At 43.6% G+C, this 61,331-nt stretch overlaps 2 protein-coding genes across 5 annotated transcripts; one reads left to right on the plus strand and one right to left on the minus strand.

Annotated features, from left to right (window-relative positions):
* Positions 1–1,997: 1,997 nt before the first annotated feature.
* On the plus strand, positions 1,998–22,378 carry LOC115156921 (myb-related protein A). 2 transcript variants are annotated; one of them, XM_029704750.1, is made up of 15 exons: positions 1,998–2,293; positions 9,007–9,094; positions 9,182–9,263; positions 9,357–9,428; positions 9,538–9,630; positions 10,755–10,975; positions 11,815–11,998; positions 12,182–12,256; positions 13,999–14,220; positions 14,621–14,965; positions 18,824–18,963; positions 19,066–19,165; positions 19,291–19,410; positions 19,879–19,986; positions 20,156–22,378. In XM_029704750.1, the coding sequence occupies exons 2-15, from the start codon at positions 9,057–9,059 to the stop codon at positions 20,438–20,440; spliced, it is 2,085 nt and encodes a 694-aa protein (XP_029560610.1). In that variant the 5' UTR covers positions 1,998–2,293; positions 9,007–9,056; the 3' UTR covers positions 20,441–22,378. The 2 variants fall into 2 exon arrangements, with proteins under 2 accessions (XP_029560610.1, XP_029560609.1); XM_029704749.1 differs by having other exon boundaries at positions 1,999–2,293; positions 19,060–19,165.
* A 90-nt stretch (positions 22,379–22,468) lies between these two features.
* Positions 22,469–39,163, minus strand: adhfe1 (alcohol dehydrogenase iron containing 1). Of its 3 annotated transcripts, XM_029704751.1 has the most exons (18): positions 39,015–39,152; positions 38,763–38,800; positions 36,687–36,730; positions 36,284–36,337; positions 35,882–36,036; positions 35,275–35,471; positions 34,874–34,951; positions 34,626–34,731; positions 31,831–31,983; positions 31,580–31,678; positions 31,370–31,448; positions 29,020–29,116; positions 28,608–28,765; positions 26,802–26,922; positions 26,418–26,461; positions 25,230–25,397; positions 23,266–23,357; positions 22,469–23,059 (listed from the first exon to the last, which is right to left on the minus strand). In XM_029704751.1, the coding sequence occupies exons 1-18, from the start codon at positions 39,065–39,067 to the stop codon at positions 22,852–22,854; spliced, it is 1,944 nt and encodes a 647-aa protein (XP_029560611.1). In that variant the 5' UTR covers positions 39,068–39,152; the 3' UTR covers positions 22,469–22,851. The 3 variants fall into 3 exon arrangements, with proteins under 3 accessions (XP_029560611.1, XP_029560612.1, XP_029560613.1); XM_029704752.1 differs by lacking the exon at positions 38,763–38,800 and having other exon boundaries at positions 39,015–39,163; XM_029704753.1 differs by lacking the exons at positions 22,469–23,059; positions 23,266–23,357; positions 25,230–25,397; positions 26,418–26,461; positions 26,802–26,922 and adding an exon at positions 27,334–28,388 and having other exon boundaries at positions 39,015–39,140.
* Between the last annotated feature and the right edge of the window lie 22,168 nt (positions 39,164–61,331).

The following is a 61,331-nucleotide window of genomic DNA, read 5'->3' on the forward strand; positions in this document are numbered from 1 at the left end:
TGTGTGTGTGTGTGTGTGTGTGTGTGTGTGTGTGTGTGTGTACATAGTTCATGTTGATAGATGATAAGGAATGATACATCAATTCAAGAATAACAATTATTTTTCCATGAACCGCCTGCAGTTTTATTGTTTTGTGAACATGCAATGCTAGCATTTTATTATTCAATTGAAATAATACATTTACGTTTGCGCTTGGAATTCAAGAGATGGAAATAAGGCGTGTTGTTGTGCAGGGGTGTGTTGAGCCCTATATGCTACCTTTATTGCTCATGGGAACAACTAATGGGAACATTAGTTAGGATAAACTTGGGATGATCCAAGCATAGAAATAGAATGATTCATTTTAATTATTTGGAAACAACAATCAGCTGGTATTACTAAGAATGTTATGTCTAGTTGCTTTATTGCTATTCAGCTCTAGAATTTCAACACAACATCCACAATTTGAATCACTCAAAAAAGTAATGGGCCAATGGGATATATTAAAGTGCTGTCAACATGTATGCCTAGTTGGTGAGTGTGACATGAGATGTCTTGATCTTTTGGTGCAGAACATGATGTATCCCTTGAGAAATCATTGAAAGAGGTGTCATGGAGAAGGTACATTTGATATCTCATAAACACAAAACATCTCACAGTGGTGTGTGAAGTATATTTCCAATTGGTTGTTCATCCAATGCAGTTGAATGTAAACTTCTGGGCAAACTGTGTAGTAACATGTTGCATTCAGATCAGTTTTTGTGGCATTAAATTCCTCTCCAGACATTATAAAACCTAACTCCTGGTTTGTTTGTTGGAATTTCAACCAAAAAGTGGGTTGCGGTGTTGATAGGCCCTGGCCTCAAAAGGCAGAGGTCTCACGAATTGAGTTTACACTTTTGTTGCCAACAAAGATTTTGGAGTATTCCAGATCACCTTGTTGTTATAGAATGACATGGTAACTTTGGATGCTGCCATTATCAGCTTATGGCCTTAAATCATTGAGTCTTACTGAGTCTTGGCCTGACTTCTGGACAAGGTTTCTTATTATGGCAAAAAGCAGTTCTATTTGTACCGGCCAAAAAAAAACATTTGCAGGTAATATTTTTTTAAAGCCCCATGGCTTTTCTTTTGAGTGAACAACATGTCAAACTCAGCACTTTCAGAAAAAGAGGGACTGTTAGAATAGAGCATGTACTAGCTAAACTCAAACAAAGTGATATTTTCAGTCCAAGGAAGAATAAAAAGGAAATGTTAAACTCGCCTAACTCAGACAACACTGATTTGACAAACTTGAAGTTTGTTTTTTTGAGACTGCTGTACTAATTACATATATTGTAAGCCAGTTGTATTATAATAGTATATATTGTAGTATACTTTGATCTGTACAGAAACTCAAGTTGTTCAGTAAAATGTTTAGTTAACTTTTTTTCTTGTTTGCTAATAAAATATTGAACATACCACAGCTACAACATTGCTGTTTGCATGTGTGATGACTTTTTAACACAACAATAAAGTAATTGCTTCACAATTTTGTATTGTGGTCACTAATACTGCCTTAACACTTGCCTTTGAATTCACTTTATATTTTTACTTTTTAAAAAAGTATGTAGACCCACTTAATCAATAGCCTATGCTTGATCTCATAATCTTAAAGTTTGTTTCTTTGTGACTGCTGCACTTGTATTATACTTTGATCAGTACAGAAACTCAAATTGTTCAGTAGCCTATGCTTGATCCCATCATCCCTTGAGCTTTGTGCACGCATTGAATGTGTATGTGCCACGCTACACGTCGATGTTTGTCTGTAGCTTAGCAGGTCTAGCTTCATATCCCCAGCGAGGGGTCAATGCATTGTGGCTCACAGCCAAGAATGTGACAGTCTATCAATTGGATTTATGACACGCAATAATACGTGCAATGTTCTCTGTTATCTGTCGTTGTACTACAAAAGTCCACCAGGTGGTAGAACTGCATCAATTTTCAAATATAAAAAACACTGCGTCTGTATACAGCTTTCGGCTGTTCAAATGTAATTGTAAGATTTTCATGAATGATTTTCATGAAAAGCTCTTGTTAGTGATACAGGTGTTGTCGTCGGCTTTTGAAATACCCGGCTGGCTGAAAACGAATTTGATACATTTCACAGGGCTGATTTGACAGAGACTTTGCGATTCTGACCAATGAGGAGAGAGTCCGCGTGCGCTGCACTGGGGTGGGCGAGAGATTCGGCGGGACAGACATTTCTGAACTACTGTCCCCCAAGAGACCGGACCACCACGGAGAATTTAAATACGTCTAAAGGAGACGGGATGTGAGTAGCAAGATGAAGACATGAGGTGGAAACAGAATAGTGTTTGATCATCAGTCATAAACTCAACCACATTAATAACAAACATAGGATGATTTGTAAATTGTTATTTGAGCTAGCTGGCTCAGCTAAGTAACGTTAACTGTAACAAAGTATAGCTAGTTTTGCTAGCCAGACTGATTAGTTGGCTAATTTGCAGACGTTAGCTTCTTACTAGCTAGCCACCTAGTTTCAAGTGTAAACGTTTTATTGTCACATGCACAGGATACAGCAGGTGTAAAACAGTACAGTGAAATGTTTAACTTGTGAGCTCTTTTCCAACAATGCAGAAATAAAGGTAGCTAATAATATACCGTTAGATAAGAAGAAGAACACACGTAAAATACAAAGAGAAGCATGATCATGCAGTTATATCCAGGTCAGTGCCAGTAAGTACCATTATTACAATGTGCAAGGGGTCCTGGAGTGATTGAGGTAGGTATACACATGTAAGCAGCGGTAAAAGTGATTAGCAGCAGGATAAATATCAATGATAATAATAATAATAATAGAACGGGTAGAAAGTGGCTGGTAGTAGGATAAAGACTAGTGGTAATAATAATAAACAATTTAGCATCAGCGAACCTTAATAGTAATCACTTAAAAACATATACAGTATATTGTCACATACACCAGATAGGTGCAGTGAAATGTGTTGTTTTACAGAGTCAGCTATAGTAGTACGGCACCCCTGGAGCAAATTAGGGTTAAGTGCCTTGCTCAAGGGCACATCGACAGATGTTTCACCTTGTCGGCTTGGGTATTGGAACCAGAGTATGTGGTGTGTGCATGGTGGTGAGTGTATGTGTGTGGCGTCTGTGGTGAACATGGGTGCATGAGTGTGTATGCGTGAATGAGAAGAGTGTCAGTGTAGGTGTGGGTGTGTGTCTGAGTGGTAGAGACCTGTCGTTGAGCATATTGGCAGAGCAGGTAGTCAGTGTGGATAGTCTGTGGGAGTGCAGGGGTAGTAACTATTCAACAGTCTTATGGCCTGGGGAAAGAAGCTGTCCCGATGCTCTAGCACCGCCTACTGGACGGGAGCAGGGAGAACAGCCCATGGCTCAGGTGGGTGGAGTCTTTGGAAATGTTTTGTGTCACTGACAGACACCGTTTGGCATGAATGTCTTGGATGGCTGGGAGCTTGCCCCCAGCCATCCGCACCACCCTTTTTTAGGGCCTTGCTGTCGATTACGGCGCGGTTGCCATACCAGGCAGTGATACAACCAGTCGGGATGCTTTCGATGGTGCACATGTAGAAGTTTCTCAGGATCTGAGGGGCTATGCCAAATCTTTTCAGCCTCCTGAGGGTGATGAGGCGCTGTCGTGCCTTCTTCACGACTGTGCTAGTGTGAGAGGACCATGTTAGCTCTCGACCCGGTCCACTACAGCTCCATCGATGTGGATGGGGGTGTGCTCGCCCCCGTGTTTTCTCTAGCCCACAATCAGCTTCTTGGTCTAGCTGATGTTGAGGAAGAGGTTGTTGTCCTGGCACCACATTGCCAGGTCTCTGTCCTCCCTATAAGCTGTCTCATCGCTGTCGGTGATCAGGCCTACCACCGTTGTGTCGTCAGCAAACTTGATAAAACAATTACAATAACAATTCTCTATAAATCCTGGTTACACTTCTTTGCATAGTGAACACTGCATTTCAATTACACATTTATACTTCCTCAATCAGCCTCTGAGGTGCTTTTACTTCTTTACCTGACTGCCTCATTACAACAGGCTGCCCTGGTGGGTCTGACACAGGAGTGTCTGGGCTTGATGTTGTCTGACCTGTAATGACACTCTCTTGCCTGTCTGTTAGCTCACACTCAGGTACACGGAACACATGTCTCCTATTTCTCCTGAATGTAACTACCTCAGGTGTCATTACATCATATGACCTGGTTGCCACTGTTTTCACCACATTGGGCCTCAACGCTCCATGTTTCAACATCATGCATTTTCACCCTATCATTTGGACTGAGTGCACTGAGCACCTTGGACCCTGTGTCATAGTACCTTTTCTATTCACTCTTTTCCCTCTATTTGTTAAGAATGACCTTGTCATCCTGTCTGTTTCTAGGAGTACTGGCAACCTACTTTTGAGTTTCCTGTTGAACAACAGCTCTGCCGGGGAGACGGACCATGTTTTAATGGAGTAGCCCTGTAGTTTAGCAAAGCTAGATACATATCTTTCTTAAGTAGTAGTTTCATTGTTTTGACACCGTTCTCGACTAACCCATTAGACTGTGGGTACAGTGGGTTGGATGTGACATGCTTGAACCTGTACAGTTTAGCAAAATCACTGAAAGTTGAACTGAGGCGTTGTCCGTATGGACTACCTCTGCGACCCCATGACGAGCAAAGAATGACTTAATGTGAGTTAACACCTGACTAGCAGGAATGCCCTTCAGCAAAGCTCTCTGGGTAATGAGAGTAATAGTCCATCATTAGAACATAGTTCTTGCCTTCAAGAGAAAAGAGATCTATTCCTACTTTGCCCCATGGTCTCATTACCTCTTTTTCCTCAACCCACATTGGCTCTGCTCTGTTTTGACCGCTATTCATGGCATGTTTCACAAGCTTTGACTGGCTGCTCTATATCAGCATTCATCTTGGGCCAGAATAACACTGCTTTTGCATGTCGTTTTGACTTTTCCATCCCTAGCTGGCCTTTGGGTATTTTGATCAACATGTTTTTCTGTAACACACTTGGTATCACAATACCTCAACCCTTAAACAGAATTCCATCAAGTACAGATAGCTCATCCCTATATTGACAATAAGGGTATGGTATACCTTGTACAGACCACCCACATGTTATGACTTGAATACCCTTTTACAAACATTCATCTTCTGCAGTAGCACGTGAAATAACTGTCCACATTTCATTTATGAGACTGGGCAACTCATTCTGAAGGTTTACATGTATGGTCTCATCCTGCTCGTATATCTGGTTTGGTTCTGAGCTGTCAAAAGCTATGGACAATGTGACACTAACAATTCTTTTCCTGGTCCCTGTGGCTCAGTTGGTAGAGCATGGTGTTTGCAATGCCAGCATGGTCTGTGCAATGCCAGGGTTGTGGGTTCAATTCCCACAGGGGGCCAGTACAAAAAAAAAAACAAGAATGCATGAAATGTATTCACTACTGTAAGTTGCTCTGGATAAGAGTGTCTGCTAAATGACTTAAATGTACTCAAGTTGCAAGTCATGTTTCTGAAGTTTTAGAAACAGTCTCTGTACCCTTGGTGGTGTGTATTTTAGACATTTCTTTGCAATAGATCTGTTTCGGCCCACACTGTTTTACCATAGATAAACACATAGAATGTCTCACACGCTTATGACAGTGCCAATGCCTCTTTCTCAATCTGAATATAGTTACACTCAGAAGTTGTCAAAGTCCTGGAGGCATATGCGACTGGGCGCCATCTAGTGCCATACTGTTGTAACAACACTGCACCTAAACCTGCTTTAGAGGCATCTGCTGAGATTTTCACATGTTAGTTTTTCACCCAAGAAGGTTATTTCTGTCTTTCTGAATTCACATTTGACTGCGTTTAGCTTTAGCCCATTAACTGTGGCTGGATCAAGTGCTGCTTTCAACCTTGTGTTGTGCTCTTCAAGAATCTGACCCCATGTTAGGACATCATCAATGTACACTTTTGTGCCTGGCACACTCATATATCTGTTGAACTGTGCTATGAAAGACTTTTGGTGCTGAAGTGAGACCAAACGGGAGCCTTTTAAATGAATACCTACCAAAATGAGTATTGAAAGTACAAAGCCTTGTATTCGCCTTGTCTAGACTGATCTTCCAAAACGCCAAGGAGGTGTCTAGCTTTGAGAATTATTTAGCCCCTACTATGTCCCCAAATATCTCCCCTCTGGTAGGCAGCTGGAAGTGTTCCCTTTTTACATACTTGTTTAGCTCTTTTGGATCCATACACAGTCTAAGCGAGCCGTCTTTCTTCTCCACTATTACTAGTGAGTGGACCCATTCAGTAGGCTCTTCTACTTTGTCTAGGATATCTAAGGACTCTAGCCTCAGTAGCTCTGCTTTTAGCTGGTCTCTTAGTGATAATGGTACCTTCCTAAGTGCATGGATCACTGGTCTATTTGGCTGCTCTAACTCCGTTTTGTGTTGCACCATGAGTTTTCCCTGAAAAACATGAGCATATGCGTCCACAACATTAGTCATTTCACCATTCACTGTATGAAATCGTTTCACCAGACCCAGTAAGTTACATAACTTTAACCCAATGATGGCTGTTTTTTCTCCCTTTACTATGACAAACGGAACCTTGTGAGATTTAGCATCTAACTCCAGCACCAATGTGCATGACCCCGAAGTGGCAATTGCTTCACCACTATACGCATTCAGTCTTATCATTTGTTTTGTGTTCAACACTGGTTTTACCTGAAACAGTAACAATTAACAATTCAGTCTCTGGAATTATGTTGACCTGTGCTCCAGTGTTAAGTTTGAACACAATGTCAGTTCCATTAGTCTTGTAGGTAGCAGTCCAGTCCTTGTCTAGTCCTGCAAGTGTGACTGTTCTCATAAAGGTGTCACCCAAAGACACCTCACTGTACTCGTTGTCTCTGCTGTTTCCTGGTCCTCGTTGACACAGTGTACTGTATTTTGTTGTCTAGGCTGCCTGCATTTGAGTGTGAAGTGGTTTTTCATGCCACAGTTGTAACACTCTTTTCTATATGCTGGGCACTGGCAAGGTCTGTGCTCTCCTCCGTAGTTTCTGCATGAGTGCTGCTTCCCTGAAGTGTGTTGCTGACTGCTGTTGGGACTGTCCTTTGAAGTTAGCCGTTTATCTCTAGCTCTTCCTTTGCTAACATACTTCGCTTTGCATACTGTCACTAAGAACAACACCGTCAATTGACCAAATGCGACTGAGTCACCTTGCTTGCTTGACACATTTGTGTTGCTCTTTCTTGTGTCAATTCATTCTCACCAAGTAACTTTTCTCTCACACCATGACAATTTTATCTCGTATCAGCGAGTCTGCAATTTGACCAAAATTACACGACTGACATTTTAGTTTCAAGTCCATAATACATTCCTCAACAGTCTGTTTCATTCTGACATCTACTGTTGAAAACGTACCTCTCAAATGTCTTGTTTCTTCTGGCATTATAAACAGTCTGAAAGTTGGCTAATACCAGTTCATAATCTGCTTGCTCTTCATCCGTTAGCTGAAAACTGTTGTAGACATCAGTGGTATCTGAGCAACCTACTGTGAGAAACCGGGCGACCTTCTGTGCGACGTCTTTATCACCCGCTCCTATCGCCGCCAGAGGGTGAAACAGTGCTTGAACCGATTCCATTGATCTTCAATGTTGCTGTGAAGTTTCAGTTCTGTTGGAGGCTTTAGCGGCTCAATGTCGTTAGCCAGCTAGCACTGCAAATTGACTAGCTACGTGCACTGCACGCTCCGTTAGCTCCGGCGTGGTTATTTTTACGTCACTCTCGTTAGCCCAGTGGCTAGTTAGCTAAAGTTAGCTAGTTGACGTGAAGCCTCTTGGCGCCGTTCAGCATTTTTGACCAAAACTTGATGATGGGTGAGTCAAAGGTGAGTTGTGTCACTCCTGGTACCATGTTGTATCCTCTTGTCTAAGAAATACTAAAGAAAACAACTATTCCTTAAAACACAAGTCCTTCTTTATTCAAGTTAACCGGAGCCGTACAAGTATTGTGCATTGCACCCTTCTGCGTGGGCTGTGCATCCCCTAAGTGGTCACGTGGCCTCCGATACAATATGCCACAGAGTTGTGCTAGCCACGCAGGCGTGGGTGGAGCGGTAGTACAGGAGGGGCTAAGCACACACCCCAGGGGGGCCCCGTGTTGAGGGTCAGTGTGGCGGAGGTGTTGTTGCCTACCCTCAACACCTGGGGGCGGCCCATCAGGAAGTCCAGGATCCAGTTACAGCGGGAGGTATTCAGTCCCAGGGTCTTAAGCTTGGTGATGAGTTTGGAAGGATTATGGTGTTGACACTGAGCTGTAGTCAATGAACAGCATTCTTACATAGGTATTTCTCTTGTCCAGGTGGGAGAGAGCAGTGTGAAGTGCAATTGAGATCGCGTTGTCTGTTGATCTGTTGGGGCGGTATGCAAATTGGAGTGGGTCCATGGTATATGGGATGATGGTGTTTATGTGCCATGACCAGCCTTTCAAAAGCACACATTATTACAGATGTGAGTCATTTACAGATGATAGTCATTTAGGCAGGTTGCCTTAGAGTTATTTGGAACAGGAACAATGGTGGTCAGCTTGAAACATGTTGGGATTACAGACTGGGACAAGGAGAGGTTGAAAATGTCTGTGAAGCTGGTCTGTGCATGCTCTGAGAACGCGCCCTGGTATTGCTTCTGGCCCAGCAGCCTTGCGAGTGTTAACCTGTTTAAAAGTCTTGCTGTCCGTGGCTGACGTGAGTGAGATCACACATTCGTCCAGAACAGCAGGGGTTTTCATGTATGACTCAGAGTTGTTTACCTCGAAGCGAGCATAGAAGGCATTTAGCTAGTCTGGGAGGCCTGCGTCACTGGGCAACTCACGGCTGGGTCCACCTTTGTAATCCGTAATAGTCTGCAAGCCCTTCATACCTATTTTATCTGATCTATTATTTAAGCAAACTACATTTAATCAGAATCTGTTGCTTGTTGTATGCTTTCTCCATAGTTTGTCAATAAGGTTGCTGCATGACAAAAACAATTTGAACAGGATACAGTATGGCTAGCAGCGGCAGCAGAAGACGTCGACACCTTTGGTAAGTTTGAGGGGATGTCTGTTCACTGTAAACATTATTCTCCTCTCATCTCTTGTAAATTAACCTTATTAGTCCTTCCTTTCTCAGTGATGTTGGGGATGACCATGACTGCATTGAGGGGAAATGTCCCAAGAAGTCTTTGCAGAAAGTCAAGTGGTCGAGGGAAGAGGTAAGTCATTCCCTGACTGAGTTGTCTTCTGTGGTAGCGGAGTCAACTCCCGAGAAAATAATATTTAATCTGTTTCTCCCTTATGATCACAAGGATGAGAGGCTGAAGAGGCTTGTGGATGAACATGGAGCAGATGATTGGAATGTGATCGCAGATAATTTCAAGGTAAGTGTCACCCACACAAAATATGCCCAACTCTGACATCTTTGTCCCTTGTGTACCTGTATATATGACTGATGTTTTCTCCTTTTTTTGCATTTCTCCACTCTGACAGAAAAGATCTGAGTCTCAGTGTCAGCACCGATGGCAAAAGGTGCTCAACCCAGAGCTGGTGAAAGGGCCATGGACCAAGGAGGAGGATGAGAGGGTGAAGACCGTTTCTATTCAGTTTTCTGTCTACCAAGTACCCTACATGACCAAAAGTATGTGGACACCTGCTCGTCAAACATCTCATTCCAACATTGCTGCGTGCCTTAGTGAGGTCGGGAACTGATTTTGGGCAATTAGGCCTGGCTCGCAGTCTGCGTACCAATTCATCCCAAAGGTGTTTGATGGGGTTGAGGTCAGGGCTCTGTGCAGGCCAGTCAAGTTCTTCCACACCGATCTCAACAAACCATTTCTGGATTAACCTTGCTTTGTGCACGGGGGAATTGTCATGCTGAAATAGGAAAAGGCCTTCCCCAAACTGTTGCAACAAGGTTGGAAGCACAGAATCGTCTAGAATGTCATTGTATGCTATAGAATTAACATTTCCCTTCACTGGAACTGAGGGACCTAGCCCAAACAATGAAAAACAGCCCCAGACTATTATTCCTCCTCCACCAAAAAGATGGTGAAGTGTGATTCATTACTACAGAGAACGTGTTTCCACTGCTCCAGAGTCCAATGGTGGCGAGCTTTGCACCACTCCATCCGACGCTTGGCATTGCGCATGGTGATCTTAGGCTTGTTCATGGCTGCTCGGCCATGGAAACCCATTTCATGAAGCTCCCGATGAACAGTTATTGTGCTGAAGTTGCTTCCAGAAGCAGTTTGAAACTTGGTAGTGAGTTTTGCAACTGAGGACAATTTTTACACGCTTCAGCAGTGGCGGTCCCTTTCTGTAAGCTTGTGTGGCCTACCACTTCGCGGCTCAGCTGTTATTGCTCCTATACGTTTCCACTTCACAATAACAGCACTTACAATTGACCGGGGCAGCTCTAGCAGGGCAGAAATTTGACGAACTGATTTGTTGGAAAGGTGGCATCCTACGATGGTGCCATGTTGAAAGTCACTGAGCACTTCAGTAAGGCCATTCTACTGCCAATGTTTGTCTATGGTGATTGCATGGCTGTGTGCTCGATTTTATACACCTTTCAACAATGGGTGTGGCTGAATGAACTGAATCCACAAATTTGAAGGGATGTCCACATACTTTTGGCCATGTAGTGTATATGTATCACACATTCACAAATTCTTAATCTTGCTGTGTGTCAATGTATCTGTGCACAGGTCATCGAGTTGGTGCACAGGTATGGCCCCAAGCGCTGGTCCATCATTGCCAAGCATCTGCACGGGCGTATCGGCAAGCAGTGCCGGGAGCGCTGGCACAACCACCTTAACCCTGAGGTGAAGAAGTCGTGCTGGACTCAGGAGGAGGATCGGATCATATACGCTGCTCACAAACGTATCGGGAACCGCTGGGCTGAGATAGCCAAGCTGCTGCCTGGCAGGTTATAACACTTTTATAACAAGTCATAATACTGTTATAACAAGCTAAAACACTCGGTTTGCATCCCAAATGGCACCCTATTCTCTATATAGTTCACTAATTTTGACGAGGGCCCATAGGGATCTGGTCAAAAGTAGTGCACAAAGGGCCTCCCGGGTGGCGCAGTGGTCTAAGGCTAGCTGTGCCACCAGTGCTAGCTGTGCCACCAGAGATTCTGGGTTCGAGCCCAGGCTCTGTCGCAGCCGGCCGCGACCGGGAAGCCCATGGGGCGGCGCACAATTGGCCCAGCGTCGTCCGGGTTAGGGAGGGTTTGGCCGGCAGGGATATCCTTGTCTCATCGCGCACTAGCGACTCCTGTGGCGGGCCGGGCGCAGTGCACGCTGACCAGGTCAGGCTAGGTGTACGGTGTTTCCTCCGACACATTGGTGCAGCTGGCTTCCAGGTTGGATGTGCGTTGTGTCAAGAAGCAGTGCGGCTTGGTTGGGTTGTGTTTCGGAGGATGCATGGCTCTCGACCTTCGCCTCTCCCGAGTCCGTACGGGAGTTGCAGCGATGAGACAAGACTGTAACTACTACCAATTGGATACCACGAAATTGGGGAGAAAAAGGGGGTAAAAAATAAAAAGTAGTGCACAATGTAGGGAATAGCGTGCTCTTTTGGGCGCAGTATCTGTGTCTAATGGCATCAGATTTTATATGTAGAAATCTCATGAGATTAATCAAATATTTTGTTTGTCTGAATCGCAGGGATATATAACAAATAACAACAAATATTAGTGTTGACAATATAGAACATAATATTGTTGCAATTCCATTTCTTTGGTCTGAATCCCTCCCATAGGACAGACAACTCTATAAAGAATCACTGGAACTCGACCATGCTTAGGAAGGTGGAGTATGAGGGCTATCTGCAGGACGTCCCAACTCGGGTCTACAAGACCAAGGCTTCCATCAAGAAAAGAACCAAGTCTTCCAGCTCCTCCTGGCGGAGACAGAATCACTATTTTATGACTATCCCTACAAAGGTGAGCACAGATTTACCAATCAGCACAAGCAACTAGGCTGAAGAATAGCCTAATATCATTCTGAATTGAAAATCACATTTCACTCAAATCGAATGAAAATCACTGAAATCAGGATGAAATCAGTCCCAAAAGGTTTGTTCATTTTATTACAATGTTTGTGTTGTGAATGTGTTTTTTTGGCAGATTTCAGGATATTCCCTTGGCTTGTTGAATGGCCAGTACATGGACAGTGTTCCTGAAACCTCTTTCTTTGTCCCGGTGAGTATCCGCTCTCTGCACTCAATCAGCTTAGCTCAACCATTTTGCAAGTGAACTCCTTCCCTCCCCCCAATGTATAGTAGTTCCTCTGTTATTCAGCATCCAATGTAAGATAAGAGATGAATAAGACTTACAAATCAGCTGTTTTTCCAATCTCTCCTGGGCTGCGTGTACCCCAGCAGTCGTTTACTGATGGCTCCTCCAACAAAGAGCAGAGAATTAAAGAACTCAAGCTGCTCCTTATGGCAGCCGAGAGCGAAGTCAGGAAACGACAAGCCTCATGTGTAAGAAGGATGTGTAAGAAGGAACACGTATGTGTAGTCAGTAATGTAGTATGTTCTAGAACTCCACCCTACCACCCTCCCCACCAGCTTCCCATCCCCCATCCCACCCCCGGTTAGCTAGCGGTTCACCCCCGGTTAGCTAGCCGCTCACCCCCGGTTAGCCATTCGCTCACCCCTGGTTAGCCATTCGCTCACGCCCGGGTTAGCCATTCGCTCACCCCTGGTTAGCCATTCGCTCACGCCCGGGTTAGCCATTCGCTCACCCCCGGGTTAGCCATCCGTTCACCCCGGTTAGCTAGCCACTCACCCCCGGTTAGCTAGCCACTCACCCATGATTAACTAGCTACTCACCCCCGGTTAGCTAGCCACTCACCCATGATTAACTAGCTTCTCACCCCCGGTTAGCTAGCTGCCCCTCCTAGTTGCTACCCATCCCGTCCCTCCCTGCTTCTTACTGTAGCACTTAGCAGTAAGTCATCATTAACAGCTTCTCATTGTAGCAGTAGCAGCTGTCCATCATGTGTTTGTGCGCTTGCTAACTCCATTGCTGTCATTGTCAAGCCAAACATGACAATTGGCATGAAAGTTGTATGAGGAGTTGGCAAGAGCAGAAACGCACTGGCACCCAGGCTAGCTGTTCACAACACCTATGAGGCCTCTTTGGATAGATGAATGAAAAAATGTACAGTTCATGTTTAAGTTTCGGCATGAAAGTGAGGCTCCTGCCAATGTCCACCCTAGTGTCCACTCATTATATTTACATTGGTTAGGGCCCAAAGTTTTTCCTGGTAAGATCACGTGGTCAGGAAAACTCCTGGTCCTAATTATCATTGGTTCTGACCTTTCCATAGCCCTTGTTCAGGGTGTTACGTACGGCTTGCTTACGCTGCGCTTCCAGCCGAAACAGTTTGGAAGAGTTTGCATATATTTTGGACTTTGGTTTTTCGGCTGTACAGGCACACAGTATTTTTTTTGGAGGTAAGCCAAAGTTCGAAGCCAAAGTCTACTTCCCTTCGTCGATGATTGGTCAAAAGTAGGGATTCTTCAATAAAGTCTTTGTTGTCGTTCAACGAGAGACGACTCGTTTTCATGCACATTTTTTCATTGAGAAATACTGCACCAAACATCTTAGTTAGATGTAAAATTGCTCGACTAAGATCTCGGCAAAAACGTACAAATTTATGAGTTATCTTAGATTAATTTGGACTATTTTGAGGAAGTGTATACTGGCTTTGGTGTCTCAAAATGGACAAATAGTACTATTGCCACTATTTTTCTTTTTTTTTTCAAGCGAAGGTCTTTTAAGAGAGTATGCGAGTATACTCGTTCAGTTCGACTAGGCAAGTTTTGCTAGGCGCCAGCCGAGCTGAAGCATGCTGATGCCTTTAGCAATCCGCATGTGACGAACTGGACCAAAGCTAACCTTTCTCTGGCCCCCCCCTTTCTCCATCTCCACAGAACACAGAAGGTCACTACTCCAGCTGGTCCAGCAGCCTGACAGACGACGGTCTGACCAACACGACCCTGAGCAGCTTGGGGAACCAGAGTATGGAGGGCCATGGTTCGGCTGTCTACACTCCTGTGTCTCCCAGCAGGTTCCTGGCCGTGGAGGCAAGCGCTGTCCTCTCCTCCCTACAAACCATCCCCGAGTTCGCAGAGACTCTGGAGCTCATAGACTCGGTCAGTTGGGTGATTCTCATGAAAGCACTTTTAACCATGGAAGTAGCAAAATTAGTTAGAAAAACCATGATCCATCTGCTTCAATCAACTATCATTCTGAAGACTATGTTGCCTAGTTTATGGCACTGTGTCTCATTTTAAATACATTTTACATTTTCGTCTGAATTTTGTACATTTTCAGCCCAAATTCTTATTGCCAAAAAGCATCCGTATTACATCCTTGGGGCATTTTATACAATTTTACTTTAGAAAAACCCAACTTATTTGAATAAAAAACTAAATATGTTGCTGTAATTTGTCCATAAATCAGATTTATTTTTATACTAGGTGAAGTCATTGTGTTATAATTGTCATTGTGTTATAATCTTGTCAAAACATGAATTCTTATTTGACCCCGTAGGACCCAGTGGCTTGGAGCGAGGTGACCAGTTTCAGCTTGAAGGAAATGACCTCGCCCCTGAAACAGGAAGTGATGTTGTCTGTCTCTCAAGTGGGGATGCCAGAAGGAGCTAGCTACCATTTTGAGGACTCAGTCATAATGGACCTGAGTGAGAAATACACTGAACTGATGCCTGCCTCTTCACCCACCGTGACTAAGCTGAGCACACCTCCCTCCATCCTGAAGAGGAGGGAGAGGGGGGAGCAGTACCCTGCCAGTCAGTGTCACAGCACCTCCTTTTTGGACAACAGCACCACCTCACCTAGCATCACTCATGTCAAAGCACTGCCATTCTCTCCCTCCCAGGTAGGATGTCCTGACTAGGTAACGTATAATCTAATACCATCAAGTAATTATGCAAAGCACTGATCTATGATGTATGCTATACATTGTTTTGTAAGACCTTTAAACAGGTCAACATTCACGAGGCCGAAAGGGCAAGACGGATTACAAGGACGTGTACTCAGAGCATGCGCTGACCAACTTGCAAAGTGTCTTCACTGACATTTTCAACCTGTCCCTGACAGAGTCTGTAATACTTACATGTTTCAAGCAGACCACCATAGTCCCTGTGCCCAAGAACACCAAGGTAACCTGCCTAAATGACTATCGAACCGTAGCACATGAATTGCTTTGAAAGGCTGGTCATGGCTCACATCAACACCATCATCCCAGAAACCCTAGACCCACTCTAATTTGCATACGGCACCAACAGATCCACAGATGACACAATCTCTATTGTACTCCACACTGCCCTTTCACACCTGAACAAAAGGAACACCTATGTGCGAATGCTGTTCATTGACTACAGCTCAGCGTTCAACACCATAGTGCGCTCAGAGCTCTTCACTAAACTAAGGACCCTGGGAATAAACACTTCCTTTGCAACTGGATCCTGAACTTTGTGACAGGCCACCCCCAGGTGGTAAGGGTAGGCAACAACACATCTGCCACACTGATCCTCAACATGGGGGCCAAGCATGACTCCAACACCATCATTAAGTTTGCCGTCAACACAACGGTGGTAGGCCCGATTACCCACAATAATGAGACAGCCTATAGGGAGTGGTGTGCCAGGACCACAACCTCTCCCCCAACGTGATCAAGACAAAGGAGATGATCGTGGACTACAGGAACAGGAGGGCCGAGCACGCCCCCATTCTCATCGACAGGGCTGTAGTGGAGCAAGTTGAGAGCTACAGAGTGTCCACATCACCAACAAACTATCATGGTCCAAACACACCAAGATAGTCGTGAAGAGGGCACGACAACGCCTATTCCCCCTCAGGAGACTGAAAAGATTTGGCATGGGTCCTCAGATCTGCAAAAAGTTAAACAACTGCACCATCAAGAGCATCTTGACTGGTTGCATCACCGCCTGGTATGTCAACTGCTCGGCCTCCAACCACAAGGTGCTACAGAGGGTAGTGCGTACGGGCCAGTACATCACTGGGGCCAAGCTTCATGCCATCCAGGACCTCTATACCAGGCGGTGTCAGAGGAAGGCCTTAAAAATGGCCAAAGATTCCAGCCACCCGGAGCGCCAAGTCTATGTCCAAAAGGCTTCTTAACAGCTTTTACCCCCAAGCCATAAGACTGCAGAACAGCTAATCAAATGGCTAACCGGACTGTTTGCATTTTTCTTTAGCTGTTTATTATCTATGCATTGTCACTTTACCCCTAACTACATGTACATATTACCTCGACTAACCTGTACCCCCGCACATTGACTCGGTACCGGGACCCCCTGTATATAGCCTTGTTATTGTTACTTTTTTTATTTTGTAAATATTTTCTTAACTCTTATTTCTCTTAACTGCATTGTTGGTTAAGGGCTTGTAAGTAAGCATTTCATGGTGAGGTGACTACACCTGTTGTATTTGGCGCATGTGACAAATACAATTTGATTGTCAAATAGCCTGCATACAGTAGAGCAGGGGTAAGCAACTAGATTCAGCAACACACCGATTTTTGGTCAGAGCGGATGGTCGGGGGTCCGAAACATAATTATAATAATTTGTACACTGCAAATTGACCACAACTAAGCCCAAAAATGACAATTTTCATACCTTGATTACACGATCATATGTCTATAATTGGTAAACAGATTTCCTAAATTAATTAATTTTTGAACAAAAATCTAAAATCCCCTAATAACGTTGGGCTAAAAACTAGAGGTCGGCCGATTATGATTTTTCAACGCCGATACCGATTATTGGATGACCGGGGGGGAAAGCCAATACCGATTAATCTGCCGATTTAAAAAATATAATAAAAATTTACATTTGTAATAATGACAATTACAACAATACTGAATGAACACTTATTTTAACTTAATATAATACCTAAATACTATCAATTTAGCCTCAAATAAATAATGAAACATGTTCAATTTGGTTTAAATAATGCAAAAACAAAGTGTTGGAGAAGAAAGTACATTTTAGTCATCTAGCAGACGCTAGATGACTAAAATGTAAAAGTGCAATATGTGCCATGTAAAAAAGCTAACGTTTAAGTTCCTTGCTCAGAACATGAGAACATATGATAGCTGGTGGTTCCTTTTAACATGAGTCTTCAATATTCCCAGGTAAGAAGTTTTAGGTTGAAGTTATTATAGGAATTGTAGGACTATTTCTCTCTATACGATTTGTATTTCATATACCTTTGACTATTGGATGTTCTTATAGGCACTTTAGTATTGCCAGTGTAACAGTATAGCTTCCGTCCCTCTCCTCGCTCCTACCTGGGCTCGAACCAGGAACACATCGACAACTGCCACCCTCGAAGCAGCGTTACCCATGTAGAGCAAGGGGAACAACTACTCCAAGTCTCAGAGCGAGTGACGTTTGAAACGCTATTAGCGCGCACCCGCTAACTAGCTAGCCATTTCACATCGGTTACACCATCCTAATCTTGGGAGTTGATAGGCTTGAAGTCATAAACAGCGCAATGCTTGAAGAATTGCGAAGTGCTGCTGGCAAAACGCACGAAGGTGCTGTTTGAATGAATGCTTACGAGCCTGCTGCTGCCTACCATTGCTCAGTCAGACTGCTCTATCAAATATCAAATCATAGACTTAATTATAACATAATAACACACAGAAATGCGAGCCTTTGGTCATTAATATGGTCGAATCCGGAAACTATCATTTCGAAAACGAAACGTTTATTATTTCAGTGAAATACGGAACCGTTCCATATTTTATCTAACGGGTGGCATCCCTAAGTCTAAATATTCATGTTACATTGCACAACCTTCAATGTTATGTCATAATTATGTACAATTCTGGCAAATGAATTACGGCCTTTGTTAGGAATAAATGGACTTCTGCTGTATATACCCTGACTGCTTGCACGGAACGCTAGAGAAGTGACACAAATTCATGTTAGCAGGCAATATTAACTAAATATGCAGGTTTCAAAATATATACTTGTGTATTAATTTTAAAGAAAGACATTGATGTTTATGGTTAGGTACATTGGTGCATTTGACAGTGCTTTTTTCGCAAATGCGCTTGTTAAATCATCACCCGTTTGTCGAAGTAGGCTGTGATTCGATGAGAAATTAACAGGCACCGCATCGATTATATGCAACGCAGGACACGTTAGATAAACTAGTAATATCATCAACCATGTGTAGTTAACTAGTGATTATGTTAAGATAACTTTAATGCTAGCTAGCAACTTACCTTGGCTTCTTGCTGCCCTCGCGTAACAGGTAGTCAGCCTGCCATGCAGGCTCCTCGTGGAGTGCAATGTAAGGCAGGTGGTTAGAGCGTTGGACTAGTAACCGGAAGGTTGCAAAAACGAATCCCCGAATCCCCCCTGAACAAGGCAGTTAACCCCCGTTCCTAGGCCGTCATTGAAAATAAGAATGTGTTCTTAATCTGACTTGCCTAGTTAAATAAAGGTGTAAAAAAAATATATATATATTTATCGGCAAATCGGTGGCCAAAAATACCGATTACCGATTGTTATGAAAACTTGAAATCGGCCCTAATTAATCAGCTATTCCGATTAATCGGTCGACCTCTACTAAAAACGTTGGGGGTTGAAGAAAATCACTTGCGTGCTGGTTTTGGCCCACGGGCCTCCTGTTGCCGACCCCTGCCATAGAGTATATTTGTGATATATGGTACAAACACTACACTGTATTTCTCTGTAGTTTTTCAACGTGTCTTGCGTTGAGGATTTGACTCTAGAAAACCCAGCTCTGACGTCCACCCCAGTGTGCGGTCACAAACGTGCCAATACCACCCCCCTCCAGAAGGAGTTAACAACTAAGTATCAGAAGGAGAATGCTGGGTAAGTGAGTTTTCTATAACAGTTCTGTGTTAATATTTCACTCCTACACCAACAGAGGCTTTCTCACATGCATGTACTGTCTGACTGTTTTACAAGTTTCAGGACCCCCAAGGTTCGTAAAGCCATCATGTTTCCCATGCCACTAACTCCAACACCATTCAAGACTGTCACGGCCACCCAAGAGGCCCAGCTGAAAATGATGGTATATTTATAACACAGGAATAACATGTTTATAAGTCATGTCTGTATTATCTGTTATGTGTTTGGTGTGTGAGGGGATGTTGTATTATGTAACTCTTCCTGAGGGATGTGTGTGTGTTCTGTTAGATGCAGCAGCCACAGTCCCTGGCCTACCTGGAGGAAGAGGTGCTTAGAGTGGAAAACAAGGTTGATATGTTAATTCATGCAGAAACACAGGCTGACTTCTGCTCCTCCTGGAAACATGAGGTATCCATTTTTTACATTTACATTTTAGTCATTTAGCAGACGCTCTTATCCAGAGTGACTTACAGTAGTGAATGCATACATTTCATTAAAAAAATTATCCGTACTGGTCCCCCGTGGGAATCGAACCCACAACCCTGGCGTTGCAAACACCATGCTCTACCAACTGAGCCACACGGGACCATCCAAAGCTCATATTCATCCATAGAGATTTGTACACAGTAATTATGAAGTAATTCAATTCCATTCAAACAACTTTATTTGTCACCTCCTGTCAATTATGTCAGGGCTATAGCGGCGCTTAAGACACATTTAACTAACACCAAACGATAATGACTAAACAGAGAATAAATAGACCAGAACCTGCGTGATAAAGACTTCAAAGTGCCGTTCAATAAATATATTAGTATTAAACATAGATGGAATTCAACTTTTTTTACAGTCTTATCCATTCCATGTTTTGTAACCCAGGTTGATCCATCGAACAGGAGTGTTAGGAAATCCCTGGCTGCGGAACCCTGGAATAAGGACTGCCACAGTGCTCAACTCTATTTCCAAGAAGACTTCAACAATGCACAGGTGAGATATCAGTGAGATATCACTTTTCAAGTTGCCATCAGAAGCACTGAAAATGAGATTCATACAGACTATTGTAGATGAGGATGGTAAACCACGGGGAGAGTGAAGGACAATTAAGAGAGCATTGAAGAATGAGACAGTACTTTAAAGGTCTCTCACATTATCTCAGATCCATGGGGAGAGCCTGCTGACCAGCGCCCCCCAGAGGTCGTCCATGCTGGGCTGTGAGGAGCTGGTGTACTCGCCAGCCCCTGGTCTAGGACCAGGGAGAGAGGAGCCATGCTGTTACCTGCCCCACCACACCCTCACCATCGCCCCGAGGAGAGACGACAACTGTGAGTGGGATGCTGTGGTATTTGGGAAGACTGATGATCAGATGATCGTAGCTGAGCAGGCCAGACAGTTCCTCAGCTCCCAGACATCTGGCTGTGCCTCCAGAACATTGGTACTCTGACAGGACCTCAACACTACTTAGGCTGTGTTTAGACATTCAGCCCAATTCTGATTTTGTTTGGCACTAATTGGTCTTTTGACCAATCAGATTTTTTGTCAGTAATTGGGCAAAAGATCAGAATTGTGCTGCCTGTGTAAGTACAGCTTTAGTAGCTAACAGTTAGCCTGGTCCTACTGTATGTGCTTTCTGGCCTGACACTGACGATAGGAGTTGGCAAGAGTGCACAAACAGATCTGGGCCAGGCTCGCTAACAGTCACTAAGATAGTTTTTACCCAGAGGTATGCTAATACTAGACAATTTTACTATAGGTAGGAAACATCATATTACCTACTTTTATTTTTTGTCTCTGGATTCACACAAAACAACCACCTGTGATTTTTTTTATTTGTCTGTTTTCAATTACAGGTTGATAGGAAAATGATATAACAACATGTAGCCGATTAACCATACTGGTAGCAATTCATTGAAGTTATTTTGGATTGAATAACATTATTAAAGACCATAACTCTGTTGATTTTGCACTATAAAAAGTGCTATATCTGTATGTGTTGTATACTGTAGCAAGAGAAAGGTGAAGGCATTTAATGAATGTTTTCTGCGTTGAAGGTGCAAAGAAATCGGAATCGGTAACTTTTTGTAATTTATTGTGCCTTTGGAGCTTTTCTCATCAAAAATAATATTGATATTGTACATCTGATGGTGTTAATGCTGTTTTACCGCTAAACAAAACCCCCACCTGAATGGAATTTTTTTAACACTTCATCATTGAATCATGTTAGATACCGAAAGTACTTTTCAAAACGTATAAAGAAATGTACTGTTACTTCTTTGCACAGATTGTAAACATGTTCTAATTATTTTGAATTGGACAATAGCTTGTGTATCTTATCTCTCTCTGGAGATGAAAGCATTGCAAAATTCACAGAACACATCTGCCCCATATTCACATTTTGTCCCATATTATTACAAACACAGTTTACAGCCTTCCACCTCAGATGTCTATGCAGAAGCAAATTGCACTTATTGTTTTCAACATTTGTGTATTCCTTTGGATGTAGCATACACATTTTGTTATAATTGAATGTACTGTTAACTGTTATTGTTAACCAGAGGAAAGGGTGATGGAGTTGGGCTTTGTGGCATGGAACTGTGTGCATATTCTGCTGCTACTGAGACAAAGCAGGTCATGCACGTCTGAGGGTCAGAAGCCATTGGAGAAACACTGCCTGGGACAAACATACTTTAATAAACATTTTGGCAGTTGGTTGGTGTACATAAGTTAAAGTACTTGCTCCTTAGGTGTCCAAAGAGTTTATTTTATGTATTAGGATTTTACTTACCGGTAACTCAAATTGTAAATGTATAGGTATGTAAACTGATTCCTTTCTTAGCAAGGTTTTAAACATGGATTTTAATTTTGAAATCATAAAACAGTATGTAGAAAGTTCTGTAAGGCATTTTAAGAAAGTCAAGTGTTGATCTACAGTATTTGATTCTGAAGCGTAGTGTGTTAGTTTGACCCTACATTAAGAAGTATTTTATCAACCTGTGCTAGCTATAGGTAATACATCCAGCTAAATATCAAATAGGTTTCATTTGATAGGAGTACTAGGGCAACTGAAGGATATTCCAATCAAAGTTATTTTCAAGTGTACTGCATCTTTGTGTAAAGATTTATTGTAATACGATTTAACATTTTGTTTACCTGTAATATAGTTTCTTTTTAAACCTGTTCCTAATTCTAGGTTTGGAGGGAAAAAGGTACATGCAGCACTTTGGTCTTTCTATAAAATAGAAAGTATACACATTTGTTTTTCACAGTTTTTATATGGCACATTGTTTATGTCACCTTTGTATAGAGTCACTGCCAACTCGTGCACATGTACCTCAGTTTGGTAATAATAAAATGCTAAAACTATTAGCTTGTGTTGCAGTAAGTTCCCACTGTAGAGGAGTGTGTTTTGTTTGTGAGTGCCTGAAGACTGGGTGGGCAGGATGCTCATTCATACTATGAAGAAGGCAAACAATGATGTAACATTACAATGTATTTTTTTCAAATATAATATATACAATATGTACAAATTAAAGTGAAGCAACAGTGCAAATAACAATGGGGTAAAAACAGCTAACAAATAAGGGATCACAGTTGGCTATTAACAGTAGAGAAGAAGACAGAACTTGTACTTTGCTGTACTCCATTAATCTCAATGGTAAATAGAGGATAAACAACATACTCCAGAACAAGTAGTGCAACATGTCACACGCTTATGATCGATATTTCACTATTACCCCAAAATATGACAGCTATGATATCTCCAGTTTTGTGATGTTTTGATGAACCTAACAGCCATGGAAACTAACACAGAATAAAGGGCTGCACATTCAGAATACAATTCTTAGAGATAAACAATCAGTCAGGTTCGAATGCTACATTGATGGAGCAATTTACATCTCCCAGTCCCTGGGCGTCAATCTTCCTCCGGTGGCCCTTGGACAGCACACGGTGCAGCAGGCTGGGGGAGCTGTGGGCTGAGCCTGACTTTGAGGAGGCCTCGTGTCCCAGGGCCCGGAAGAGGCTCTCTTTCTCATGCCTGGGGACCTTTGGAGTACTACGACCACTGCATACATAAAGAGGGAAACAAACACAGAGGGCTTCTTGTTGATTCTCTGTGACCCAATTTATAGAAGTCCTATTGGAGGGGAAAACTGCATAAGGTGGTCGTTTTTTGACTATACTGAGGACAACTACAATCAACTGAAGTCAATCCTCTCTGTGGTTTTGTTGGGTGGGGGGGAGGTGGGATAGAATCACAGACGTTCTCACCTTGTGCAGCCACAGGGGGCATCAGGAGCTGCATCCTTGGATGAACTCCATAACGAGCTTGGATTGGCATTCACTGGCTCATGATCATCACTCTGTAAACACATACCGAACTCACTTAGACATGCCAAAATTAGACCTGGTCAACGTCCATGATTACATCATCAAGCTTTTGTCCAACAACTAGTTGGGACGGTTTATTTCTGTTGAGTTAATTTCCAGGAAGCTATGTTATATACAGTTGAAGTCGGAAGTTTACATACACTTAGGTTGGAGTCATTAAAACTCGTTTTGCAAACACTCCACAAATTTCTTGTTAACAAACTATAGTTTTGGCAAGTCGGTTAGGACATCTACTTTGTGCGTGCATGACAAGTAATTTTTCTAACAATTGTTTACAGACAGATTGTTTCACTTATAATTCACTGTATCACAATTCCAGTGGGTCAGTAGTTAACATACACTAAGTTGACTGTGCCTTTAAACAGCTTGGAAAATTCAGACGTCATGGCTTTAGAAGCTTCTGATAGGCTAATTGACATAATTTGAGTCAATTGGAGGTGTACCTGTGGATGTATTTCAAGGCCTACCTTCAAACTCAGTGCCTCTTTGCTTGACATCATGGGAAAATCAAAAGAAATCAGCCAAGACCTCAGATTTTTTTGTTGTTGACCTCCACAAGTCTGGTTCATCCTTGGGAGCAATTTCCAAACACCTGAAAGTACCACGTTCATCTGTACAAACAATAGCACGCAAGTATAAACACCATGGGACCACGCAGCCGTCATACCGCTCAGGAAGGAGACACGTTCTGTCTCCTAGAGATGACCCTACTTTGGTGCGAAAAGTGCAAATCAATCGCAGAACAACAGCAAAGGACCTTGTGAAGATGGTACAAAAGTATCTATATCCACAGTAATACAAGTACCTATATCGACATAACCTGAAAGGCCGCTCAGCAAGGAAGAAGCCACTGCTCCAAAACCCCCATTAAAAAAAGCCAGACTACGGTTTGCAACTGCACATGAGGACAAAGATAGTACTTTTTGGAGAAATGTCCTCTGGTCTGATGAAACAAAAATAGACCTGTTTGGCCATAATGACCATTGTTATGTTTGGAGGAAAAAGGGGGAGGCTTGCAAGCCGAAGAAACACCATCCCAACTGTGAAGCGCGGGGTGGCAGCATCATGTTGTGGAGGGAATGGTGCACTACACAAAATAGATGGCATCACGAGGAAGGAAAATGATGTGGATATATTGAAGCAACATCTCAAGACATCAGTCAGGAAGTTAAAGCTTTGTCGCAAATGGGTCTTCCAAATGGACAATGACCCCAAGCATACTTCCAAAGTTGTGGCAAAATGGCTTAAGGACAACGAAGTCAAGGTAGGTATTGGAGTGGCCATCACAAAGCCCTGACCTCAATCCTACAGAAAGTTTGTGAGCAGAACTGAAAAAGCGTGTGCGAGCAAGGAGGCCTACAAACCTGACTCAGTTACACCAGCTCTGTCTGGAGGAATGGGCCAAAATTCACCCAACTTATTGTGCGAAGCTTGTGGAAGGCTACCCGAAACGTTTGACCCAAGTTAAACAATTTAAAGGCAATGCTACCAAATACTAATTGAGTGTATGTAAACTTCTGACCCACTGGGAATGTGATGAAAGAAATAAAAGCTGAAATAAATCACTCTACTACTATTCTGACATTTCACATTCTTAAAATAAAGTGGTGGCCTAACTTGCCTAAGACAGAGAATTTTTACTAGGATTACATGTCAGGAATTGTGAAAAAACGAGTTTAGATGTATTTAGCTAAGGTGTATGTAAACTTCCGACTTCAACTGTATTCTACACGGTAAGTTCTACACTGTCAAAACATTCTTTAAATCTCTTTTTAGTGCAATATCTGGATGACGTACCTTAAAATGAAAGGTTGTTCACAAAATAAAAATAGAAAAAACCTTACCTGGTTCAGTCTGGTCACACATGCGGTTGGAAAGTACCCCTCTGCCCCGTTCTGTAGACGCCCAAACCACCACGACGGCTCATCTCTGTAGAGAACTTGGATGACGTCACCCTGACAGAGTTGAAGTTCATCTGGCCATTGAGGCCTGTAGTTGACTGCTGCTACCACCTGAAGGAGAAGAAGTAAGATGCCACTGTAACTGAAGAGACAAAGTACTACTCAAGGAAAAGTTGACCTATTTTTGGTTCCAACTTCCAAAAACATTTTCATTTGTTAATGCAAGATACTAAGAGTTGAGGATGCTCTCTCCCTTTACCTGAGACAACTGAAGTTACACCTCATTGCACTCAGAATATTACATCATGCTACAAATCCTATTCTTGAGATGTAATTAATATACTATACTTAATTCATTAATTGTCTATCTTGATGAACCAACAGGTCACAGAGGTCAAACCCAGCCACTATGCTTTCATTCAAAATGTCCCCACAGAAGACCAGATAAGAGGATTATCTTGTCTTAAATTACAAGTACTGTATATCCTCCTTACACTGACATCAGTGACATGTAACGTTTGCCAGGAGAGAGACAATACCGTGGACAGTGTATTTGTTGCTCTATATAAAAACAGTAGTTACTGTACAGTTTATGAGCACAGAAGTTCAATAATTTGTTACTGAACACTAGCCAAAGAGAGGGATAAGAGTCTATCTATGTCTCCTGTTCCTCATGTCTGTCAACAGTCCAAGGCTCTCTGGAGTTGATCTCCTTTAAATTACCTATAGAGAGAGCTATATATAGACGGTCCTTAGCTGTGATGTGGAAAAAGGAGAGGGGGTCAGGGCCTGCCTGGAGGAGTAGACTACACTGCTTCCCTCAAGTCATTCCCTTATGTCACTTTCTGCTGAGAAAGTCCACCAATCACATCGGACTAATCTTGCTAAATCAATTCTAAGTAGATCTTCTAGCTCTACTGTATACCGTATATTGTTTTCACTGTGTTCATCTTATCATCCATTCATGTTGTTGCTCCATTCCTCTAGTCTAAATGACAACACATCTTGATCCTCTGCAGAACGTCACCCTAACACTGGATCGTTCACGTCTGTGCTTGCGATACATTTGATGTTCTGGTTGCGACTTACTATACATGTAGCTCTATCAATAATGAGAAATCATTAACATACCTTCACTGCTTCCCTAGGCCTGTATCTTGTTCTTGCTCTACAAGCTGATAAAAAAGGGTAGATATGAAGTCATAAAGAGCTGTTAGGCAAGATGACAGCAAAACTATGATAGGCTACGGAAAACCAGTTAATGAAGATACCCTGAAAAAGCAAATCAATTAATCCTCTATGCACAATAACAACCTCAATAAAGACCAGGACAGTATGACAACACGAGACTAGCCCATAATAGAACTGGGGCCGTAATGGATCAAGAGTATCAGAGTACTCTAGGATAAGTTACTTCCTCGTCATGCATTCTTACTCATTGTGATTCAAGGCAAAACTGATCCTAAATCAGCACTCATACACTGAGAAACAGAGAGGGTTGCAGGTAGTACTCACCTTGTGGGGAGAAGACAGTGGTGAACACCTCAAAGTGCCCATCACTCTGCACGTAGATCTTCTGCATCCTCTCCTGCTGTGTCTGAGACACTGTCTGGCAGCTCCACACTATAGCACGCCGCTTTAAATAACACCAGTGTCACTAATCCCACTGCACAGAAACACAGTAACACATACCCTTTCTCTCCATCACACATACACACCTCACACGCATGTCACACACACACCCTTTCTATCCATCACACACACGCAAGTCGCATACAGTGTTTCTTCGAACTCGCGGACACCTTGAATCTATTTTCATCAGCAATCTGCCATTTTGATTCAAACGAATACGATGATGCGAAACAAAACTGAGCTCAACAAAAAGTAAGATCGATCCACCATTAACATTTTAAATCATTGCCATGTAAAAACACAAGTATAATGTACTGCAGCTTTTTTCTGTCTACTCCTCATTCTTTTGTAGCCCACACACAAAAAGTGTTCACACGTTTAAATTACCATTAATTAAATCGCAATAATTAATCGATTGAAATTCTTATTTTCTTATTCAGAAAAAATTAAATGTGATACATGCATATATGAACAGGAGTGAAAAAAGTAGAAACATTGCCAAGACAAGCAAAGAAAACAGAAACTAAAATGATTTAATGATTTTAAGGGATCAGAGTCATGTACGTTTAGAATATAAATGATTCTGTATCCTAAAATGCATTTATTTTGACATCCAGTTATGTCCTGCTTTACATCAAGACCTAACGGTAATGAGGATTTAGCGTAACTATTTCCATGTGAATATACAGTATCTATCATTAATAAGGATAGATATCATTGCACCCTATTCCCTATATAGTGCACCAGTTTTGACCAAAAGTAAATAGGATGCCATTTGGGATGCAATGATATTCTGTATCATATTGATACCTTGACGTGGCTCTCTTTCTCTCAATGGACCTTAAAAGCTCTCCTAGTGTGCTCTCCTGGGTTAACCTACTTAAAAGCAGCCAGATCAGACTTTCTTAGCATTAGGCCACACTTTACATAACAGTTAACCTGAGTAATCTGGAAACTAGATTAAAAAAAATAGTACACTTCTAAGAATGACGCAACACTGTCATAACAATGTAGTCCAGTCCAGACCAGTGGTCTATTCTCAAATGAATGGGGAGGGGAACATGACAGCAATGGTGTACTATATTGTAGTAAATACAAATCAAAACCAACATTTGAAATCGGGGTAATATACTGTATAATCAAATAAGGAACCTTATCATTTAATTGTATCTATCAATAAAAGGAGGATGGGATGGCAAACCGGTGGGAGGCTACATCTCAAATAGCACCCTATTCCCTATATAGTGCCCAATGTTTAACCAGAGCCCTATGGGTCCTGGTCAAAAGTAGTGTGCTGTATAGGGAATAGCACAGAGTACTTTGGGCTCTCATCATCTCACACAGGTACAGTATGAGAGTGGGTGATGACGCATAAGAGAGCCAGTCTTAGTACAGCTTCAGGGAGGCCTCAAACAAATTAGTCAAATCTTCCTCTGTGTGTTCCCTAGGAGACAGCTTTGTCACCCTTTCCTGCAAGAGACCATAGTGACACGATCAGGGGCAGACACAGGAAATGCCAGTCAGAAAAAGAGACATAGTACACGTAATGAAAAAAGAAAGTAGCACTAGCACCCTAAACTCTCCTTGCTAGTGGGTTTATTACCAACATCTGGGCTCAATAGTCTTCATCAGGGCGTGAAAGAACATGTCTTGCACATCTAATGTGAAACATTTGTAATGTGTAGTTACCTGAGGTATTGTTCCTCTCACTAGGTCAGGTATGTCATCCTTGGTGTAGCCGACAGCACTCAGACCGTCCTCTACCTTCAGGTCATAGAGGAACTGTCTCAGGGTGTCGGCCAGGAGCAGCCCAGCGTCCTCCCTCTTGGTGTTGCTCACGTCAGCCCCTGAGGAGAGACATGGAGGGGTGTGAGCTTGACGTCACAAAATCAGCGAGGAAACAATAGTGCCACGCATGTACGACACCTCTTACTGCACCTACAGTGCACTGACCAAAGCACTGTTTATGGTATAGATTACCATTTGAGACTAAGCCATGGTAAAAGGAAATTTACCATGGCTTATTTACCATGAGAATATATTTATGTTAGTATTTAATGACAACACTGTTGGGGGTGTTGTAGAGAAGAGTTGCTGTTACCAAGTATCTCTGCTGCCTCCAGGTGGCGCTCTGGACACATACTGGCAGTGAAGGCAAAGACAGCAGGAGAGGTCAGAACCACGGACAGACCATGAGGCTATGGGACAGAAGAGCAACACATGGGAACTATTAATGCTTGATAGTTAAACTGTGAATGGAGATACATATTTCTGAAACAATATATTTGTTATATACAGGTAACTGCCAAAATAAAGGAAACACTTCAGTAAATGAGCGATACTAAGTATACTGAACAAAATTATAAACACAACAATTTCAATGATTGTACTGAGTTACAGTTCATATAAGAAAATGAGTCAAATTAAATCAATTCAATTCTAATCTATGGATTTCACATGACTGGGCAGGGACGCAGCAGGGTGGCTGGTCTCAGACGATCCGCAGGTTATGATCCCGCAGGTTAAGAAGCCAGATGTGGAGGTCCTGGACTGGCGTGGTTACACGTGGTCTGCGATTGTGAGGCCGGTTGGACGTACTTCCAAATTCTCTAAAATGCTGTTGGAGGCGGCTTATGGTAGAGAAATTAACATTTAATTCTCTGGCAACAGCTCTAGTGGACATTCCTACAGTCAGCATGCCAGTTGCACTCTCCCTCAAAACTTGAGACATCTGTTGCATTGTGTTGCGTGACAAAACTGCACATTTTAGAGTGGCCTTTTATTGCCCCCAGCACAAGGTGCACCTGTGTAATGATAATGCTGTTTAATCAGTTTCTTGATATGCCACACCTGTCAGGTGGATGGATTATCTTGGCAAATGAGATATGCTCACTAACAGGAATGTAAACAAATTTGTTCACAACATTTGAGAGAAATAAACTTTTTGTGCATATGGAAGATTTCTGGGATCTTTTATTTCAGCTCTTGAAACATGGGACCAACACTTTACATGTTGCGTAAACATTTTTGTTCAGAATATATATTGAAAGCAGGTGCTTCCACACAGGTGTGGTTCCTGAGTTAATTAAACAATGAACATGCCATCATGGTTAGAGTCATACATAAAAATGCCCAGTTGCCAGGTATTTTGGCTACCATGGCTAGAAGAAGACATCTCAGTGACTTTGAAAGAGGAGACTCAAAGGAGTATAGGGGGTTTAAAGGTTGTGTGTGTCTCAGTCACCAGATCTCAACCCAATTGATCACTTATGGGAGATTCTGGAGAGGCACATGAGACAGCGTTTTTTCACTACATCAACAAGATACCAAGTTATGGGCCTCCCGAGTGGCCTCCCCACTGCATCGCAGTGCTAGCTGTGCCACTAGAGATTCTGGGTTCAAGTCCAGGCTCTGTCGCAGCCGGCCGCGACCGGGAGACCTATGGGGTGGCACACAATTGGCCCAGGATTAGGGGAGGGTTTAGCCGAGAGCGATGCCCTTTCCCATCTCGCGACTCCTGTGGCATGCCGGGCGCAGTGCACGCTGACACGGTCACCAGGTGTACGGTGTTTCCTCCGTCACATTGGTGCGGCTGGCTTCCGGGTTAAGTGGGCATTGTGTCAAGAAGCAGTATGGCTTGGTTGGGTTGTGTTTCGGAGGACGCACAGCTCTTGACCTTCACCTCTCCTGAGTCTGTACGGTAGTTGCAGCGATGAGACAAGACTGTAACTACCAATTGGATACCACATTGGGGAAAAAAGAGGTAATTTTTTTTTTTTTAAAGATACCAAATTATGGAATTTCTCATGGAAGAATGGTGTCGCATCCCTCCAATAGAGTTCCAGACACTTGTAGAATCTATGCCAAGGCGGCCTAACGCCATATTAAGACACTTAATGTTGGTGTTTCCGTTATGTTGGTGTTTCCTTTATTTTGGCAGTTACCTGTAAATATACACTGGGTATACCAAACATTAAGAACACCTTCCTAATATTGAGTTGCACCCTTGACACAAATCGGTGCGTCTGGCACCTACTACCATACCCCATTCAAAAGGCACTTAAATATTTTGTCTGGCCCATTCACAATCCATTGTCTCAATTGTCTCAAGGCTTAAAAATCCTTATTTAACCTGTCTCCTCCCCTCCATCTACACTGATTGAAGTGACATCAGTAAGGGATCATAGCTTTCACCTGGTCAGTCTATGCCATGGAAAGAGCAGGTGTTCTCAATGGTTTATATACTCAGTGTATATATCAAACATGGAGCAGAATACCAATGAACATACATTATATCAGTGTCAAAACTGTGGTTATAGAGATCATAGATATTTGGAACTAAATATATTGAATTTTCAATTATATTAAGGTCAAATTTAACAGACATTTTTCAATAATAAGATTGCTTTGTATTGGTTCTAAAATGAAGAAAAGGACCAGAATAGCTTTACCACGACAGGGTGATCCACATTGTAGCCCTTAGCCATGTAAGTCTTCACATTTCCAGCAATAGGATAAGACATACCGTGGCTAGAAAATGAACAAAAAGGGTCTTATCAGTCACATTAATCATCAATCACAGGACACACTGTAACTATTCATATAAGGAAGGGGATGCGTGCAGTTTCAATCATTATAAAGGCGTAATGAACCATATTTACCATAAGTGGACCCCAGCATTTCCAAACCCGATCCCGGCAAACACACTGGCAAGATGCATGCTGGACCTGGCCTTTACATCCTCAGCATCGTTCACCGCCCTTAGCGGGAGAGAGTGAACAGTTAATGACGTCTTCTACATCAGCACTAATAATAAGAAACCACTGATAATAATATTCACAATAGCCAGTAGTGATTTTTAGGGGATAAAACTGTGGAATAACTAGTGAAGCCTCATCAGGAAAGCGTTTACCGTTTCATGTACTTGGCCACTACATTCAGAGCATGTCTGGACCAGACATCACTAATGGGGTTACTGCCCTGGTAGGCCGGCCGGTCGATGGGGTTGGGAGGGCAGGGGCTGCGCATGTTGTAGGGAAGAGCCGTGTAGGACTCCAGGGCATGGCTGCATAAGGACACACAAAGAGAACAGATGAAGAAAATAACTTCATCCAATTCCTATTTTTCTAATCAGTCACTTCTATCTGGCACCACCTTGACGTTATAAGAGCACATAGTGGGGAAAAGGTCAAAGGCCTCTGCAGCATGTCGGTAGAGAGAAGCATGTTGATGAATGAGTTCTTTGGCCTATAAGGTTGATAAAAGATGTGAATGTAGCCTTAAAAACATAATAATATGTTACACAGACTGACTGATTGAATGTGATCAATATACACTACTGTTCAAAAGTTTGGGGTCACTTAGAAATGTCCTTGTTTTGAAAGAAAAGCACATTTTCTGTCCATTAAAATAACAGCAAATTGATCAGAAATACCGTTTAGACATTGTTAATGTTGTAAATGACTATTGTAGCTGGAAACGACTGATTTTTAATGTGAGGCGTCTGTTTCTCAAACTAGCCACTCTAATGTACTAGTCCTCTTGCTCAGTTGTGCACTGGGGCCACCCACTCCTCTTTCTATTCTGGTTAGAGACAGTTTGCGCTGTTCTGTGAAGGGAGTAGTACACAGCGTTGTACCAGATCTTCAGTTTCTTGGCAATTTCTCGCAAGGAATAGCCTTCATTTCTCAGAACAAGAATAGACTGATGAGTTTCAGAAGAAAGTTCTTTGTTTCTGCCCATTTTGAGCCTGTAATCAAACCCACAATGCTGATGCTCAAGATACTCAACTAGTCTAAGGCCAGTTTTATAGCTTCTTTAATCAGAACAACAGTTTTCAGCTGTGCTAACATACTTGCAAAAGGGTTTTCTAATGATCAATTAGCCTTTTAAAATGATCAACTTGGATTAGCTAACACAACGTGCCATTGGAACACAGGAGTGATGGTTGCTGATAATGGGCTTCTGTACGCCTATGTAGATATTCCATAAAGAAAATCAGCCATTTCCAGCTACAATAGTCATTTACAACATTAACAATGTCTACACTGTATTTCTGACCAATTTGATGTTATTTTAAATGGACCAAAATAAATTGCTTTTCTTTCAAAAACAAAGACATTTCTTAGTGACCCCAAACTTTTGAACGGTAGTGTATATACAGTGCCTTCGGAAGGTATTCAGACCCCTTGACTTTTCCACATTTTGTTAAATTACAGCCTTATTCTAAAATTGATTAAATTGTTCTTTTTTGTCTCATCAATCTACACACAATACCCCATAATGACAAAGCAAAAACTGTTTTTTAGATTAAAAACGGAAATATCACATTTACATAAGTATTCAGATCCTTTACTCAGTACTTTGTTGAAGCACCTTTGGCAGTGATTACAGCCTCGAGTCTTCTTGGGTATGTCGCTACAAGCTTGGCACACCTGTATTTGGGGAGTTTATCCCATTCTTCTCTGCAGATCCTCTCAAGCTCTGTCAGGTTGGATGGGGAGTGTCGCTACACAGCTATTTTCAGGTCTCTCCAGAGATGTTCGATCGGGTTCAAGTCCGGGCTCTAGCTGGGCCACTCACGGACATTCAGAGACTTGTCCCTAAGCCACTCCTGCGTTGTCTTGGCTGTTTGCTTAGGGTCGTTGTCCTGTTGGAAGGTGAACCTTCGCCCCAGTCTGAGGTCATGAGTGGTCAAGAGCAGGTTTTCATCAAGGATCTCTCTGTACTTTGTTCATCTTTCCCTCAACCCTGACTAGTCTTCCAGTCCCTGCCGCTGAAAAACATCCCCACAGCATGATGCTGCCACCACCATACTTCACCATAGGGATAGTGCCAGGTTTCCTCCAGACGTGACGCTTGGCATTCAAGCCAAATAGTTCAATCTCGGTTTCATCAGACCAAAGAATCTTGTTTCTTATGGTCAGAGAATCCTATAGGTGCCTTTTAGCAAACTCCAAGTGGGCTGTCATGTGCCTTTTACTGAGGAGTGGCTTTCATCTGGCCACTCTACCATAAAGGCCTGATTGGTAGAGTGCTTCAGAGATGGTTGTCCTTAGGGAAGGTTCTCCCATCTCCACAGAGGAACTCTGGAGCTCTGTCAGTGACCATCGGGTTCTTGTTCACCTCCCTGGCCAAGGCCCTTCTCCCCCGATTGCTCAGTTTGGCTAGGCGGCCAGCTCTAAGAAGAGTCTTGGTGGTTCCAAACTTCTTCCATTTAAGAATTATGGAGGCAACTGTGTTCTTGGGGACTTTCAATTCTGCAGACATTTTTTGGTACCCTTCCCCAGATTTGTGCCTCGACACAATTTGTACCTCATGGCTTGGTTTTTGCTTTGACATGCACTATCAACTGTGGGACCTTATATTGACAGGTGTGTGCCTTTCCAAATCATGTCCAATTAATTTCATTTACCACAGGTGGACTGCAATCAAGTTGTAGAAACATCTCAAGGATGATCAATGGAAAAAGGATGCACCTGAGCTCAATTTCGAGTCTCATAGCAAAGGGTCTGAATACTTATGTAAATAAGATATTTCCGTTTTTCTAAAACTCTGTTTTCGCTTTGTCATTAAGGTGAATTGTGTGTAGATTGATGAGACATTTAAAAACATTTTTTTTTAATAAGGCTGTAAAGTAACAAAATGTTGAAAAGGGGAAGGGGCTGAATACTTTACGAATGCACTGAATACAGTATATTTAAATACCATAGCACATCAAAACCGCTGTTGGCAGCCACCCTCTCGGGCATATGCAGAGTGTGGAGAGGATCCACTATTCCAAGAGTCGGCTTAATGGCTCGGCTGGCGATGCCTGAATAGATGAACCAGAAGACAAGCAAGTCATCCTGAGTCATTGAATGAAACATTGCAACATACAGTATGAATTGAATTATCATTTGAATGTGAGGCCAGCAATGCAACTAAGGAGAGAGATAGCTGTGCCCTGATTTTACCCGTTTTTGCTTTCAGTTTTTTGAAGTCGAAGATGGCAACACCTGTTGTCTCACTGCCAGTTCCTGCTGTTGTGGGAACTTAAGAGAAAAATAGTTGCCATGTGACTAACATGTACAAGTTTAGCCTATATTAGGAAAACTGCATATCTGCACATCCATTCAATTGTTCTAAAAGTGTATGACATATTCATTTCCTCCCTGAGAGGATTGAGGTAGAGTCTAACAAGATCAGGCGTGCACAACCATCCACAAAAAATCTCTCTAATCTATAATAGTCATAGTAAACACACATTTATATACAGTGTACATACAACAAATTCGAAATGGTCCAGTGTACCAGGGTCAGTTAATTCCTAAACCTATTAACCTAAGTGTGTAATTGTGACTGGGGGTCATAGTACCTGCGATCAGGGGTTTGAGAGCACCTGTAATAGGCTTTCCCTTCCCTATAGGCACATTGACAAAGTCTAGGAAATCCGCGTCGGGATGGCAGGCATACAGGTTGGCAGCTTTACAGGTGTCAATCACTGAGCCTCCACCCACAGCAACGTAAACGTCAAACGTTTCTTTCTTCGCAAAAGCTATGGCCTCCTTGAAGCTGTATAGTAAAGAGTGAAAGTGATTACTTTATTGAAAATTCATCCCTTGATTGACTTTTTTATTACGCTTCTCATCCATTCATTTACTCCAAATTTGGAAGAACTATAATCAATATCAAATGTAATGATGAAATTCCAGTCAAGATGTATGCCATACCTTGGGTGTAGGTACTGTATGTAGGCTGTCATTGTAAATAAGTATTTGTTCTTAACTGACTTGCCTAGTTAAATAAAAAAATGTAATTGAAAATACAACGTCATTGAAAAGAAGTGTCCCAAATGGCCCTCTATTCCCTATATACGGTAGTGCATTACTTGTGACCAGAGCCCTATGGACCCTGCTCTGTTCAAAAGTAGTGCACAATAATAGGGAATAGCTAGGGTGCCAATTGGAACGCACAAGGGTTACCTGGAGTCTGTTGGCTCCACCCGAACATTGTCATAAACTTTGTAGTTAACCCCGTTCTGAACTAGAGACTCCAACACGGCCTCGACAGGATAGAGCTGAGACAGATTATTGTCCGTCATAAGACACACGTTACGGGCTCCCATGTTCTGAAGATCCTGCAATTTAAAAGAAAATCACAAAATAGGAGAGTTATTCACGTCTTAGACAAAATCTTATATGATTAATGTTGAAAGCATCATATGCATTTCAATTTTAGGCCTGTTCATGTCTCTTCTATTATTGAAACTTTTTACTTGTGAACACAACCCCTTACCATTTAGGAAGAACTATTAAATAATGTAAACATGAGTTGTTTCATATCTTGTCATGAATAGCATCAACAAATAGCAGAGACTTATTTACCATACCAATTTCCCGTGTGACACCCTCTCCATATCTAATGTTTGAGCTCGCCATCTGAAACCAAATAATAACATGAAAAATATGGTTAACGTTGGCCAACATCCCAAGGAAGAATACTGTTGACTACTTTTCATTAATAAAATAGAGAAATAGATATCTTAGAAAAGTGTCAGTACATGTTTTGTTTTTTTGCAGTACTTTAGACTAAAGACTACTTTAAAGCTTTTTAAAAAGGGGTTTTATGCTGAGCCTCATGACAGTAGTTGGATTATATTGTTGGTTTTACTTTAATTAATAACTGTCATGTCTGCTTATTAGTAAGGCTTATTTAATTATTTTGAAAAGCTTCTGTGGCCATGTCAAAGTCAGATGAGTGAAAATATGGTTAAATAGTTCAAGTTACCTCAAATGCATAATCCGTTTTTCTTCCACAGTCATGTCCTGAAGCTAGAGCACAAACATTACAACTTTAAAACATGTTGTGACAGGGTAAAAACCACAGCTTTGTTCCATGTTTCTATGGACCCTAATTAGTGGTACACATGTACACATTTATTTTTTTTAAAGTGAGAGTGTACTGTCCCCCTTGAGGTGTTTCTAACCAAAACAAGATAGCCAAACTCCATTCAATTACTGAACCAGAGTCAGGGATAGGCTTTCCGTAAACCTCTGGTTTTAATAGATAAACCGTAGTAAAGAGCAATGCTTACACAGGCATAACAAAAGGATGGCAGCAGATCATCATGAGTGCATCAGACTATTGAGAAATGTTCTAAATTGAATAAAACACTTCCTGTTTACTGTTTATCAATCCACATAAGAAAGTACCATAGAATTAGTGCAAGCTAGATACAGATAAATAAAATGGCCACTGGGTGCCACCTGGCATCTGCCACTACGAACTTTTAACGTAAGTTGGTTACCAAACCTTCAGTCATTTTTAGCTAAAAGGAGTAAGACCTCTGACACAGGTCTCAGGTGGAAGGAAGGCAGAAGTGCCCAGTACCACGGGCCTCCTGAGTGGTGCAGCGGTCTAAGGCACTGCATCGCAGTGCTAGAGGCATCACTACAGATCTGGATTTGATCCCAGGCTGTGTCACAACTCGCCGTGACCGGGAGTCCCATAGGGTGGCGCACAATTGGCCCAGCGTCGTCCGGGTTGAGGTAGGTTTGGCCGGGGGGGGGGGTTTACTTGGCTCATCGCGCTCTACCGACTCCTTGTGGCGCTCCGGGTGCCTGCAGGCGGACTTCGGTCATCGGTTGAATGGTGTATGGTGAATGGTGAATTCCTCTGACACATTGGTGGGGCTGGCTTCCCGGGTTAAGCTGGCGGATGGTAAGAAGCACGGTTTGGCGGGTCATGTTTCAAGGATACATGACTCGATCTTTGCCTCCCGAGCCCGTTGGGGAGTTGCAGCGATGAGACAAGATCGATATTGGGGAGAAAAGGGGGTCAAATAAAAAAATAAGTCTCAAGGGCCACTCATTGCAAGTCAATGGGATCTGGCTGAACGTGGTAGGGTTTGAGTCCGTTGTCAACGGGTGCTCTGAGGGGGAAAGGAGCAACCCAGCTGTTTGTGTTGTCATTTTCAGTCGGGCTGCCTTTGAATTCATGGGAGAAATCACCATGTTGCTCCCAGCAGCGTTGTCCGGGTTAGGGTTTGGCCTAGGTTGGCGTTCACTGTAAACTGACTTCACTAGTTAAATAAAAAATATATATATATCATTTTTTTTTACAATAAACACAACCGAAAGCACTGAATGGTCTGTGTTACCACAATAGGTCTACATCGTGCTGTAGGATGCGTTGATCAACTGATTGACAGGTGTAGGCCTGCTGTAGATTGACAAACTTTCCTCTAGTGTGGATGCTCGCCAACATGTTTTCGAGCCCGGGACTCGCAAAAAGCTTCTTTAAAATAACTGACACTGTTACTGCTATACTGCCATCTGTAGGATGATAATGAGAGTCCTTGACTTTGTTATGGTTGCAATTATGGAAAACTGTTTGTTCAAGTCCATCTAAGTCATCATTTATTATTGGCTATGTGGAATTTTGTTCCGGGAAATAATTACGGTCATCTGGTGAGGTTAGCATAGGGCTAACGTGTGCCAGGTTATCTGATGGGACCAGCTACAATGTAGCGTTCTTTCAAGCGTAAATAAATCAACGATTTTAATTGGCTGATGCGCATTTCGACACGGAGAAACTGTTTTATAATGTTCGCAATTATGGTCACAGTTTCCTGTTTATTACACCACATAAGAAAGTACGATAGAATAAGTGCAACCTAGATACAGATAAATAAAACTGCCCCGGGTGGCGCTAAATTACTAGGTGCATAGAAAACTTGAATGAGAGGCAGAACAGAGCTTTTGCACATGAAGCTGTGTTAGGTGTTACATACATGTTACAATTAACTTAATTAACAATAACGCTGTGTGTTATAATAAACAGGTTATTTTATCCAACTACTACCTTGATGGAATGTATGAGAATGGGCAGGGCATCTGCACCTGTACATGGGGGGAAAAACGGCATTTTCAATAAGCAGTGTAATAATTTGAGTCAAACGAAGTTGGGTTGACGTCGATGCTTGCACTGCCATCTGGCTACTACATAACAAGTTAGGTAGGGACCTAGCTATATTACATAACTACCTTAACCACTACCTCAAGTGCATTTAACAATCTTGCATTTGTGCATTTTCGCCATTAGGAATCAACTTACGCTGCTTTTTCAAGTTGCCTGAGCAAATGCACAATCCTGTCGCGTCCTGCCATGTTGTCCTTCTTCCTTCGGCTTTTTGGTTTACTTATGAGTTCAACTCGAGGGAGTCGAAGTCTGGAGTTTGAACTGATACACGAGCGCCCCTTACTGTACCGAATGTGAAAAGATATAGGACATGGGTCAGACCTATGAGGTTACCCAAGGCTCTACCGCTCACGTCATGATGAGGAAAGCACCATTTCCATTTACTGTAACAGGCAGTAGAGTTAACAAACTGTAAGAGAAAGATGGCCTAGTCCTACTATTCAAAATATAATTTAGGGTAGCCAAAATATTAATGTTCAATATCAAGTTCAACTCATAGGAAAAGGAGGGCGACTATCAGCTGAAATCACAATCTCCTGGGGGTTTAGATTGATTCACTGCACGTCATAGGCCTAAGCTATAACTGCATCCTAGTTTTCATACTTGGATGAATAACAATCAATAATAGCATCTCTGCCCTTTACTGCCAGTGAGTGACAGTCAGGCATGTGATTAAGTAGCCTACATCAAGTGATGTGAGGAAGAGCACTTTAGACAGTTGGCGTCACGCAACACGCAGCCTAACGGACTGTCAACCCCGAAGTTGCCTTAACACATAGGCTGCCACTGTTGTTTGTCACTAGAGAGTGAAAATGCCCTGAAAAAAAAACGTATTCCTCACCATAGATGTGTGTCACCATGAAATCTCTCACTTTTCATTCCTATCTACTTCCGGTGTCCCCATCATTAAAATAGAAATATGTTTTATTATGGTGCTAATTCTAATTCTGTGGTCCCTTTAACCCTGTGACCTCTAATCTTCCACATATACTGTACAACCTGCAAGGTGCCAGCCCAGAGCCATTATTAATGGTTATATACAGCACTGATACCAGACAATCTAAAGGAAGAGACTGATAAGGAATAAGGTATGTTGGCTACTGTAACTGAATGTTTGATAAGTGGAAAGTCACTCAGTTCATATGGATAAATCACTTGAAGCAGATTTAGGTTTACATCCTGTTTATGTGTAATATCTGTCTTGTAAAGGCACCTCTATTCTCCATACCTCCGACACTGATCGTTTCATTCAGCTGGATGGGTTTTTTCCACCAAGTGACTCACAGTGATTTAGTATCCGGTGCTGTGTTCACTCGCACCTCTACACTACATGTGTCAGCTCTGGCCGGTGTTAACCAGGGCATGAGGAGATCCGTGTTGAGCCGTGATGATGGTATCAGAGGGGACAGACTAGCCAGGCAGCAAAAGAAACTCCATGTCCTTAGCCTGCTCTAAAAAGAGCAATTTCTCTGTGCCCTTTCAGTATCAGCGTGGTGCAGCCAACACCATTCCTCTGAGACTGTGATACAGGTGGCTGTCCCAAATGGCACCCTATTCCCTATTTAGTGCACTGCTTTTGACCAAAACTAGTGCACTATGTAGGGAATAGGGTTCCATTTGGGATGAACAGACACAATGTTATTGTATAACAGTCCCAACATGCTGCAGCTGGAAAGGGCTCCTCCCATTAAACACCTAGCAGCAGCACTGTCATTCCCAATATGAGAGATCAGCCAATGAATACCTTCAATTTTAAATTGTTCCAACTGAGTTGTATTCAGAAGTGTATTTTCAGAGTTGTATTCTGTGATGTGGATTTCAGAGTTTGGTTCAGGTATTGGCATCACAATACCATAACATGTATAGTTAATTTAGCTTATCATGAAGTGTTTAGTTTTTGTAACTTTGTACAAGTAAAATAAATAATTGTATTCACCTAACAACATTTGAATGTGGAATACCAGTAGATCTTTTGATATGTAATTTTCATAGAATAAATATATTGTTGTTCACTTCAGAGCAATTGTTTCTCATCCATCTTGAAATACTCTGTTCTATTCTCAGATACAGCATAGTAGTGTGTGAGGCCCTTTAATTCATCATTACAGCATTTACTTTAATTTCATAACACAGCTAATGAAAATGACATAACGTACATTATATCCATACTGCATGAAGATCATCACTATCGGATACACACGTCTTGCTTTCTCCATCACACTCTCATGGATCTAATTCCAATGATTCATTATGGGTCAGTGGAGGGCTTGTGACATGAGACTGATCACCAGAAACAATGTTAATTGGATAGACATGCCACATGATGCATCTGCAATATTCATAGCACAAATTATATGAGAATATGGTAGGGAGTTTCCATGAAGTCCACAGCTTCATGCAATTTCTCTTGTAGTCTTTTTACATCAACATAAATATTACGTTTATTTGAATTGATGCAAGTAAGTGTACATGATAGTAATGAATAAGTAATAATAAGATGCATTTGAATGCATGGCCTGAGAGTTCCCCCTCTGGATGAGCAACGAGAGGAAGGAGAGAGTCGATAGCTACGCAAAAGGTCAAACTGTCACAGAAAATGTCTTCTGCCACAAACAGTTGCATAGTAACACCTTGTGACTGGTGGCACCTTGGATGAGAGCCAGCCATTGTGATTCAGAATCACTGAGGGTGTGACCCAAATGGTGCCCTATTCCTTATATAGTGCACTACCCGCCCTGGTCAAAAATAGTGCATCATATAGGGAATAGGTTTGCCATTTGGGACACATTTGCTGAAACACGGATGTCACATAAGTGGAGGCTTAGTATTGGGAAATGTGCTGTCAGGTTTGGCACTCTTACTGACACATTGTTTCTGACCCGTTGTAACCTGGAGAAAGGAGCAAGAAGGAAGAGGGGATGGAGAGAGTGGGATGGAGAGAGTGGGATGGAGAGAGAGGATGGAGAGAGTGGATGGAGAGAGAGGGATGGATGGAGAGAGGGATGGAGAGAGGGAGAGGGGATGCAGAGGGGGGGACGGAGAGAGGGGGATGAGAGAGGGATGGAGAGAGATGGAGAGAGAGGGATGGAGAGAGGGGGATGGAGAGAGAGGATGGAGAGAGCGGGATGGAGAGAGGGAGAGGGGATTGAGAGAAGGGGATGGAGAAATGGAGAGGGGATGCAGAGAGGTGAATGGAGAGAGGTGATGGAGAGGGGATGTAGAGAGGGGATGGAAAGAGGGATGGAGAGAGGGAACGTTGCGGAAACACTCCTGTCAACACAGCTGTGGTTAAATCAAAGTGACTTGGTATGGTCAAATTGATTTATTCTCGTTGGTCTCAGTGATATAAAGGACTTGTATGATATAAATAGTCAGATCCCCTACCTATTTTGAACAAATGTGTTGGTTGCTTCAGGGGCATGAACACCATACAGTTAGTGCATCTAAAATGGCACCCTATTCCCTACATAGTGCACTTCTTTTGACCAGAACACTAAGTATAAAGGGAAGAGGGTGCCATTTGGGATGCACTCAGCTTACAGTTTTTCTTATCGCTTTGGTACTATTTTCACAAGTATGTGGTAAAATTTCACAACTCTTAGTACAAAACTCAAAACAGATAATCAAAACAGTTTTTTCAAAACTTTAAGCACATTTTCAATTGACTTAGTACAACACAAAAAAATCACATACAAAAAATAACTTTTTAATAAAATCTAATCAATGTTTCATAGAGAAATACCTTTCATATAAAGTAATTGCCTTTCACAATGCAATGTTCACAATACAAGGGGCCCGTCAGAGAGGTGGGCATGGGCCCCATCAAAGAGGTCAAAGAGCTGGACATGGGCCCCGTCAAAGAGGTCAAAGAGCACTGTATTGAAGTGTTAGAGGCATCACTACAGACCCGGGTTCAATCCCAGGCTGTGTCGCAGCCGGCTGCGACCAGGAGACCCAAATGGCCCAGCGTCGTCTGGGTTAGGGGAGGGTTTGGCTGGAACGGGATGTCCTTGTCCCATCGCGCTCTAGCGACTCCTTGTGGCGGACCGGGCGCATGCACGCTGACTTCGGTCACCAGTTGTACAGTGTTTCCTCTGACACATTGGTGCGGCTGGTTTCTGGATTAAGTGAGCAGTGTGTCAAGAAGTAGTGTGGCTTGGCAGGGTCGTGTATCGGAGGATGTATGGCTCTCGACCTCCGCCTCTACATAGTTGCAGCGATGGGACAAGACTGTAACTACCAATTGGATATTACGAAATTGGGGAGAAAAAGTAGAAGAAAAAAATGTATAACAATTTCAAAGAGGTGGACATCAGACAGAGGGAGGCAGACGGAAGGGAACTGTTGTGTCTAATGAAGTCCGGGACATTGTTGTTGACCATGTGGTAAACAGAGGCCTTACCATGGCAGAGGCTGACAGATTAGTTCACCCCAATCTGAAAAGATCAACTTTCAATTCGATCATGAGAACTTTACGCCAAGAAAAACGGTAAGTCTGCAAAATATGCAATATGCTTTACCATTACATTTACTGTAAAGGACATATTACAATGTATGTAAATTCACAAATCATGTTACAGTATTCTTACAGTATGAACATATTTCCTTGGTGCCTTTTGAGAGAAACAACGACCAGGTGAAACAACTGCAGGTCGAGTATGTTCAGGTACAGCACTATATACTATATTACTGTTACTGTTTGATGCACAAGTTACTTGACAATATCATATTGGAACTGTACTGTAAAAATAACTAACCAAAATATATTTTTAGAGGTTGATGCTGCTTAATTCTGCTGTGAACCATCACAAGTATATCTTTGTTGATGAAGCGGGCTTCAACCTGGCCAAAACTCGGCGCAGTGAGCGGGTCCTCAACGGCCAACTGGCAACCGTCCAAGTGCCTGGACAACGTGGGGGAAACATCTCCATGTGTGCAGCTATCTCTGAAGATGGTGTGGTAGGACGTAGGCTGTTACTTGGATCCTACAATGCTGCACACCTCATTGTGTTTCTCAATGAAATTGAGCAGGCCTGTCAAGGTGAAGGGGTCACATATGTCATTGTGTGGGACAATGTATAACAATATCACACAACGCACTTTACACTTACCCCAACGTTTTATGACTCCATGTTTGCTGTGCTGTTAGGAAAAGTGTTTAAGATGACATCTTGGTCCTTTGTTGAATTTTCTTAGAAAAAGGCTTGCCACTTTCTGTGGTCAAGAGAAAGTTTGTGGATCTGGATTGTATTGCCGTTTCGTATAATGGAGCAAAAAGTATTTCAGCTTGGACTTTTCCGGTTTGTTATAGAATACACGATATAGCCCAGGATCAAGATAGCAGGCTGATTGGGGCCATATCCTGCCCCTACTGGTCAAGCCTGGGACTTCAAAAGGGACTTCTGGCCAGTGGGGTCAGCCAAGGTTCCTGGTCTGAAGGGCCCCTGTCCAGTAAAAGGGGTTTGTGCTGATGTGACGTGAAATTGCTTTGTCCTCTGTATTAATCTACTGCTCTCTCAGTGATCCTATCACTGTGTCTCCCTCCTCAGTTGACTCTGTGAGTAATCACTTAGTGTGAGGAGAACTCCAAAAACATTACATTAGGATCACAGTCACTGTCTTAGATGGTCTGTCAATGAGCAATAGAAAGAAATGAGCATATCGATCTGCTCCTCTTTCAGAGGAGGGATTGTATCCAATACTTTTTAGAAAATAGGGCGGAAAATGCTAGTGTTGACGAGATAAATTATTATACTTTCTTTTGAATTCATAGCTTTTAGGAAAGTTAGATGAACATTTTCATGGAATGTCAGGGATGTTTGAATGAAATATCTGTCAACTTAAATTGTCAACATCACAAGACATAATTAGCTCTAAAGGTTTTGAGTCACAAACTTTGTCTGTGAGAAATCACTGGAACAATTTAAGGTTATGCTGGGTAATTGAGGATTTCTATCAGATGATAAAGTATGGACAATATTGAGAAATGGAGAATTACAAATAGTATTTTCTGGAAGACAATAACAGCATCTATCCTTGCATATCTTAACATTGTATATAACTTTAGATTAATATCATATAAATGTATCATGCAGGCCACGTCTAGCAGAATCTGGAAATATTGGTGGTTAACAATTCTTCACAAACAGTCATGGGGGTTTGGCAACAATTCAACAATTATTATGTCCCCGATAGCCATATACCACACGTTCTAGACATTAGAATAAAGGTTCTCAGCTAGTAGGACCACATCAAGGCTGGCTGACCCTATATAGTGCACTACTACTGCCCGGGGCCAATAGGGCTCTGGTCAAAAGTAGTGCACTATATAGGGAACATGGTGCCATTTTGGGACACTCATAGAGGGAACACCTCCCTCTTTTTGGCTTTGTGCTGTACTTGCTAATTGTCAGGACCACTCTCTGAAATGCCATTATGCACAAATGTATCATTTCCTTGCCTGCCAGGCTAAAATTCTAAGACTGTTGCCCATAAATAATGCAAGAACCTACATAACCTTAATTGTGAAAACCATGCAGGAATAAACATGTATTCTCATACAAATGAACACCTGTATCTCATTTATTTTGCATATCAATGGAGGTGTGCATGTACTGTATGCATATATTTTCTTATCAGATGTACAAAGCACTGTTTCAGCTATAAGCGTTGCACATTTGATGGCAGTGATCGTGTACTGGGCCATGTGTGTGTGTGTGCAGTGTGTGTTTGCTGCAAGCGCCAGCTCTCTCCTAACACCCCTATTTTAGACAGGCCAGTAATTGCTGTAACATTAAACAGACAAGGGCAAATCTGCTGTCCTTCCCTCATTAAATAATTGTACTTCTAATTCAGTTGCCAACTTCATGACTTGTTGACATTATTCTGTGTGTCTTTTTAGAATATGTTTCAATATGAAGTAACAGCAGTTACATGAGAAGGCTCGATTTATTCTTTTTGTAGTTTTGATTGATATACAGAAAGTGTTTGGGGTATTGGCAGATGGACACAATGGAAAGTGGCCCAGAGGCTATGATTTGTCCAGCCCCAAGACCCAGAGGCTATGTTTTGTCCAGCCCCCCAACACAAGAAGGCTCGGATTGAATTAAAAACCAAACTTTGTTATCGTCACTGTGTGAGTCACATTGACTAGGGAATTTATTTGGACCAAAATGTCCTGTAATGTCCTGGACATAGTGAATAGACTCAATAAATTGATAATTTTGACACTCTCATGTTTCCTTATGTAGTGGATGGTCACTCTTGGCGTTGACGGTGGTATTGACAGTGATCTTGATGGTGATTTTTGAGTGCTTCTTGAGTACTTCTTGAGTACCTTGTGTTTCAGTGTGGAGGGTTGTGTCCCTGTCGTTACAGCACTTCCACTCTGTCACAGGGGAGCGCATGAGAATCAGGAGGTCAAAGGGAGATGGATGTAGCGGATGAATCGCTACCTAGAAGTAGACCTACAAGACTTCCCTCTGGAAATATTTTCCCATAGACTGTTTAGTCCAAAACAGTGTGATGACTCCTGGCAACGATGACGCATGCAGGGGCCTTTCTGTGAATGCCGTGAGCAGAGCAGAGCTTTGCCTTTAATATTCCCTACGTCATGAAAACCTCTAACGAGCAGAAATGTGTCAAAATGTTCCTGTATGTGAGCTGCAATTACAATAAGGTGAGGTCAGCGGGAAGAATTCTGATTAATTTGAGATTTAATTCTGTGGGGCGAATGATGATTGGAAAAGGAAAAGAGGTCCCTACTTGATTTGAGTGTCACTGAGGAGGAGATCAGATGCCTCCATTCCACCACCTGAGACTTAATAGTGTATTACTCAGAGTGTGCATCCCAAATGTCACCCTATTCCCTATTTAGTGCACTACTTTTGACCAGGACCAATATGGCTCTGATCAAAAGTAGTGCACTTAGGAAATAGGGTGCCATTTGGGATGCAGACAGATCAAGGAATCCCAGAACAGACACTCATCAACTCATATCATGGACTTCAGAGAGTCCTGATGGTTTTATAAATAGATATTATTAAATATGTTGTTTAAATGGAACATTCCATGAGATATACAGTACGTAATAATACAAATATATGAGTGTGCATGCCAAATGGAAACATGTTGTAACGGTCGTCGTAAAACGTACGACCGAACAGGATCACAGGCTAAACACAGCTATGCAATCACAACTTCCCACAAAACACACCCCTCTATACAGGACCTTCAATCAGAGGCAACGAGGAACAGCTGCCTCCAATTGAAGGCCAAATCAATAAACTAAACATAGAACTAAAAAGACTAGACTAGAACATAGAAATATACTAACATAGAACATAGCCCAAAAAACCCGGAAAACACTAACCAAACACCCCTCTACATAAACACACACCCCGAACCACATAAAACAAATACCCCCCTGCCACGTCCTGACCAAACTACAATAACAAATAACCCCTTTACTGGTCAGAACGTGACACGTTGCCTATTTAGTGCACTACTTTTGACCAGGACCCAAAAATGGCACCCTATTGCCTAGTAGAACACTATATCAAATCAAATCAAATGTAATTTTTCACATGCTTCGTAAACAACAGGTGTGGACTAATAGTGAAATGTTACTTACAGAACCTCCCCAACAATACAGAGAGAAAGAAAATAGAGAAATAATAGAAAAGTAAAACAGGTAATAATAAAAGTAATAATAAATACACAATGAGTAACGATAACTTGGCTATATACAAGGAGTACCAGTACTGAGTTGTTGTGCAGGGCTATGAGGTAATTGAAGTAATTACAGTATGCACATATAACTAGGAATAAAGTGACAGATAGTTAACCGTAGCAGCAGCATATGTGAGTCAAAAAAGTTAATGCAAAAAGGGTCAATGCATATAATCTGGGTAGCAATTTGGTTAACTATTTATATAACTATTTAGCAGTCTTATGGCTTGAGTTTAAAAGCTGTTCAGGGTCCTGTTGGTTCCAGACTTGGTGCATCGATACTGCTTGCTGTACAGTAGCAGAGAGAACAGTCTGTGACTTGGGTGGCTGGAGTCTTTGACAATTGTTAGGGCTTTCCTCTGACACCGCCTGGTATAGAGGTCCTGGATGGCAGGGAGCTCAGCCCCAGTGATGTACTGGGCCATACGCACTACCCTCTGTAGCGAATAGGGTGCCATGTGGGACACATCCTGAGCCTGTTGGACATACCCCACAGACAGAGTGACAATGTCAGCGAAGTCAACATCAGCATTCCCACTGATCAATAGAGTGACATACAACATGTGACCTTCCATGTCACTCAGTGTGTGTGTGTGTGTGTGTGTGTGTGCGTGTGTGCATGCGTGTGCATACCAGAACATCGCCAGGAGGTCAGTGACAGAGAAATGAGCAGTCTTCTCTCACCACTAACCTTAACTGTCAGGGTGCCTCTTGGCTACATCGTTAGCAGGTTCCACACTTAGGATTCGGCTCGGAGGGTACCAATCCTTGGTGAAGACGTGCACATCTATTTTTATGGCCGTGGTCAAAAGTAGTGCACTATATAGGGAATAGGGTGCCATTCGGGATCCACACTATGTTTTCTCCTGACATTGCCACCGCCACCTTTGGAACTGCAATTATGAGCAACAAATAAATATGAAATCCTTTTTGTTATTACCCACCGTGTTGAGGTGCTGGTGGATAACTGTATCCACCAGCAACTCGGTGGGTAATAACAAAAATAATTTATCCGGAACATTCTTTAATTTTAGCTATGTCAAGTGGCATGTCTCAAAATGTAAGGTAATTGCAGTAAGTCTTACAAAGCCCAGCCATTGCTGTGATTATGGCTCATATTTGTTTTGCAAGTCTTGTAAAATGATTTATCCCCCTAGGTGTTTTTCCTATTTTGTTGCATTACAACCTGTAATTTAAATTGATTTTTATTTGGATTTCATGTAATGGACATACGTAAAATAGTCCAAATTGGTGAAGTGAAATGAAAAAAATAAATTGTTTAAAAAAAATCGAAAGAAAACAAACAGAAAAGTGGTGCGTGCATGTGTATTCACCCCCTTTGCTATGAAGCCCCTAAATAAGATCTGGTGCAACCAATTATCTTCAGAAGTCACATAATTAGTTAAATAAAGTCCACCTGTGTGCAATCTAAGTGTCACATGATCTGTCACATGATCTCAGTATATATACAGCCGTTCTGAAAGGCCCCAGAGTATGCAACACCACTAAGCAAGTGGCACCACCAAGCAAGCGGCACCATGAAGACCAACGTGCTCTCCAAACAGGTCAGGGACAAAGTTGTGGCAAAATACAGATCAGGGTTGGGTTATAAAAAAATATCAGCAACTTTGAACATCCCACGGAGCTCCATTAAATCCATTATTAAAAAATGGAAAGAATATGGCACCACAACAAACCTACTAAGAGAGGGCTGCCCACCAAAACTCACGGACCAGGCAAGGAGGGCATTAATCAGAGGCAACAAAGAGACCAAATATAACTCTGAAGGAGCTGCAAAGCTCCACAGCGGAGATTGGAGTATCTGTCCATAGGACCACTTTAAGCTGTGCACTCCACAGAGCTGGGCTTTACGGAAGAGTGGCCAGAAAAAAGCCATTGCTTAAAGGAAAAAATAAGCAAACACGTTTGGTGTTCGCCAAAAGGCATGTGGGAGACTCCCCAAACATATGGAAGAAGGGGTACTCTGGTCAGATTAGACAAAAACGCTATGTCTGGCACAAACCCAACACCTCTCATCACCCCGAGAATACCATCCCCACAGTGAAGCATGGTGGTGGCAGCATCATGCTGTGGGTATGTTTTTAATCGGCAAGGACTGGGAAACTGTTCAGAATTGAAGGAATGGTGGATGGCACTAAATACAGGGACATTTCTTAAGGGAAACCTGTTTCAGTCTTCCTGAGATTTGAGACTGGGACGGAGGTTCACCTTCCAGCAGAACAATGACCCTAAGCATACTGCTGAAGCAACACTCGAGTGATTTAAGGGGAAACATTTAAATGTCTTGGAATGGCCTAGTCAAAGACCAGACCTCAATCCAATTGAGAATCTGTGGTATGACTTAAAGATTGATGTACCCCAGGGAACCCATCCAACTTGAAGGAGCTGGAGCAGTTTTGCCTTGAAGAATGGGCAAAATCCCAGTGGCTAGATGTTCCAAGCTTATAGAGACATACCCCAAGAGACTGTAGCTGTAATTGCTGCAAAAGGTGGCTCTACAAAGTATTGACTTTGGGGGGGTGAATAGTTATGTACGCTCAAGTTTTATATTTTTGTGTCTTATTTCTTGTTTGTTTCACGAGAAAAAATATTTAGCATCTTCAAAGTCGTAGGCATGTTGTGTAAATGAAATGATACAAACCCCCCCAAAATCTATGTTAATTCCAGGTTGTAAGGCAACAAAATAGGAAAAATGTCAAGGGGGTGAATAATTTCGCAAGCCACTGTATGTCTTATGAAGGGACCTGTGCATCAATTTACCAACATCAGGAACCTGTGGTTGTGTTCATCTAAATTAGACTCCTGGCTTAAAGGTCAAAGTAGGTTGTAAGACAAGGGGTTTGGTTTAATACACCTTTCTGAGACGTGTTTGAATGCAGAAAGAATGAATGTCTTAGATTGTTAAAACATTTATGATGCTCAGTAAATTGGGTACTGCTTAGCATTATTTTACATATTGCTGTAGCCTACACTGAGAATAACAAACATTAGGAACACCTTCCTAATACTGAGTTGCACCCCCTTTTTCCCTCAGAACAGCCTTAATTTGTCAAGGCATGGACTCTACAAGGTGTCCAAAGCGTTCCACAGGGATGCTGGTCCATGTTGACTCCAATGCTTCCCACAGTTGTGTCAAGTTGGCTGGATGTCCATTGGGTTGGACCATCCTTCTTTAACCTGTCTCCTCCCCTTTATTTACACCAGGGATTCCCAAAGGTTTTGGCTCGCGACCCCATTTTGACATCTGAAAATTCCATATGAAAAAACATGTAATTAACAGCCAATGCTTACATTTTTAATTGGGGATATGACAGTCAGTTGCAAAACATTCAAACAGTATTTCTGATTGTTTTCTCAACTCACCATCATATATTTTTACTGTGGGCCTATGACAGTCAATTGCAAGTTAGACTGACATATTTTCTCTTATCGAACCACTACTAATGAGATGGTTGTGCTTGATGCATGTCGCATCAGAGCTTCTCAAAGTCAGGGGGCAGGGTCGACAGTGTGCACCTCGTCTCTCCTGTCACATCCAACCTGGATCGATATTTGTTTTTTATGCAGACGAGAGCACTGTATCAGTGTAGCATTAGTTTTAATGCTTGGAGGGAGACAGCACAGTATTCCCTTTGAGTCAGGAACCAAAACTCCTCCATAGTGACATTGTCTGCAGCATTTGGTGACAGCTCGATCAGCTGTTCAGTTTCACTTGCCGGCATGCCAACTGAGTCAGGATCACAGTCAAATGGATTTCACTGATTCGGTCAGTCATCTGTATAATATTTTTGTATTTCCCCTGCATGCTTGCATTCAGTTTCCCAAATATGTCTGTTTACATAGACAAGGAGACACATTTTCTTTTCATTAAACAGAAAGTCAACAAAGTCTGTTTTTTTACTTCCATTGCGAATGACAACAGTTCCTCTCCCAATTTGAAAAATCTTTCCAACACTCCCCCTCGATAACCATTGTCATGCTCTGATCCCATATCTCCACACAGTGCATTTGGAAAGTATTCAGACCCCTTCCCTTTGTCCATGTTTTGTTACGTTACAACCTTATTCTAAAATGGATACAATTATTATTTTTCCTCATTAATCTAAACACAATACCCCGTAATGACAAAGCGAAAACAGGTTTTTGCTAATTTATACAATTTTAAAAACAGAAATACCTTATTTGCATAAGTATTCGAACCTTGATTGGAGTCCACCTGGGGAAATTCAATTGATCAGACATGATTTAAGGTCCCACAGTTGAAAGTGCATGTCAGAGAAAAAACCAAGCCATGAGATCGAAACAATCCAAGGCAGGATTGTGTCAAGGCACAGATCTGGTGATGGGTACCAAAAAATGTCTACAGCATTGAAGCTCCCCAAGAACACAGTGGTCTCCATCATTCTTAAATGGAAAAAGCTTGGAACCACCAAGACTCTTCCTAGAGCTGGCCACCAGGCCAAACTGAGCAATCGGGTGAGAAGGGCCTTGGTCAGGGAGGTGAAAAAGAACCTGATGGTCACTCTGACAGAGCTCCAGAGTTCCTCTGTGGAGATGGGAGAACCTTCCAGAAGGACAACCATCTCTGCAGCACTCAACCAATCATCCCTTTATGGTAGAGTGGCCAGACAGAAGCCACTCCTCAGTAAAAGGCACATGACAAAACGCTTGGAGTTTGCCAAAAGGCACCTAAAGGACTCTCTGACCATGAGAAACAAGATTCTCTGATCTGATGAAACTACGATTGAACTCTTTGGCCTGAATGCCAAGCGTCACGTCTGGAGGAAACCTGACACCATCCCTACGGTGAAGAATGGTGGTGGCAGCATCATGCTGTGGGGATGTTTTTCAGTGGCAGGGACTGGGAGACTAGTCAGGATGGGGCAAAGGTTGACCTTCCAACAGGACAACAACCCTAAGCACACAGCCAAGACAACACAGGAGGGCTTCAGGACAAGTCTCTGAATGTTCTTGAGGGGCCCAGCCAGAGCCCGGACTTGAACCCGATTGAACATCTCTGGAGAGACCTGAAAATAGCTGTGCAGCGACGCTCCCCATCCAACCTGACAGAGCTTGAGAGGATCTGCAGAGAATAATGAGAGAAACTCCCCAAATACAGGTGTGCCAACCTTATAGCATCATACTGAAGAAGACTTTTGGGTGTAATCGCTGCCGAAGGGACTTCAACAAAGTACTGAGTAAAGGATCTGAAAACTTATATAATGTGATATTTCTGTTTTTATAAAAAAATTTGGGGCCAAAAAATGTAAACACCTGTTTTTGCTTTGTCATTATGGGGTATTGTGTGTAGATTGATGATGGAAAACCCCCAATTTAATCAATTTTAGAATAAGGCTGGTACGTAACAAAATGTGGAAAAAGTCAAGGGGTCTCAGCGCTTTCCGAATGCACTGTAATTTTGCGAACAGTAGTTTACAATCAAAGTTACCTGTTGCGTATCTCTAAGTTCTGCTCTCAGCTCTTTTGCCGCCAGTTGCTCTCTGTGTATCTATTATAGAACAGTGGGTGTATTGTTCCGTACGTCCATATGGCAGAGGGAGACACATTCATAACTAGAGTGCAGAGGCCTGCCCACCATCCCGTGATAGATAGAGACCCATCTGTACAATAGCTCACCATTCGATCCCATGGAATCTGTTTTTCGTCAATAAAGCCACGCAGCACACTGACCTTCCCTTGTGCCGTTTAATGCTCGGGAATCGTGAGACAGAGAACTATGTCCTTGTGAATAGCATCCCCTGAACAAAAATCAATGCCTGGGCATCTCGGCCCTCACAGCGAACATCCATTTGGAGAACATAAGCTGGAGAGTTTGAGTCAGTCAGTTTTTTCTGATCGCTAACTATAGCATCAATTCTTTGTTTCACAGTGTTATCTGACAAAGGTGTTGATGTGAGTTTCTGTGCCTCTGCCTCCCCACACATTGTTCTCACCATATCAATTGTGGCCGGCAATATCAAAGTCTCTGCAATAGTGTGTGGTTTCATAGCGTAGCGGGCTTAGCCATTCACCATAGGAATGATTCAAGTGCAATGGTCAAGTGTGTGTTTTCTCATGATCTAAGGGCGCTCTCTGGTTTAATTTTTACTTTTAGATTTTAATAATTTTCATTTAGATTTTTAAGGTTAATCACATTACAAAGATTTTGAGAGACAAAGACAATATATATACATTTAAAGTCGGAAGTATACATACACCTTAGCCAAATACATTTAAACTCAGTTTTTCACAATTACTGAATTTTTACTGAAGTAAAAATTCCCTGTCTTAGGTCAGTTTGGATCACCACTTTATTTAAAGAATGTGAAATGTCAGAATAAAAGTAGAGAGAATGATTAATTTCAGCTTTTATTTCTTTCATCACATTCCCAGTGGGTCAGAAGATTACATACACTCAATTAGTATTTGTAACGACTGTTGAATGGAGTAGACCAAGGCGCAGCGTGGTTAGTGCTCATCATGAAATTTAATGGAAAATGAGAACACTTTACAACTAAACAAAAGACAACAGCCAAACAGTTCTGTCAGGTAACAAATGACTAAACAGAAAATAACTACCCACAAACCCCAAAGGAAAACAGGCTGCCTATGTATGACTCCCAATTAGCGACAACGATGTACAGCTGTCCCTAATTGAGAGCCATACCAGGCCAAAACAAAGAAATACAAAGCATAGAAAAAGGACATAGAATGCCCACCCAAATCACACCCTGACCAAACCTAAATAGAGACATAAAAAAGGCTCTCTCAGGTCAGGGCATGACAGTACCCCCCCTCAAAGGTGCGGACTCCGGACGCAAAACCTGAACCTATAGGGGAGGGTCTGGGTGGGAATTTCTCCGCGGTGGCGGCTCTGGAGCGGGACGCAGACCCCGCTCCACCACTGGCTCACCCCACTTAGGTAGCGCATCTAGAGCGGGGTCCCTTGACTCTGGCTGCGCTGGAGGGCAGGCGGGCGACTCTGGCTGCGCCGGAGGGCAGGCGGGCGACTCTGGCTGCGCCGGATTCCCCAGGCTGGGGAGACCCACTGGAGGCCTGGTCCGTGGAGGAGGCACAGGATAGACCAGGCTGTGGAGACTTGCAGGAGGCCTGGCTCTGGGCGCAGGCACAGGACTCACCAGGCTGGGGAGACATGCAGGAGGCCTGGCTCTGGGAGCAGGCACAGGACTCACCAGACTGGGGAGACATGCAGGAGGCCTGGCTCTGGGTGCAGGCATAGAATTCACCAGGCTGGGGAGACTTGCAGGAGGCCTGGCTCTGGGCGCAGGCACAGGACTCACCAGGCTGGGGAGACATGCAGGAGGCCTGCCTCTGGGAGCAGGCACAGGACTCACCAGACTGGGGAGACTTGCAGGAGGCCTGGCTCTGGGCGCAGGCATAGGACTCACCAGGCTGGGGAGACATGCAGGAGACCTGGCTATGGGTGCAGGCACAGGACTCACCAGGCTGGGGAGACATGCAGGAGGCCTGGCTCTGGGAGCAGGCACAAGACGTGCAGGGCTGGGGAGGTGCACAGGAGGCCTGGTGCGTGGGGCTGGCACAGTCTTCACCAGACGGCTAGCACGCACCTCAGGACGAGTATGGAGAGCTGACTCAGGTGACATCAATTCGAGGACACGCTATGTAGGGCGAATGTCGTGCCTCATTCTATGCTTTGTACAGCAGCTCTCTCATATCTCTCTCCTCCAATCTCCCCATCAACTCCTTCACTGTCTCTGCTTCGCTCCCTTCGCTCACCTCCAACTTCACCCCGACTGGCTCTGGTTCCATCCTCGGCACCGCCGACCTTCCCGTGTGCCCCCCCCCCCAAAAAAAAATCTTGGGGCTGCCTCTCCTCTTGCCATGCCAGCCGATCCTCCCAGAAACGCCGTTCTGCCTTCGCCGCTTCTATCTCCTCCAGCGGGCGGCGGTATTCTCCAGCCTGTCTCCAGGGTCCCTTTCCTTCCAGTATCTCTTCCCAAGTCCAGGAGTCCTGAACCCTCTGCTCCTCCTTACCACGCTGCTTGGTCCGTTGTAGGTGGAATGGAGTAGACCAAGGCGCAGCGTGGTTAGTGCTCATCATGAAATTTAATGGAAAATGAGGACACTTTACAACTAAACAAAAGACAACAGCCAAACAGTTCTGTCAGGTAACAAATGACTAGACAGAAAATAACTACCCACAAACCCCAAAGGAAAACAGGCTGCCTAAGTATGACTCCCAATCAACGACAATGATGTACAGCTGTCCCTGATTGAGAGCCATACCAGGCCAAAACAAAGAAATACAAAGCATAGAAAAAAGGACATAGAATGCCCACCCAAATCACACCCTGACCAAACCTAAATAGAGACATAAAAAAGGCTCTCTCAGGTCAGGGTGTGACAGTATTTGGTCGCATTGCCTTAAAATTGTTTAACTTGGGTCAAACGTTTCGGGTAGACTTCCACAAGCTTCCCACAATAAGTTGGGTGAATTTTGGCCCATTCCTCCTGACAGAGCTGGTGTAACTGAGTCAGGTTTTTAGGCCTCCTTGCTCACACACGCTTTTTCAGTTCTGCCCACACATTTTCTATAGGTGTAAGGGGTTGAGTAACTGGTTGCCGGGAAGTCAGGCACAGGAGAGCAGAGATGGGTGATAACAGGAGCACTTTAATATACACCCTGGCCCAAAGGCACAGGCACTCGCCTGCACAAAGCACAAAGCACAACCACGGTAACATGAACCGGATTAAACAAAACAAACAAACCTAGTTATGAAACAAACCTAGCGCAAGCCAGCCTGTAGCATAACACCCTACACAAAGAACAATTCCACACACAGACATGGGGGAAACAGAGGTTAATATACATTTAGTCTGATGGGAATGTGAACCAGGTGTGCAGGTAAACGAGACAAAACAAATGGAAAATGAAAGGTGGAACGGCGCTGTCTAGAAGACCGGCGACGTCGACCGCCGAACGCTGCCCGAACAAGGAGAGGGACCGACTTCTGCGGAAGTCGTGACAGTACCACCCCTTGACGTGCGGCTCCAGCAGCGCGCCGACATCAGCCTCGGGGATGACCTGGAGGGCGAGGTGCAGGGCAATCCGGAGGAAGACAGTGGAACTCCCACAGCATAGAAGGGTCCAAAACGTCCTCCACCGGGACCCAGCATCTCTCCTCCAGACCGTACCCCTCCCAGTCCACAAGGTACTGAAGGCCCCTCGCCCGACGCCTCAAATCCAGTATGGAGCGAACTGAGTACGCCGGGGCCCCCTCGATGTCCAAAGGGGGCAGAGGAACCTCCCGCACCTCAGAATCCTGGAGCGGGCCAGCCACCACCGGCATGAGGAGAGACACATGGAACGAGGGGTTAATACGGTAATCGGAGGGAAGCTGTAACCTGTAACTAACCTCGTTCAGTCTCCTCAGGACTTTAAATGGCCATCTGGCGCAGCACGGCCCGCTGGAGGTGAACATGGGTGGCGTCCCAGGTCTCCTCCACGTGCCTGAACCAGTCGTCCACCGCAGGAGCCTCGGTCTGACTCTAATGCCAAGGCTCCAGAACCGGCTGGTACCCCAGTACGCACTGGAAGGGCGAAAGGTTAGTGGAGGAGTGGCGGAGCGAGTTCTGAGCCATCTCGGCCCAGGGCACGAACGCCGCCCACTCCCCCGGCCGGTCCTGACAATAAGACCGCAGAAACCTACCCACATCCTGGTTCACTCTCTCCACCTGCCCATTACTCTCAGGGTGAAAACCCGAGGTAAGGCTGATTGAGACCCCCAGACATTCCATGAACGCCCTCCAGACCCTCAAAGTGAACTGGGGACCCCGATCAGACACTATATCCTCAGGCACCCCGTAGTGCCGGAAGACGTGTGTAAATAAAGCCTCCGCAGTCTGTAGTGCCGTAGGGAGACCGGGCAGAGGGAGGAGACGGCAGGACTTGGAAAAACGGTCCACAACAACCAGGATCGTGGTGTTACCCTGTCAGGGAGGAAGATCGGTGAGGAAATCGACCGACAGATGCGACCAAGGCCGTTGTGGAATGGGTAAGGGATGTAGCTTACCTCTGGGCAGGTGCCTAGGAGCCTTACACTGGGCGCACACCGAGCAGGAGGAAACATAAACCCTCACGTCCTTTGCCAAGGTGGGCCACCAGTACTTCCCAGTCAGACAGCACACCGTCCGACCGATGCCTGGATGACCAGAGGAGGGTGATGTGTGAGCCCAATAGATCAACCGGTCACGGACAGCAGACGGAACGTACAGACGCCCAGCGGGACACTGGAGGGGAGCGGGCTCTGCACGTAACGCCCGCTCAATGTCTGCGTCCAGATCCCATACTACCGGTGCCACCAGGCAGGAGGCCAGGAGTATGGGGGTAGGATCCATGGGCCGCTCCTCTGTGTCATACAGCCGGGACAGTGCGTCTGCCTTAACATTCTGGGAACCTGGTCTGAAAGAAAGGATGAAAACAAAACGGGTAAAAAACATGGCCCACCTTGCCTGACGAGGATTCAGTCTCCTCGCTGCCCGGATGTACTCCAGGTTGCGGTGGTCAGTCCAGATGAGAAAAGGGTGTTGAGCCCCATCAAGCCAATGTCTCCACGCCTTCAACGCCTTGACCACAGCCAACAGCTCCCGGTCCCCCACATCATAGTTTCGCTCCGCCAGGCTGAGCTTCTTCGAGAAGAAGGCACAGGGGCGGAGCTTCGGTGGCGTACCTGAGCACTGAGAGAGCACGGCTCCTATCCCAGCCTCGGACGCATCCACCTCCACCGTGAATGCCAAAGAGGGATCCGGATGCGCCAGCATGGGAGCCGAGGTAAACAGAGCCCTTAGCTGACCAAAAGCCCTGTCCGCCTCAGCCGACCACTGCAAACGCACCGGGCCCCCCTTCAGCATTGAGGTAATGGGAGCCGCTACCTGACCAAAACCCCGAATAAACCTCCGGTAGTAATTGGCAAACCCTAAAAAACGCTGCACCTCCTTTACCGTGGTGGGAGTCGGCCAATTACGCACGGCTGAAATGCGGTCACTCTCCATCTCCACCCCTGAGGTGGAAATGCGGTATCCTAGGAAGGAGACGGACTGCTGGAAGAACAGGCATTTCTCAGCCTTGACATACAGGTCATGCTCCAACAGTCGACCAAGCACCTTGCGCACCAAGTACACATGCTCGGTGCGTGCAGCGGAGTATATCAAAATGTCATCGATATACACCACTACACCCTGACCGTGCAGGTCCCTGAAAATCTTGTCACAAAGGCTTGGAAGACTGACGGAGCATTCATCAACCCGTACGGCATGACGAGGTACTCATAATGCCCTGAGGTGGTACTGAATGCTGTCTTCCACTCGTCTCCCTCCCGGATACGCACCAGGTTGTAAGCACTCCTGAGATCTAGTTTAGTGAAGAAGCGCGCCCCATGCATTGACTCAATCGCTGTGGCTATGAGAGGTAGCGGGTAACTGTACTTCACAGTGATCTGGTTAAGGGCTCGATAGTCAATACACGGGAGCAGACCTCCCTCCTTCTTCTTCACAAAAAAGAAACTCGATGAGGCGGGTGAAGTGGAGGACCGAATGTACCCCTGATGCAGAGATTCGGAGACATATGTCTCCATAGCCGCCGTCTCCGCCTGTGACAGGGGATACACGTGACTCCTGGGAAGTGCGATGTCTACCTCAAATCAAATCAAATGTATTTATATAGCCCTTCTTACATCAGCTGATATCTCAAAGTGCTGTACAGAAACCCAGCCTAAAACCTCAAACAGCAAGTAATGCAGGTGCAGAAGCACGGTGGCTAGGAAAAACTCCCTAGAAAGGCCATAACCTAGGCAGTAACCTAGAGAGAGAAACTAGGCTACGAGGGGTGGCCAGACCTCTTCTGGCTGTGCCGGGTGGAGATTATAACAGAACATGGCCAAGATGTTCAAATGCTCATAAATGACCAGCATGGTCAAATAATAATAATAACAGTAGTTGTCGAGGGTGCAACAAGTCAGCACCTCAAGAGTAAATGTCAGTTGGCTTTTCATAGCCGATCATTGTGAGTATCTCTACCACTCCTGCTGTCACTAGAGAGTTGAAAACAGCAGGTCTGGGACAGGTAGCACGTCCGGTAAACAGGTCAGGGTTCCATAGCCGCAGGCAGAATAGTTGAAACTGGAGCCACAGCACGGCCAGGTGGACTGGGCACAGCAAGGAGTCATCATGCCAGGTAGTCCTGAGGCATGGTCCTAGGGCTCAGGTCCTCCGAGAGAGAGAAAGAAAGAATTAGAGAGAGCATACTTTAATTCACCCAGGACACCGGATAAGACAGGAGAAATACTCCAGATATAACAGACTGACCCTAGCCCCCCGACACATAAACTACTGCAGCATAAATACTGGAGGCTGAGACAGGAGGGGTCAGGAGACACTGTGGCCCCATCCGATGATACCCCCGGACAGGGCCAAACAGGCAGGATATAACCCCACCCACTTTGCCAAAGCACAGCCCCCACACCCCTAGAGGAATATCTTCATCCACCAACTTACCATCCTGAGACAAGGCCGAGTATAGCCTACAAAGATCTCCGCCACGGCACAACCCAAGGGGGGGCGCCAACCCAGACAGGAAGACCACGTCAGTGACTCAACCCACTTAAGTGACGCACCCCTCCTAGGGACGGCATGGAATAACACCAGTAAACCAGTGACTCAGCCCCTGTAATAGGGTTAGAGGCAGAGAATCCCAGTGGAGAGAGGGGAACCGGCTAGGCAGAGACAGCAAGGGTGGTTCGTTGCTCCAGAGCCTTTCTGTTCACCTTCACGCTCCTGGGCCAGACTACACTCAATCATAGGACCTACTGAAGAGATTAGTCTTCAGTAAAGACTTCAAGTTTGAGACCGAGTCTGCGTCTCTCACATGGGTAGGCAGACCATTCCATAAAAATTTAGCTCATAGGAGAAAGCCCTGTCTCCAGCTGTTAACTTAGAAATTCTAGGGACAATTAGGAGGCCTGCTTCTTGTGACCGTAGCATACGTGTAGGTATGTACGGCAGGACCAAATCGGGAAAGATAGGTAGGAGCAAGCCCATGTAATGCTTTATAGGTTAGCAGTACAACTTTGAAATCAGCCCTTGCCTTAACAGGAAGCCAGTGTAAGGAGGCTATCACTGGAGTAATATGATCAAATTTCTTGGTTCTAGTCAGGATTCTAGCAGCCGTATTTAGCACTAACTGAAGTTTATTTAGTGCTTTATCCGGGTAGCCGGAAAGTAGAGCATTGCAGTAGTCCAACCTAGAAGTAAGAAAAGCATGGATTAATTTTTCAACATAATTTTTGGACAGAAAGTTTCAGATTTTTGCAATGTTACGTAGATGTAAAAAAGCTGTCCTTGAAAAAGTCTTGATATGTTCTTCAAAAGAGAGATCAGGGTCCAGAGTAACACCGAGGTCCTTCACAGTTTTATTTGAGACGACTGTACAACCATCCAGATTAATTGTCAGATTCAACAGAAGATCTCTTTGTTTCTTGGGACCTAGAACAAGCATCTCTGTTTTGTCCGAGTTTAAAAGTAGAAAGTTTGCAGCCATCCACTTCTTTATGTCTGAAACACAGGCTTCTAGCGAGGGCAATTTTGGGGCTTCACCATGTTTCACTGAAATGTACAGCTGTGTGTCATCCGCATAGCAGTGAAATTTAACATTATGTTTTCGAA

The sequence above is a fragment of the Salmo trutta genome, chromosome 21 (assembly GCF_901001165.1).
Source record: "Salmo trutta chromosome 21, fSalTru1.1, whole genome shotgun sequence".
Classification (NCBI taxonomy): domain Eukaryota; kingdom Metazoa; phylum Chordata; class Actinopteri; order Salmoniformes; family Salmonidae; genus Salmo; species Salmo trutta.

Excerpts from the sequence above, each read along its gene's own strand:
- LOC115156921 (XM_029704749.1), top strand. The coding sequence starts at position 9,057 with ATGGCTAGCAGCGGCAGCAGAAGACGTCGACACCTTTG. Across the intron at positions 14,221-14,620 it reads CTCTGGAGCTCATAGACTCG|GACCCAGTGGCTTGGAGCGA; the intron begins GTCAGTTGGGTG and ends TTGACCCCGTAG. Across the intron at positions 18,964-19,059 it reads TATCAGAAGGAGAATGCTGG|TTTCAGGACCCCCAAGGTTC; the intron begins GTAAGTGAGTTT and ends CTGTTTTACAAG.
- adhfe1 (XM_029704751.1), bottom strand. The coding sequence starts at position 39,067 with ATGGCAGGACGCGACAGGATTGTGCATTTGCTCAGGCAACTTGAAAAA. Across the intron at positions 36,037-36,283 it reads TCACACGGGAAATTGGTATG|GATCTTCAGAACATGGGAGC; the intron begins GTAAATAAGTCT and ends TTTAAATTGCAG. Across the intron at positions 31,449-31,579 it reads AATGCTGGGGTCCACTTATG|CCACGGTATGTCTTATCCTA; the intron begins GTAAATATGGTT and ends TTCATTTTCTAG.